Raw genomic sequence first — 59,965 nt, forward strand, 5'->3', positions numbered from 1 at the left:
TGCCTGGGGTAGTGAAAGGCCCTGTCCAGTCAACACACACAGAGCAGCCATCTTTCAACTACGTACTTTAATTCTATCATCAGTTCCAGGGCTTTTTTTCTGGGAAAAGAGGTGGTGGAACTCAGGACCACACAATGACGTCACTTTGGGTCAGCTGGAACAAGGGGGGAGTTTTTAAAAGTTTAAATCGCCCTCGGCAAAAATGGTCACATGACCGGTGGCCTTGCCTCGATCTCCAGACAGAGGGGAGTTTAGATTGCCCTCCATGCTGCATGGCGCGGAGGGCAATCTAAACTCCCCTCTGTCTGGAGATCAGGGGGCAAGGCCACCGGTCATGTGACCAGTTTCAAGAGGTTCCGGAACTTTGTTCCACCGCGTTCCAGCTGAAAAAAAAGCCCTGATTAGTTCTGTGTCTGCTTCACATGTTACATTTTTTAGAATTCTCTTACGTATACCTAAAAATATTAGGTGTAAACATGAAACACACAGGATTACAATCCTTTGGATTTGACAGGTACCTTTCCTAGAGAGTTGTGATGGTTTGCAGCTCCCTGGCTTTGCTTCTTCCTAATGTATAAAATAAATTAATGTATAAAATAAATTACAAACACCAGTTTAGTATAGTGGTTAAGACCGCCAGGATTCTAATATGGAGAGCCAGGTTTGATTCCCTACTCCTCTGCTTGAAGCCAGCTGGGTGACCTTGGGTCAGTCACAGCTCTCTCAGCCCCATCCACCCCACAGAGTGATTGTCGTGAGGATAATAATAACACACTTTGTAAACCACTCTGAGGGTAGCATTAAGTTACCCTGAAGGATGGTATATAAATTGAATGTTGTTGTTATTAGTAATAATACTATTATTAGTTGATTGAATTTAATTTTATGAGCTAGAACCATAAACAATAAATCTCCTGTTTCTCTGCCACCTAGGCTATCCCAGCCCTCCTATTCCCCCCCCCAACAATTCTAAGTTTTGATCTGCCAATTCCACTTTGAAATGGCCTAGTAAACTGAATCATAGGAGAAGTCTTGAAATTTTACACTAAAGGAAACTGCTGAATAGTTGGCAGTGCTGGAAGAAAATACCCTGGTTTGGTTTCATGAATTAATTTTAAACTTGAGTGCTTCAAGGAGGGACTGGTGCTCCATGGAAGAAAATTCTGACCCAGCTCCTAACATCTCCAGTTCAAAACAAGAGGTGGGGGAAATGTCCACAGCCAGATGATCTTCGGAGTGTCTGCCAGTCACCAGGACAGGCACTAGTTAGCAAGCCTGGCCAGCTGTTTTCTATGGTTCTATCCTCCTGGATCCTACTGCTGCCAAACTGAATTCCTTTTGAATGCCTCAGCATTTTAAAGCATATCAGACATTTTCATGACTCCCAAATTGCAGTGTGAGGCCCAATTCCAAACTTTTAATGTGTGTGCTGAGAGAAAATTTGTTACAATCCCAGATCTGGGATTCATGAAGGAGGAGTAACCGTTACCATGATTACTGGTTTTCAGGTAGGACATTATCAATTTCGGTTTCAAATCCATGTGGGTTTTTCAGAAGAAGGCGGGGTCTGGATTTGGGGATAATTCTTTTCATTAGGGAACCAATTTAAGGGTCTGGGGCAGCTATCATTAAAGCTAATGGCACCAAAATTGCACAGAATATAGTCCTTCCTCTAATCTAAAGAACCTCTAAGTTTCAAGCAGAATGGACAAAGGGGGTTGATTTTGCAAAACTCCTCCACTCCCGAGGCAGGTATCTTTTGGCATAGTCACACTTCTCACTTATTCTTATCAGGAGCAGGGGGAATGGTGCCAGCCACCAGCATTTTTTAAAAAAAAATCCTGTCTGCATTCATTTTTTTCTCAAGTAATCTTATAATGAATGATTCAACAATTAAAAAAAAACTTTTCCACTGAAAAACTGCATTTGCCAGCCTTCCTTGTTGTGGACCATTGTTTCCTTTCACAAAGTAAAGAAGGCTTCCATTGCAGAAAACCTCCCCCAACCATGCCCTGGCCTTTTCCTGCAATCTTTGAGGAAATTCATATTTTTTAAAAAATAAGAGTACATACATTGTGAGTGATGAATCAATTGGTATGAGACACGTGGTGGGTGTCCGGTGGGGGGGTACTGTAATTCGTACTGTTACTATTTAAGGGGTTCCTGGAAGAGGAGGCAGCAGGGGGCTGGGGTATAGGGGAGTCTGATGGCTAAGCTACGTGAGCTGTTAACCAGTTGTCTTCAGGTTCACCACTTTGATCAGAGTAATATGTCATCTCCAAGAAGGTTACTTAAAAACCATAGAAGCTGATTTTGCTGACAAGAGAAGGCACAGGTAGGGGAGTTGCGCTCTTGCTCTCCCCACATCCCTTTTCTTGATGCTAAAGAATTCCCTGTGGTAAGTTATTCACATACATTTGGAGTGGTATGTGGTGTAGTCGGAGCACTCACAACTCAGTACAGACTCCTCCATGGAAATTCCTTCTTCACTGCTTGGCTCCAAAGGTGATTGGCTGGGAGCACTCACCTCCTGATCCCTTGCAAAGATCTGATTGGAAGTGAGAAATGTCACTGCCTGGGAAAGTCAGAGAATCAAAGAAAAACAAGATGTTTTATTTTAAACACCACCCAAACACAACAAACAACATGGATTTTTCATGGAGCATTTTCCATGATGCAAAAGAATCCCAGAGTTGTGTTACTGGTCTGAAAAATCACAGTAGTGACCCGAAACAGAGATTTTCATGTATATTTTCAGCTTTGGGAATTTGAAAATGCACACTCTTAATGTATATGCATCTCTTATCTATTTTCTTTGTTGTCCCCTTTTTGAAGGCATCTCTACACTTTAGGCATGCTGGTGCCTTCTTGCTATGGTGTTTTAGGAAAAATTCTGTATCTGTGATTGTGAATGAAGAAGAGCTATAATCTCTAATGCAGAATTCTTAACATTCACATCAAACTACAGTTCCTAGGATTTAGTCTGTGTGGAGGAGGAGGAATTAAACTGCGAGTGAACCAGCACAAGTTAGTAGTATAGAGAGTTGACTCCCTCTCTCCTCCCTCTTATCTTCCTCTTTTCACCTTCCCCCTCTTTTTTTTTTTTAAGAGCAAATATTATGGTGCCACTGGTGTGTCCCATTATAGGACAATTCATAAACTACTTGTGAGTCCCCCTAGTTGAAGACCATAGTATTAGTTTCATTAGCTAGGTATTTCCAAAAAAGGTGCAGCCTACTTTGACCCAACCTTTGTTAAAATCTAAAGACAATCCCCTCTGATGACAATTTTCCAGGTTTGCTGTAAAAAGGTTACAAACACAATAATGAACAAATACAACAAAGGGTAGAATTAAAGACAACCCCCCGACACTCCCTCAAATCACATCTTCCAATGGAAAAGCAAACACAGAGATCATTCCATTAAGTTCTAGTTATTGGCTCATTGTGTGTACAGCTTTCAAGTTGCAGCCGAACAATTTCAGAAACAATGCAGAGGATATAGTAAAGTGATATATTACAAGAGCATTGCCTCTGCAGAGAACAGATGGACGTGTGCCAATAGCACTGATACCTTTAGGCCTTATCTTACCAGGCAGCATAGCTTATTTACAGGTCCCTGTACTATCCCAATTACACTAGCATATTCCTTTATATAGAAAGAAAAAGATGCCTCTGGCTAGGAGGATGGTGTTAAGTGCCATCTGCAGCACAATCAGCTGCAAAGCATGAAGAAACCAGCACTTCACTCAACAACTACTTTCAGCGTCAAGCAGTGTGAAGTCATGCTGGAGCAAACAGAACAAAGAAAAGGATGGAATAAATGGATGCTCATTTACATGCCCCCTTTCCATAGTAAGTTGTACACTTTGAATGATTTAATATTTTTATCCCATTCTATGCCAGCAAAGGTGCACAATAATAAATAAATTGTATTAACAAATAAAAAATATCAATAATAAAATCCATTAAACAATAACCATAAAATCAGAACAAAACACAGCTAAATAAAAAGCACCATAAACCCCACCAGCTATTTAACCACTAATCAGGACTGGAAGCCTCAAGTGGAAGAAACTGGAAAATAGCCTGTTCTGGATAGAGTAGGTGTCTCTTTCAAGGAGCAGGTTCACATCTTGGGAACTGCGTTAGAGCCAGATGGAGAGGCAGATCTCTGCTGTAGTCTATATACTGTCTTTTTCAGGGTTAGCGGGTTCACTGATTCTGCCCATTTCTTGAGAAGCAGACGCTAGTCTCAGCTAGATGAGATTACTACAATGCACTCCACACTGGCCTACCATTAAAAAAATTTCAGGGGCATTAACCAGCGGCATTAACCAGTTCAAACATGTCCACTTAATTGCTGTGGTCAGTTGTTATTTATTTCATGTATAGTATACATGTATACCTTTCTCCACAAGGGGGACCCAAAATTGCGTATATCATTATCCTCTCCTCCATTTTATACCATAAATATTAAAAATCTCTATTGGTTACCATTTTTTTCAGGATCCAGTTCAAAATGCTGATTTTGACCTATAAAGCCTTGTACAGTACTTAAAGAATCTCCTTCTCCCATACTGGCCTGCCTGGAGATCATCATTGCAGGCTGTCCTCCACGTCCCTCCTTCAAGTGAAGTGAAGCGGATTAACACAAGAGAGCAAACTTCCCCTGTTGTTGTGGCCCATCTCTGAAATGCCCTTCCATTTAAAATCCACACTCTTTCCACCTTGGCATCCTTTTGGTGGCAATAAAGATGCAGCTCGGTGGGCAAGCATTCAGCTGAGTGTTTCCTTTTCTGTTCAGACTTGCTCATGCTTTGCTGACAACTGTGATGCTGGTGATTGTGGTTTTATCAATGATGTTTTATTTTTTCATTTCATTTATTAACACATTGTGGTGGGCTATAACCCTTCAAGAAATAAATAATGTTCTCTAGACACCAGAAAGCCTGCAATGAAGTCACCAAACACACTATTGTTTGCATTCCACAGAAGAGGCAACCATTAAAGAGAAGTCATAATAACATCATCATAATAACATTTGATTTATATACCGCCCTTCAGGACAACTTAATGCCCACTCAGAGCTGTTTACAAAGTATGTCATTATTATCCCCACAATAAACACTCTGTGAGGTGGGTGGGGCTGAGAGAGCTCCAGAGAGCTGTGACTAGCCCAAGGTCACCCAGCTGGCTTCAAGCGGAGGAGTGGGGAATCAAACCCAGCTCTCCAGATTAGAGTCCCACCACTCTTAACCACTACACCAAACTGGCTGTCACACCAAACTGGTTCTCATGGTCCTGAGCCTATCCACTAGTCCCACCACGTGGCTGTGGAGCACTGCAAGGAGATACACATAATAAAGAGGTCTCTGTAGTAGAGATCCCATGTCCCTTGGTAGGGAAGGGGATCCCCTGCTCCCACCGTCCACCCCCTGCCACCACTCATATGCATGGCAGGGGGGAAAGGTGGGGGAATAGGTCCCCTGGGCGTGTTCCTGGGGCAGCGCGACAACATCACTCCTGGGAGTGACCTCATTGTGCCCCCCCCCCCCCAAGAGCACACGTGTGCTTTGCAACAAGCCGATTTGGGCCCCACACAAGCCGAATCAGGCCCAAAGAGTGTGTGTGAAGATATCACAAATGGTGAGTACTGCCCCCCCCCCGGTAAGTAGACCTGGCAATCCTGCTCTGAAGGCATGCCGGTTCCTTGCTTTTTAAGGATTTAAAGGTCAGCAGCACTTTGAACTAGCTCCAGAAGCTAACCAGAAACCAGTAGGAGAGCAATATAATCTTTGTCAAGAAATGATATGGCAAGCATCCATGTAAGACCAACTGCCCTGTGACAGCGATCCAGGAGAGGGAGGGTAGCAGGAGAAGACACCATAAAACGCCTCATATAGTTCAGATCAGACCTGCCCCTTTTTCTGTTCCCCATTTTCCATTTATGAAAAGTTTTTCTTTGTTTATATTTTGTTCCCGGCTATTTCTGTTTTTTTAGGTCCGTCAGCATTTTAAAAATGCCACTTGCTCCTCCTCTCTTCCCACCCATATCTCTTGTCATGTGTCCATTTATTTTATGGGTTTTAATTTTTTACATCGAGAGGTGTCCTTTTTAAAAAAAAAAAAAACGGGATGTTGCATTTTACAAATTCAATCAACTGTTTTGGGAAACTCCCATTAAAAAGCAGGATTAAAAATCCAATCATCCAATAAACAAATTAAAAAATGAGCCATTGGAAGCTGCATTAGCTGAAATGACTGGATCATCTTCAGAGGTGCAGAGAATATTGCAATAATCAATATGCACAATTACTAAAGAGAATATTCACAACTGGCTCAGTGTTAGAAGGTGGTGAAAGGCATCTGGAAGTCCAGCAGCTGTGAATGTCCAGGAGTGATCCCAGACTATGAGCTTTGTCCTTAAGGGGAGGCAGTGTTAGCCTATCTGCTTTGCACAGAGAAGGTCCCAGTTCCAGTCCCCAACATCTCCACTTCTAAGCATCAGGTGATATGGAAGAGTTGAACAGCTGCTTTTACGCATCGTGAATATTGCACTTTCAATCCACTTTCAATGCACTTTGCAACTGTACTTCACTATGTGAAACAACTGTGTCAGCCTGAGTAGGTTCTCAGGAGAATCCCACTTGATTAATGCATCATCCTTATCATCTGAAGAATTCAAAATCTGCATCCTGATCAGGTAAGTATCTCCCTGTGACAGGAATGTCACTGTCGTCTTGCCCCACAGATCGTTATTTGTCTGGACAAAAAAATTATTTATTTCTTTATTAACAAGATTTTTATCCTTCTTTTCTGCTCCAATGTCATGGATCCATTTATTTTATGGGTTTTAATTTTTTACATACTATGGCAGCAAAGAAATTAAAACATATAGATTAAAATTTCATTTAAAAAATCATTAATAACCAGCACACAATTACATCAAGACAATGAAAACCAGAGCTTAACACATATACAGGAGATAAAAACAACCATTAAGATTAAATTATATGCATGCGCTGCTACATAAATGGAGCCATCGACACATTGGGGGGGGAACTCCATGGTTGTCATGGTAACCATGGAGTTCTGAGTTTACCTGATAAAGCAGCCTTAGCATGGATGATAAGCCCCCCGAGATCCTCTGAGGAAACTGCAACACCGAGCTAAGAGAACCTCAGCAGACTCAGGAAGAACACTGGATTCCAGACTTTCACCATCAAAATCCTAATTTTTCCTCTAAAATCAGCTACTTCCTAGGAAATGCTCACAAGTCCTCAGAGCTCTGGTTTACCAGAAACAAATGCTCATATTATATCACTTCATCTATAAGATAACTTGGCATCATGAAAATGGCCATTTCTACACATTAAATCTCTATTAAATTTTCTCCAGGCCTGTTGGCAACACTAAACGTAACTCAAACAGATTGCCCCCCCCCACTTCTTGTCCATGCAACATTTTGAGAGTGTTGGCCCTTTGCCAGCAGTATCACCTCTAGGTTGAAATGCGCATTTAATAGCATCTACTTTAGTCTGCAGCTATTCATTAGCCTAGAATTTAGACAGAAACAATTCAAAAGTGTCCTGATTTGTTCTGACATCCTTCCTCCAACACATTTCTACATTTCTGCATTCTCCTTTATATCCTGAATGAAGCCGCTTGCCCTTTCTCTTCTTCTCCACACTCTTCGTATATTTTAATTAACCAGTGCTCAGCTGCTTCCTAGGAAGTGTTCAAAATCCTCAGAGCTCTTGCTTTTCCCCAGGCACTAGCAAATGGCTCTTTCAAAAGAAATAATTCCCTTCTCTTGCAACCTTGAGAAGCTCCATATATTGTTATTTCTTCTGAATTGCACATAGGATTGCAAAAAAAAAAAAACCCCAAACCCTGTCCCTTTAATAGAGACTTACTATATTGAAATAGTTGAAGTTGAAGAAAACGTGGTGCTGGATGAGAGTTCTGCAGATATCATGGATGGCCAAAAAGACAAATAAGTGGGTACTAGATCAAATCAAGCCTGAATTCTCCCTAGAAGCTCAAATGACAAATGACAAAACTATCGTACTTCAGTCACATCATGATGAGAAGACAAGATTCTCTGGAAAAGTCAGTAATGATAGGAAAAGTGGAAGGCAGTAGGAAAAGAGGAAGACCTAAAATGAGATGGCTCGACTCAATAAAAGAAGTGACGTCCTCCAGTTTGCAGGATTTGAGCAAGTGGCATGGAAGTAAATAGCATCACCGGGTAAATAACATTCCATTAATCTGTAGCTTTATTTATTTACTTCATTTAGATCCTGTGGCTACCCAAAGCAGCTCACATCATTCTTCTCCCCTCTATTTTAACCCCACAACAACTCTCTGAGGTAAGTTAGGCTGAGAGTGTGTGACTGACCTGTGGTCACCCAGCAAGCCTCCCTGCCACAGTATGGAAGGGACAGGACATTTTTCTTCAGGCTAGTTGGCAACACCAGTTGCATGGCAAGGACAAATGAAAAAAAAATCTTGCAGGTTACAATTCTTTGCCTCCTTAACTGGGATGAGGTCCTAATAAACTCAGAAGTACTTATCTCTAAGTAAGATTACATAGACTTGAACTGCTCAGTTGAAATCTTTTGCATACTGAACAGAGAATAAGCCCAACTGAGGTGGAAAGGGTATGCTTTGCAGTAAATTTGTCTAGGATTGGCATGAAAGTGACTGGTGACAGGTAAGGAGGTAAACGGCATATAAAAATATCATTTTTCTTTGTTGTTTCAGCAGGAATGCTTAGAAATTGAAAGAAATGTGTTGTAGTCAGAGACAGTGTGGTATATTTGTTACAATGCCTGACCTGGGTTCAAATTAGGGATGCCAGGTCCAGGTCGGGAAATTCCTGGAGATTTGGGGGGGCTGGAGAAGGCAGGGTTTGGGGAGGGGCCTCAGAATGGTATAATACCATAGAGTCCACCCTTCAAAGCAGCCATTTTCTCCAGGGGAACTGATCTCTGTCGCCTGGAGATCAGTTTAATTCTGGGAGATCTCCAGCTGTCACCTGGAGGCTGGAAACCCTAGTTCAAATCCTCACTCTGTCTTGAAGCTGACTGGGGGATTTTGGTCCAGATTCATTCCCACTTGGCCTAAGTTTCTTTATAAGGTGTTGTGAGCATAAAATGAGGAAGAAAGAGGTTCCCTGAGCTCCTTGGTAAAAGGGCAGTATAAAAAACATTCTAAATAGATAGTATTGTTAAGTGTGTTCTTATTTCTCACCAGTAGAGAACTAAGAAGCAAATATGGTTCTGGAACAAGCCAAATTGAGTGTCTTCTGTGGTATTTCAAGTCAGTGCTACAGGCGTCCCTTAGTTCAGCAGCGCAAACCAGCTCACTCAGGCCTTCCTCCTGAAACTGGCGGCAGAGCAATGAATTAACACAAATTGCCATTGCCGATGAAGTGCCTCAGCCGCAGCCAAGCAGACCCACCAGCAGCCCTCTAGTGTGATGGTGCACCAGGAAATTTCACAGGCCATTCCACCCCTGCTTCCCACTCTGCCCAGCTGTGTGCCCTTCTTTAAAACTGAAGTGGTTGGGTAAGAAGTAGGGTTAAATCACATTATTAGCTGCTCTGCTGTGCTGTGTGACCTCTGAGCTTGGCTGCTCTTGAATGAGTGCTTTATGGGTTATTGACAAACCAAGTTTTTCTTACTGCTCATGCTGCACTCCCACTTCAATATATGGTGTAATTTAACGCAGATATTCAAAAACATACAAAAAAGGTGGATGGTATTTTTGGTTCTCATGGCATTTCCCATCTGATGGCAGAAGTTAATGTAGTCAGAAGCGTATCTTTTCTCAGGGCTTTTTTTCTGGGAAAAGAGGCGGTGGAACTGTGGGTTGCCCTCAGGGAAAATGGTCACATGCAGGGCTTTTTTTCAGCTGGAATGCGGTGGAACGGAGTTTCGGAATCTCTTGAAAATGGTCACATGGGGTTTCGTTTTCTCGGCCATGTCGGACGCTCCTCTCCGCAGGTCCGGGAGGAAGCGCCCAAGCACCCTGACCGGGCGGCTGATCTGCGAAGATTAGCCCCCAGGACTCCCAGTGAGGGAGGCAGGGTCCGGGACGCTGCGGGAAGAGCCCCCCAAAAATCAATGCGGGGGGTAAATTGCCCGTTTGTCCCTATGGAGGCCGGCAGACGTGCGCGGCGCCTCGAGTGCTGCCGGGCCATGGAAAACGGCAAAGAGCAGAACTAGGCGGAAGCCTGTAAGTAAGCGAATCCCTTCTGTTATTACAAGCGCACGTGAAGGAGTGGTGGGATTTGAAGCTAAGAAGGCTAGTTCTTCCCCCTCGCTGAGTTTCAGAATCCGGTTGGCAGTCCCCCCCCCCCCCAAAATGGCAGCGAAAAAACAGAGACCCGCTCTGGGCAAGTCAATTTCGGCTGCCCTGCAGGGGAAAGGAGAGTCGCTCGAGGAATTGGTACGGAGGGCGGTTATCGAAGCCATAAAACCCTTTGTTGACAAGCTGAACGAAACAGATCAAAGGGTGGGCTTAATTGAGAGCGAAGTGAAAACCATAAAGGAAGCAGCGGGGGGGGCAGAGAAGTCTGCTCGGGAAAGTGCGTCACTCGTGAAGGCTACGAATAAAGAGTTAACGCTGGTGGAGAACCAGCTGATCGGGCTACAAGTGGAACGAACACAGACAATTTTGCGCCTCCAGAACGTGAAAGAGGAGGAAAATGAGGATTTATGGGGTCTGGTCTTGGAACTATTGGCGACACCCGCGAAGGCAACTAAAGAAGAGGTTAAAAGCGCCATTTTGGAAGTCCGCCGGGCTTCTTCAAAATATGCAATGAAGTGTCAGCTGCCTTGCGAGATCATCATCGATTTTTCATCTAAAAGGATCCGAGACACTATCCTATACAACTCATATAACGCGGATCTGGACTTTTTGGGTAACAAAGTCAAGATACTGAAAGACGTCCCATTTTTAGTTTGGAAAAGACGATTTAAGTATAAAAAGCTTGCAGCTCTTCTGAGGGAATGTGGAATAAAGTACAAATGGCTATTCCCGGAAGGTATCTGGTTCAGTTACAAAGATCAAGCTTACAAGATATTATCAGAAGATCAACTAAGGGATTTTGAGGACAAAAATCCGGAATTTCAGCGAGACACCAAGCAAGAAGAAAAGGAGAAGTCTGGGGGGGGGGGGGAGGAAACGAGCACTGCGGCTGCGGTTGCTCAGAGAGAATTGCGTCCGGGACCCAGGAGGGGGAGGAAAACTTAATTTGAATTTGAATTGTAATTTGCTTTTTGTAAGGTCAACCACTCCATCAATATTATACAAAGCTTTAATTTTTTAATAATGGTAGTATGAAGGGAAAGCATTCTGTGTAGTATAGTTGTTATATGTTGTTGTTGGGTTTTTTTTCTTTCCTTCCCTTGTTCCCCTTCCTTTCCTTTGTATTGTTAGTTAATGTAGTTAATAAAAAGAATAAAAAATCTTAAAAAAAAAAAGAAAATGGTCACATGGCTGGTGGCCCCACCCCCTGCTCTCCAGACAGAGAGGAGTTTAGATTGCCCTCTGCGCCGCTTGGGCCCCTCTGTCTGGAGATCAGGGGTGGGGCCACCAGCCATGTGACCCTTTTCAAAAGGTTCCGGAACTCTGTCCCACTGCGTTCCAGCTGAAAAAAAGCCCTGTCTTTTCTGATAGGAGGATTGAGATGAGGCAGCTAGGGATTCAGAATTCTGTTATTCCTGGTCTGCTGGAGAGCAACGTGTGTCTCTTTAAGACGTAAAACCTACTGGGATGAACATTGTATTAATCTCTTGGAATGGGGGCAGCAGTATAAGTTGAAAATTTGCCAGAATGATGTTCCCACATGCCTGAAAAAGTGATTTCAGGATGTTTTGATAAAGGGCTGTATGTTGGCTCCAGCCAATTTTTCTGCTGATGCAAAAGGAGGAGGGTCCCCTTGACCATCCAATAAGGCTATGCTGGAGATCACTGGACCTGCATATTCAAAAGCAATGTGGGGGCAAGGAACAGAACTGAGTGAAATTGAGTGAAAAATCTGGCTGGATCCAACCCTGTGGGTTTTTCCTTTTGCTAGAATAGTAATTGCTTTGCAAGATTAGGTTAGGGTAACATTCTTCTTGATTAAGCACAGGAATGTAAAGGAAAACCTTTAGATGCAGACTGTTCTTCAATCCCCTGCCTCCTTCATCGGATGCTTTTGCAGCTAGTAAGCCTCAGACGCATTAGCCCACTTTTAAATCCTCTTTCATTTTAGATTTTACTCCAATGAGATAGGGCTGATTCGCACATGGATTTTCTAGTTTCTGCATAAAATGGGATGCTGCTAGGGATGAGTGCCCGGGGGAAAAACTCTTGAATTATTTTAAAATTTGGGTTATGGGAAGGGCATAAATACTGTTAGTCAATGGTTTTTGGGTCCCCTGGTACTGTTTTAGGATTCAGGTCTGGTTTTTTCTGGGATTCTAGAATTATTCAGCTTACACACACACACACACACACACACACACGTGTGTGTGTGTGTGTGTAAGCTGAATAATGTGTGTGTGTGTGTGTGTGTGTGTGTGTGTGTGTGTGTGAGAGAGAGAGAGAGAGAGAGAGAGAGAGAGAGAGAGAGATGTTTTTCAACCAAAGAGAGTTGCAAGAGAGTTAATACTACCCGTCCACTAAAGCTCCATCAAATTTCAAGGAAATTAGTCTGAGTCCAGTTCTACAGGCCCTTGAACAAGGTGCTCCTAGCCATCCTACTTCCAGAGGTGCGACTGGGAGAAGAAAATAGCCCTGCACCCACAAAGGAGGGAGGGAAGAAGAGGGAGCCAGCCAAAGCCACAGCTCTGCTGGGCCCTGCACTTGGCTTATATTGGCCAGGAGCAGAGCCACCTCTCTGGCCAGGTAAGACCAGTGCCAACCAGGAGCCACCTTTCCTAGGCTGGGCAACATTCATCCAATTAGATCTGATTGGAAGGGAGAAATGCCACTGCCTGGGAAATCCAGAGAATCAGAGAAGAAGATGCTTGTTGCTGCTGTTGATAAGCACCTGAACTCAAAGAACTACACTGAATTGGGGTTGGTGAGGGTGTTATTAATGGAACCAACACGGGAGCGGCGGGGTTCAGAACAATGTAAACAAAACTAAGGAAAACTTCCCAGAACCCAACAACACACTACAAGGTGTATCAATTATTTGTTTCATTACATGTATACCAAAACATCCAATAAATATATCATTACACCATAACTATCAATGCGTGTCTGTTTACAAACTCTTAATCAGTCCTCTTCCTACAAAGTTCTGTTACAAACTCATTTTCCTGCAAGATACAGTCCTGAGCCAAAAGATATTGGTCCTCATTTCAAAAGTCAATCCAGCATTTCCTTCGGACTCTTGAACAAGTTCCACTTGTGTGAATGTCTTTGGCTGAAACTCGCAGACCGGGAGATTGGCAACGAGCCTGCCAGCTTTTGAAGTGCTCGTTTCGGCAATTCTTTTTCACAGCCAATTCTTTGTTCAGCCTCAATAATACCTGTAATAACCAAAGAGCCACCACATTTTCATTCACTGTTTTACACAAATTAAGAACCAATATACACAATGAAATATTTACTCACTTTCAGAAACCCATATCATAAGAAGCTACTGCCCATTGCAGATGCTGCTGCTAATTAGCCTGGATATTCACCTGTTGGAGTCATATGAATTTAACGAACCTCGCTCAGACCGAGGTAATTGAACGTCTATAACCTACAAGTTCCCTTAAAGGCACTACGCCAAATCATTACCAAATTGTCCAATTTTCACAGAAGGGTGTTATTAATGCCTAAGAATCCCAGATTCGTGTAACCGTTGAAGTAAATTGTGTTAATGACCCAAAACAGCATTTTTTGTTTATTTTTAGCCTAGGAATTCTAGAATGTACACCCCTATATACATCAGAACATGGGTCTTCCCTGCAGGCAGGACTGGGTTTCATTTGAGAATATATGCATGACAGCAGCATGCTACCTTGTCATAAATACATTCTTTATTGTAGATAGTAGCCTCTTTGGAGAACATACCAGTTGACTTCCTGAATGTATACAGGGCTTTTTTTCAGCTGGAATGTGGGGGAACGGAGTTCCGGAACCTCTTGAAAATGGTTACATGGCTGGTGGCCCCGCCCCCTGATCTCCAGACAGAGGGGAGTTTAGATTGCCCTCCATGCCACTCGGCAGCGCAGAGGGCAATCTAATCGCCCCTCTGTCTGGAGATCAGGGGGCGGGGCCACCAGCCATGTGACCATTTTCTCCTAGGGGAACCCACTGAGTTCCACCACCTCTTTTCCTAGAAAAAAACCCCTGTATACGAACATCCTTAGTGACCAAACTCATGTTCTGGAAGGCTCATAAACTGGAGCACAGAGGCCGAAGTGTCTTTGTGTTGCTGCCTCTGCACACCTGGCATTCAGAGGTGCGCTGCCTCTGAACATGGACATTCCATTTACCCATTGTCTTGTAGCTATTAATGGACCTGCCTTCCACTTTAAAAAGGAGCACAAGAGCAAATCTATTATATTCTGACTACATCATTAATCTTAATTCTCTTATTTAAATATTATAGGTGCTTGTAATTTGAATGTGTGATAGCACTGCATTCTTTGTGCTTTCCTAGAATATAGGCAAATATCTTTTGATACCTCTGAAACTGTAATGCGTTTATTCTTGTTCTCCTATTTCTTACGTAGATACCTTATTTGCTTTGCTTAGTTAAACCCTTTTTTTAAAAAAAAACAAAAAAACTTCTGGATTGTGTTTGGGGAAGCCACATAATATACAACTTCAGATACGTGAGAAGGGCATCTTTCCAAAAACTATTTCCATTTGCACAGGGCAGCTTTTAAAAAATATAAACATGTGATTGAAGGGGTGGGAGCCTGTGTAAAATATCTGTAACAGCCCGTCCACAAACAAAAACACAAGAAAAAGGCATGGTAGCTGCTTCCACTATAGGACTTATTGTATCCCGACCAACTTGTGCTTCTGTTGGTGTAAGATATTGTGCAATGACTTTCTGGCCACTGTAACATATAGGAAGGAAAGTGCTAATGTTGCACATGATCACACACAAGTGCAACTGGGCTAAGTCCATTTATTTTTGACCAGCACATCCTGGATCCAAGCCAACCCTAAATAGAAAGGCTGAGTTTCAGGGATTGGAAGCAGCCATTATTTTTGTCTCTGCACTTGCTTGTTTGGAAATCTTCCTTAAAGATAAAGGTAAAGAGACTGAGTCATGTGCAAGTTCTGTTGCTTCCTTCAGAGCAGTCGCCTACTGGCATGAACAGCGTAATACACAGAGCGGAAGCTTATGGGCTTTCGCTGCAACAACTTTTAAGGGACTATCGTGGAAGCTGAAGGAAGGAAAATGCACACAAAGAGAAGGATGTAGAGGGTTAACTGAAACCATTCTAAGTGACCACGTAGATTATTAAAGGCTCAAGTGGACCCCGCAAGACATATATGCAGAATATACTGGCTGTGCCTCTCCCTCTCCCTCTCTCTCTCTCTCACATACACTATATATATATATTTCCTCTACTGGTGACAGCTGCAGCGCTCTCTTTGCAACATTTCTGCATGCTCTATCTGCCTATCACTGCAAGAATGTGCCGTGCACTCACCGTGGCTGTCTGACAGCTCACTAAGCATGTGCTGCTTTCTGCCTTTGCTTCGGTGCTACTGCAATCTCTGAGTTTTTCATCCGTCTCCTGGAGCTGCTGCATGACTTGCCCATCGGGAGGAATCCTTGAGGCAAAGCGAGGAAGAGAAGTTGCTGCTGACATTGACTGTTCTTCCCTCATTTTCCCAATGCCCTTCTTCTTTACTTTCTTGTTCGTGTTGCAAAATACAAGTGTGCATGGATGGGACTGAGGAAGACTTGCTCCACCAAAAGCTTTGAATTCACACCTGGAGCATAGCAAATTATGTCTGTAACCCAACGGGAGGATGCCTTCCCATCTTGCAGGAACTGGTCATTTAATAAAGAGCTCAATGACACTCGGGAACCTTTTGGCAATCCTTCTGCCGATTATGATGAGGAGGAATTTCTACGATACCTTTGGAAAGAGTATTTGCATCCCAAAGAATATGAATGGGTTCTAATTGTTGGATATATTATTGTATTTCTTGTGGCTCTCATAGGAAATATTCTGGGTAAGTGCCATGGTATACTTTCTAATACCTGTCTGACACCTGTTATATACTGATGGAATTTAAACATCAGCAGCACAATGCTGGTGTTTGACAATGAGGTTTCTTTTTTATGAATGTTAAAAAATCTTAGATTGCAGCCTATGACACATGTGGGCTTGATTATTTCTGTTTATTCTGAGGGTGTAGCAATACTTACGCTTCTCTGGTGGGATATGATAATATTGTTATATAGGAATGTGAAACTGCTAAGGAATTTCTAATTTACACCCTGATCATAAACATGTTTTCTTGAAAATAAGTTGCAGTTAAGCAGTACTTTCAAGCCAAGTATCCTTAGAGTGCTAGAAAGCCTTTTCCTTGATCTAATCCTTGTATCAAGTCAGCAGTAGCAGTCAAGGAACACTGACCTTAAACAAATTTCATGGAAAAAGTTATGTTGTTTTAAACAAAATGTCAAGAACTGTTGAATTGTTTTATTTACTTAGGACTAAACCCTGTCTGCTGAAAGGCAACTGATTCTTTGTCACTGCTCCCTAAAGAGGGGTGCTGAAACGTTCGAGCGTCATTCATATCCCTATAATTCTGACTGACAGTTACCCATGTGACAGTTACCCATTAGAATTGTGAATGACTGTTACCCTTGTAGTTCATTCACATAGACAGAATTCTGAATGGCAATTCCCCCTTGCAGAACGAACAGCTGTTCTTCACAGTTTTTAATACTGGTGGTTCTTAAAGGCCTGGATCAGGATGGTGTTTTTGTTTCAGATAATCTCAGCCAAACTGGCAAGAGTTTAAATGTAATATTTAAATAGACAAGATGTGCTGTTATCCATGTGCCAGTTGCAACTCATGGAAATCATTGGCAGCCGACACAAAAGAGATTATAGAGTGATCTGGCTCCAATACTTCTAGCATGCCACCTGTTGTACACATAGAGCTAATTAGTGGTGAGGGTGAAAGGAAAACACATCTTAAATTCACACCATTCACATCTTGCGAACAGATACTATGATCACTAAACATTCCCTCTCAACTTATGTCCTTTTCAAGAATAGAGAGGATGCTTGAGATAGGATTAAAATACTTTGGGAGCAAGCCTAAGGGCAAATGAACTGGAAATTATGAACTGGTGACTCAGGCTGCATAGAAATTAAGGAAGAGTGTTTGAGGCACAGCATGTGTATGATACTGCATATATGGAGGAATAAGAGGAAAGGGGGAGAAAACTGATATAATAGGCCTAGGTTTACAAGAGAGAATTGAGGGGGTTATATGCAATAATTTGATAGAATGAACCGTGGAGGGAAGGGAGTACATTTGATGGACTATATCAAATAGCAGAGACCAAAGGCAAAGTTTCAGAACTAACAAACCCAGTCAGTGGAGCCTGATGGAATTCACCGGAGATTTTAGGAACAACTGAAATTGCTTTGTTTGCTGTTCCTTTCTAAAATAACCAGAACAATAAAATATATCAATTTAAGACTTTTTTTATTTTAAAAAAGACTTGCAGGAGATCCCAGCTGAGGACATTACTGATCCCAGGACATTACAGCTTCACTTTCCCATCAAGTAAATGGATTGAAAGCATTATTAAAGCTGAAATTTTCAAATGCACAAGCTGGAGGCCTGTGAGAATAGTGGAACGGAGACACTAATTCAGCTCGCATCCTGTCTTGGAACCCATAGTGCCAGTTATCAAGCTCTATTTGAACTGCTTCCTGCATCATTTTTTTAAAAAATTGAATTGGTGCTACACCATTGCACTGTTTCTCCCATTAGGCAATATTCCTGATGTTATGGCATAATAATGCTTATCAAGCTAAAACACACACACGCAGGTATATTTCTCCAACGTAAGTAAACAGAGACAGAAATGCTATGTTTACAGAGCTTTTCTGCCTCATCTACACCTCTGCTGAAAATCACATAGTTAAAAACATTCCTTTAGGATCAGCACTTACTATTTAGCTGTCTCTGTGTGCTTTAGGTGTCATTAATCTGTATTCCCCTAGGGCTGCCAGCTCTAGTTTGGGAAATTTCTGGATGTTTGGGGGGGGAGGGGTGGAACCTGGAGAGGGCTGGGTTTGGGAAGGGGTGGGACCTCCGCAGAGTATAATGCCATAGGGTCCATCCTCCAAAGCCACCATTTTCCCCAGGGGAACTCATTTCTATGCCCTGGATATCAGTTGTAATACCCGGAGATCCTCAACCGCCAGCTGGAATTTGGCACCTTAGTATTCCCCTCTGTTTACTGTTGTCACTAGAAACAAAGCCCCATCATTTTTCTTTTCAGTTTCAGAAGATTAAAGCTGACAACAGGAATATTGTCTTATGGGAGAAACAGTGTAATGGTTCAATAGCAGTATTTCTAAAAATTAAAATGGCAACCTTGTCAAACAGTTCTGAAATTAATAACCTGAAATGTGAGGTTCAAAGGTACAACTATCTAGCCCTATAGAATAAGCAACTACTCTACAATCTCAAAGCTGCTTGACACAAATTTTGATAATGATTATTGAGGTTTTTTGGGTTTCTTTATTTGAATTAACATATTTTCTGCATATCTGAGAAATCCCATGATGTATAATGACCCCCCCCCCCAATACTGACTGCATGCAGTTTGGTTTTTCTGCTTTCAAGATTAACTCATGGGACAGCCATTTTACTATTAGCCTTAGAAGAACAAGACTTGCTAAAGAAGGAATAGCACGATTGCAAAGCGAAGACCTGCCTTTAACTAACCTCACAATTCTAAGAGGATGTCAGAAAAAAACATAGAATGAGGTGATCCAGTAGACATCATGGATTTTGACTTTAAAAAGTTTTTTTACCATGTTCCTCATAAAAGACTGCTAAGAGGATAGAAACAGTTACAGATTAAAAAACTGATTAAAAATCTGAAAACAGATAGAAGAAATAAAGATGAATAGAATCCTCCAGTTTTATTCTGTTACATTATATTTTCTCAATTCCATTCTGACCTTGGTTGAGCATCAGTTCATTTTCTCTGGGGGGAAAGGCTGTTAGAAAAAAGCCAAGTTCCCTTATACCTCAAGCCATGTTCCCTTATCTCATGAGCCACAAGCTTTTAGTACCTTTATTCATTTCTCTACAAGTGCAAGAATACTGCAGTACATATTAATAGCTTAAGTACGGTGGAAACTATTCCCTTAATGTGCTTGTGTGCTTATGTGAAAATCAATAAAAAGCATTATAATTTATATCACAGGACTGCTCAAGAGCGTTGTTTAGCAGTGAAGAAAATCGTTGTGAGAATCAGCATATAGAATCATTGAATTGTGGTCCTGGAAAATAACCCAAAGGTCATCTAGTCCAAAAACCTCCTGTACAATTCAGGAAATTCATAGCTACCCACCCTCTGGTGAGCCTTGCTAAATGCCCAAAGTAAGGCCAAAAACCCTGCAGGAGCTCCAGCTAACCTGGCTTGGAGGAAAATTCCTTCCTCACCCCAAAGTGACCATCAGCATTAACCTGAGCATATAAGAAAGGGCCACAAGCTGAGCACTGGCTCAACTCTTCCTGTCCTTCCCTCTAATGATTGGCCTAAATTCATAATGAGTGACAGATCCAGCATTGCTGACAAATGGCCATCTAGCCTCTGCTTAAAAACCTCCAAGTAAGGAGAGCCTGCCACCTTCTGAGGAAACCACTTTCACTGAAGAACCACTCTGTAAAGAGGTTCTTCCTAATATTTAGCCAAAAAACATTTGGGTTTAATTTTAACCCATTGATTCTTGTCCAACCCTGTGGAGCAACAGAGAACAACTCTGCTCCATTGTCTTTCAAATACTTGAAGATGGCTGTCATATCACCTCTCAGTCATCTCCTCTCCAGGCTATACATACCCAACTCCTTCAAATCTTCCTCATAGGATCTAGTCTCCAGACTCCATCCTCACCATCTTTGTAGCTATCCTTTGGGCACATCCCAGCTTATAACATCCTTATTAAACTGTGGTGCCCAAAACTGAACAGAGTATTCCAAATGAGGACTAATTAGGGCAGAGTAAATTAATACCATTACTTTATGTGATACATTCAGTTTGCAGAGTTTTCTGAAACACAGATCTAGAAGAACTATATATTACATCATTGGTTTTGCTTTGTTAATAAGATGAGATCATTTGAAACCAAAATCTGGATAGAGTGTTGGCAACTTCCATAGAAATAACAGGTGGGGATGGGGATAAAAAATAAACTGTGGAGTAACTTCACAGTCTCCACTGGGACGAAAAAAACCCTAATAGTTGAGGGGCTAGAGGAAGCACTTTTCCTGAAAAACTAAATATGACTTTATTTTATAAAAAGGCAATTGTAGGGGACCAGTAGGAATTTATACAATTGTGAATAGTGTGGCCCAGGGCTTTTTTTCTGGGAAAAGAGGTGGTGGAACTCAGTGGGTTGCCAGTACAGGGGGGAACTCTTGGTGAGAGGTGATGCCCCTGGTACCACATGTGCATGCACAAAGTGCACACATGCTCCCAGGGCCAATGATGTCACTTTGGGTCAGCTGGAACAAGGGGGGGAGTTTTTAAAAGTTTAAATCGCCCTCGGTGAAAATGGTCACATGGCTGGTGGCCCCGCCCCCTGATCTCCAGACAGAGGGGAATTTAGATTGCCGCGCAGAGGGCAATCTAAACACCCCTCTGTCTGGAGATCAGGGGTCGGGGCCACCAGCCATGTGACCATTTTCAAGAGGTTCCGGAACTCCGTTCCACCATGCTCCAGCTGAAAGAAAGCCCTGGTGTGGCCTGAGATGACCCAAACACATTTACTTCTGTCTCATGATAACAGAGCAGAACTAATGATGATGATGGACTCTGTGGTCATAGGAGTAATCCACTGAGGATGATTTGCAGTAGATTTAGGACATACAAAAGAAAGTTCTTCATTCAAGATGTCACGTACAATTCATTACTGCAAGAAGAGAATGATCTTCAGCGAGGTGGCTTTTCATTCGCCAATAATTAAGCAAATTCTGGAGCACAAGGCTACTATATATTATACATGATAGAAGGAACCTTAATGTATAAGATGCCAGTTTCAGGGGACAAAAAAACAGGATCTGGCTGCCCCCGCCATGCTATGCTGATCAGGTTTCAGAAACATCTGCTTGTCAGCTGGTAGAATTACCAACTTGTAGAAAACATTAAAATAATCTCCCAAAATTAAATATTATTCTCATAGTATGTAAAGACAAAGCACAAATATCCAGATCGTATTGATGATTTCTTCTGTGTGTATTATATTCCTTCATTCCATCATTCTACACACTATATGACTAGACCTCCCAACGGGAAACACAGATTTTATATTAAAAAAAAATAACACCAAAATATCACAAAATCATACATCTGTCAAGCTATCATTCTGGCTGTTTTCATAAAATATATTTTACCTGTGTAGTCTTCTTTATTTTTGAAGATTTGTATAGTTTCTCAAGAAAAAATATATTTTCTTCCATAGAAATACCCTGAATGTGCAACAACTATCACCAAAAAAAAGTTGCTATGTACATGAGTCGGACCCTTTCAGAATTGGCTACTGTAATGCTGGCTATGCTATTTGAGTGCTAGTCCCCTATATTCAGTCTCATAAGGATGCTACAGGTCTGGTAGTATATTTCCAGGAGAGGCCACACAGATGTATCTGAGAGCCAAGCTACAAGTGACGCCTGACACAGGTTGGACACTTGCCAACTTCCCTCAAGTTTTGATGGGAAATGTAGGCGTCCTGGTTTTACAGCTTGGCTCTCCATTACAGCTTCAAAACCAGGATGCCTACATTTCCCATCAAAACTTGAGGGAAGTTGGCAAGTGTCCAACCTGTGTCAGGCATCACTTGTAGCATGGCTCTCAGAAGTAGGGAGCAAATGGAATAGCAGTCTCCATTCTTTGATCCTGATAATCTGGCATTCAGAGCTATAGTGCTTCTCCAACAATAAATTCATTTTTTTGTGGTAACTAGCTAGTAGATTTTGAAAGATCTTTTCTCCAAGAAATTGTATAACCATTTTTAAAGAGCCAGTGTGCTATAGAGGAAAGAGTTTCACACATTTCAGCGGGACCCAGTGTCAAATCCTCACTCATTAAAAAGATGCAGAAGGTAGTCTGGGCCAGTTGCTTTCTCTCAGCATAACAAACCTCCCTAGGTTTTTGTGCAGCTAAAAGACAGAAAGAGAAGGGTAAAATACACAAACACTTAATATTCAAAGGAAGTTGCTTTCTGACTCATCAATTGATTTTCCCCTTTTAAATAAAGGACTAAAACTGAAAACAATCTACTAATCAATTAAAAGCCAGCTGGGTTTGGGGTATTTTTTAAAAAAAGGCTTAGCTTAATATTGAAAACTGCCCAAATATGGCACCAGAGAAGAAAAGGCTGTGAGGATTTTATGAATACTGGTGGTGACTTTGGCTGGCCCGTGGCTCCCTCAGTATTACCCGCAGAATATGAGAGAGGGAGAGAGGGATATTGTGGGCTGGAAGAGTTAAAGGTAATCAGAGGTTTGTAACTATTGTTAAATTTGTTCATGTAACATTATCAGTTATTGGCTATATGTACAACTATATGTTATAGTGTCTCAGCTGCTGCCAAAGAATATTTACATTTATATAAACCTAAACATAACCCTATGAACCAATGGGTCAGTTTGAGACAGTTCTGCTTTTATGTATATCAGAGCCTGCTTTTATATATATATATATATATATTTTGAGAAAACCTGGAGTAAAGGTTGGGTGGATGTGTATATAAACCTAAAAACACCACACCCTGGATTCATTGTTGTTTTTATGCAGGACAATGAAAAATGCTTTCTTATTTCGTCATAATGAATTTATTTGAAAACAGCATAGACTGATCTATGTTCGGATGAATATGCAGAGGCTCTGGTATATGTACCTCAGTGTTAATCAGAGCTTTTTTTCAGCAGGAACACGGTGGAAAGGAGTTCCGGAACCTCTTGAAAATGGTCACATGGCTGGTGGCCCTGCCCCCTGATCTCCAGACAGAAGGGAGTTTAGATTGCCCTCCGCGCCGCTCGGTGGCGCGGAGGGCAATCTAAACTCCCTTCTGTCTGGAGATCAGGGGGCGGGGCCACCAGCCATGTGACCATGTTCTCCAAGGGCAACCCACTGAGTTCCACCACCTCTTTTCCCAGAAAAAAAGCCCTGGTGTTAATATATTTGTCAATATATTTCCACAGTTCTATGTATTTATTAAATATAAAGACATGAAGATACCCAAACAATGGAGAAAGTCAAGTGGCTTTTTCTGTGTTCTCAATGGGACTCCAGGAAGCTCTGTGCTGTCTTTGTGTGAAGGAGCCTTTCCACACAAAGTCACTTTTAGTATTTCAATGCATAACAAAAAAAAATCAGAAAAGACTAGGAAGTGATCAAGCATATTTTTCATAAGAGAAAAATGTTAAATTATTATTTAGTTGAAAGTTTAAAATAGTAAGGGCAGAGCCATGCTTTACACAGTTTTTCCCACATAGCCATCTTGAGGACTTTCATTCAGATGTGCTCTGACAGTTCTGTGCTTGAAGCGGAATTCCTAGGTGTGTGATGGCCTCATTTAGATGAGAGCCATTGTGTGTGAGGAAAGGGACTTAAACGCCTTTTCCTTCATCCCATTTTCCCAGCTCAAAATGGCTCTGAGGAACCAATGTTTGTCCCATTGGAGAAGCTTATGTACATGTAAATTTCACCAACAGGCAAATAGCCTGTAGCCTTCAGTACATGTAAATTTCACCAACAGGCAAATAACAGTTCCCTGGGGGCAATTTAGGTTGTGAAATGAGATTAAACTCATTCTCCTCATGGGCAGTTGTCCTGATTTGCATTGGGCCTGCACACACCTAGGAATGAATTTTGAAGCACTTTACTTACTTACTTACTTACTTAACTTACTTACTTACTTACTTACTTACTTACTTACTTACTTACTTACTTACTTACTTACTTGATTTCTAAACTGCCCTCCCCTTAACCAGGCTCAGGACAGTGTACAACATTCAAATACATTCTAACTTATCGTTTAGTTTACATAATTAACATATAAATATAAATTAACTCAATAAATTAACTCAATCAAACAAACAAGATAAGAACCATTAAAATAGTGCAATGATGGCACTAAGTATATATTAATCCCTTTATAAGGGAAGAATATATCCAAAATATCTAATAGTATTGGATATAATGGTACTAGAGACAGGCACGAACCACAAAAAAACCGAACCATGAGGTTCGTGGTTCATGGATTGTCACAAACCACGAACTGGCACAAACTGGGGACAGTTTATGAACAAGTTCATGGTTCATGGTTCGTGGGGTTTAAATGCCCCTTTCCGGCCTCTTAGCAGTGGCAGAGAAAGAGGCATTTGACAGTTTAAAGGGCCCTTTCCTGCCTTGCAAGCGGCAGGGCCCTTTAAACTGCCCAAACCCCAGCCCCAGCCCCAGCCCCCAGCCCCACACTTACCTTGCCCTACAGGCCAGCGGCATCCTCCGCCTCCTCCCGCGTGGGGCAGGAAGGCCATTTTTGGCCTCTTCTGCTGCTGCGTGGGCCCACAGAGTGGTGGAGGATGCTGGAAACAGCCTTCCCACCCCTCAAATGGTGGCCATGGCAGGAAGGGGCAGGAAGACCATTTTTGGCCTCCTCCACCACCCTGCAGGCCCATGCAGCAGCAGAAGAGGCCAAAAACGGCATTCCCGCCCTTCGCAGGAGGAGGGGGAGGACGCCACAGGCGTGCAGGGCAAGGTAAGTGTGGGGATGGGGATGGGGACTGGGGTTTGGACAGTTTAAAGGGCCCTGCGGCTTGCAAGCAGCCGGCCCCTTTAAAATATCAGCTGGGAGGTGGCAAGGGGGGATCCAAACGAACCAGTAAACCAGTTCGTGGAAGTCTGTGGAAACGAGCTTCCATGAACCACTGGTTTGCGAACCATGAACCGGCCTGGTTCATGCGTTTTTTTGGGTTGTAATTCGATTCATGCCCATCTCTAAATGGTACCTGTTGCTGTTCTCAACCAGAAGCTCGGCGGAACATCTCTGTTTTACACGCCCTGCAGAACCATATTAAGTCCCGCAGAGTGCAAATGTCACCAGGCAGAGAGTTCCATCAGGCAGGCACCAGGGCTGAAAGGCCCTGGTTCTGGTTAAGAACTGAAGGACATACTTTGGGCCAGGAATCACAAATAAATTCTGATCTTCAGATGAAACACTGTTTGAGGGATGTATCAAGAGAGACAGTCCCGCAGGTACATTGGTCCCAGATCATAAAGGGCCTTAAAGGTTCATACCATAACCTTGAAATGGATCCGGTACTCAACTTGGAGCCAGTGCAGCTGGCAAAGCACTGGCTGAATGTGTGTTGTTATTGGGTACCCATAAGTACCCACACTGCTTCCTTCTGGACCAGTTGTAATTTCTGGGCCAGCTTCAAGGGCAGCCCTGTGTAGATTGAAAAGACATCAGGGCAGCCTCTTGGGCCACAAGGCCACAAGTGTGAAACAGCACTGAGAGATTGTATTTTCAATATTCCCTTTAGAATTCTTAATATGAGTAATGGTAATGGACAGAGGGGACAGATGCTTAAATCTCATGGAAGTTAAAAAAAAAAGATGAGAGATCTTGTTCTGTGTAGGTTTAGCTTTACTTGATAGGACGTAGTGTGACTTTTTGGAACAGATTATTAAATTACCTTACTCCATCGCATTTCCCAGCACTTTGATTTTTAAAACATGCTACCGATTTTCTTGTGTGGTTAACTGGCCTATTTCTTTGGATGGCTAAATAGCTTTTCTTCACATCAGCAAAACTTTTGCAGAGCTTTCTCAACATGGTGACGCAGTAAGGAAGGAAAATACACCTGCTCAATTGTTGCCTAATAGGCAACCAATCTGTAAAAAAGGTATTTTTGATTAATACTAAAACACTCTATTTGTAAAAAGGGTGACTTTAATACTGAAATTATAGAAATTGTTGGTCTTTTGTGATGTTTTCCTCTACTCTAAACAATTTCTCCATTGGCTTTGTGCTATCATAGTTTCATCTGGCATTTGTAACCAGATAATAAATATTCTTTCGGCCAAGAGTTTCTCAAATGGACAAAAGAAGAATGGGGTTCTAAACAGCTCAGCTGGTATTTTCTCTTTCTTGGAAAGGCATCAAGTGTTCTTCAGGCAAAAGATAAAACATCTCTGCATGTGAGAGAAATTCTTATCATACATTTACAGCCACTGCAGGGACCAGCCAAGCTGAATCCAACACCCGCAGGTGGCTGCTGGGTGACAGTAGATGAATGTTCCCTTTTGTGTTTGCTGATGGTTTTGTCACTGGTTTGGGTTCTTTGTTTTTTGTGGTTACTTCTGTAGTATGGTTTGTATTTTGTATGTGTGCTGTATTGTTGATATGCAATTTATATGTACAATACAGATATACATTATATATCATATATAGGGCTGATTTGTTTTGATACAAATTTGTTTTGATTTATTTTGATACAAAATCTGACTTACTTATTATAAAAATTACGTGGGTGTTAGGAAACAGGAAATGTCCAGAGAAGAAAGAATCACAGTTTGATTTACACATGGGAGAAGTGAAACTGAAGTGGGGCTTTTCAGGACTTACAGCAAGGATGACAATATCCATAAATATCCCTATCTGCCCTGCGCAGAGCAATCAGAGATGCGAATCCATTGTGGATGCTAATTTTTTTGTCAATGCAGTCTCTTTGTATCATCTCTGTTCTCCTCCATTTAATTGAATCTGTTAGAATTTAATATCTGCTACATACAGAATCTCAGTTGTTCTTTCAGATGATCGCTAATGAAGCAAAAAGGACTACATAAGTATCCTTGCAGTAGAAGCACCTGGAAGTGACCTTATACCAGTATTCAAGACATCTTTAGTTTTTACATTAACATTTTTAAAAGTGGATTGGTGATATACAGAATAATATTCTGAATAATTTCAAAATACTCTCAGTAAAAATAAATGCTCTCAAGATATTTCCTATATATGTTCTATATATGTTCCTATATATGTTCTAGAGAATAAACATAGGATTAGAAAATCCAGTTATTTTCATTTCAGTTATTTTCGTTTATATCAATTGATATAAAATATCAGTTGTATGTATACACAGATGTATACACAGATATGTATACACAGATACATATATTATCTTTCTATTATCTAAGTACACTTTTATGGCTTCCCAGGCTTCAATGAACAGAGCAAAACCTGCAATGAGGTCAAGTATTGGTATTAATATTGCTATTAATATGCATCCAATCTCATAGTCCACAAACTTATGAGACTTAAGTTTTCTTAAGAAGGGGTTGTGATTTTTGCCAGTTTTCCCCTTCCACTGAAGCTCACTTTATTTACATTATTTTAGCTATAGGGCATCTAGAATCTCACTTTACTAAGGTTATCTTTTCTTCTTTAAGTTTAGTTGAGTTGGGATCTCTTGGGTATGTGAAACTTGGCACCTCTTTCTTTTGTGGCAGATCTAGAACTTGGTGTTAGTTCCAACCAATGGTGTCACAGCTGCAGCTTCCCGCCGTGGTAGAGTATCCAGCAAGGGGGGCAGGGTTGATACAGAGGCCTCAGAGGGACAATGTCCCATTTCTAACTAGGAAATTCATTGATCAGCTAAATAGTAAAGAGTCCAGCAGCACCTTTAAGACTAATCAACTTTATTGTAGCATAAGCTTTCGAGAACCACAGTTCTCTTCATCAGATGCATCTAGTTGTCTAGTTTATGCTACAGTAAAGTTGGTTAGTCTTAAGAGTGCTACTGGACTCTACTATTTTACTACTGCAGACTAACACGGCTAATTCCTCTGGATCATTGATCAGCGAAAGTATTCATTCAGCTTAACAACATGCACATCAGGCCTCAAATCAGTTTACAGGTAGCTTTTTAGATCTAAGAATTAATTGGAACAGTGAACTCTTCAGAGCAGTCAGAAGTACCTGAACCTTTCTGTAGTATTTTCAAACTAACAGTAAAGTGGCCAATCCCAACAAATGAGGCTCCTGTGCATTTACTGCATAACTTTATCTGGTACACCCTAGAAATCTCATTAGTCTTTAAGGTTCTGCTGGACCTGAATCTTGCTCTTCTGAGAACAGCACTTCTTAAGCAGAGAAATGTCAAAGGAAAATTACAAAGCAAGATTGCTGAAATCGAGTTTATTTGCAAATTTGGAACAATGGATTCCTCTGGGTTGAATCGAGACAGATGATTTTTCCCTCATTACAGATGCTAATTTCCTGCACTTCACACCCATGCTCTATCAAGCTAATTACGACATGTATTATAGCTAGCTTCCTGACACTCTAATTAGCAATATCCCTCCCACTGTCTGCCTGGATTATAAAGATTTCTACCTTTTTCCATTCCCTGTATCTGACAAGGGAAGCTTTGGCACTTGAAAGCTCATACCCTGGGAATCTACATAGTATTCGTTCTTGCCCAAACCTTGCTTTTCTACTACAGACCAACACATCTACCCACCTGAATTTCTCCAGTATAAATATTCTCATAGAACTGCAATGAGAGGAGAAGGCTACATGTACCCCAGCCATGTAGCCAGTGTAGGGGCATTCTTTAGGGATTGTTGGAGAACCACAATCCATGTGACTATTCCTTTCAGGATTTTCTATCCTGTACAATGATTCTACTAACAGATGACTGCATGATAAACCATTATATGGAAAGCACTGTGTATATATATTCCAAAGAAAGCCATTGGTTATATAGTATGTGTGTGTGTGTGTGTGTGATTTTGGTGTGTAGTGGTGATACCATCTTGTAAGTAAAGCAAATCTCTTTCCCACAGCCTTTTAGTTGTCTAGAAGCAGGCCTTTGTTTCCTTCTTCCCCAAGGTGCAAGACTGCTCATGCATCAAGGCCAAACATTGCAAATAAATATGTCAAGGACAAACATCGGCAATCTGAGCTTAGAACTTTTTGTCACTTGATGCATTGGCTCTCTAGCCTTGTGCTATCCCTTGTGGGAATGATGCTCTTGAGTACAGCATCTTGCTAACATTGAGACCAGACAGAAGTTTATCTGCAATCAGTTCATCATTTCTCCTTTTGCCACATTGCATACAATTATTTTGTTTAGGGCTAACATATGCCAAGATCCACCAGACATAAGCAATCAGAGCCAGTGTTCTCTAGCACTTTGTTCTTTGAAGCCATAGTGGACACTAGCAAATGAGAGCAGGGGCCCACCCACCCACTATTATCCGCATGTTAAAGAAGCCACAAAGGTTGCTTTGACAAAAAGCTCCACTGTCCTCAATTTGCAAATTGCAGTGATCTCAGCTGTTGTCCTAACATTTGTGTGGCTTAATTCACCCCTGCTTTTTCATTATTAACAGCCACTGAGTACTCTGCTTTCTTATATGGTTGGCCTGAACCACCTACAACACTCGAGCAAGAAAAGGATATTATTCAGCTGGGTTTACAGCTAATTGCCATTGTTTCCTAATTGCTAGTGCATTTCAATGATCTTCAGTTTAATTTAGTGTGGACCCTGAATCCTGTACAACAATGAAGTTGTGACCATTCTCTTGATGTGAGACCTGTTACCTCTGTATTGTCTGTTGAATGTGAGCTCCATTGTGATTAGAATGTATCATGCTGTCAATCAGCAAGTTTTATAACTATTCACCTTCCGGCTAACTTCTATCCATAGCAATAGAGAGAAATTCTTTCCATGCATCTCTGTTAGGAGCCCTGCAGGCTCTTGGTGGGGTGTTCTCTGTGATTTTCTCAGTAGCTGAATGACTATTGAATTTGTTAACATTTGGGGGGATTTTGTGCGTAATTTTTACTGAGCTTTCTTTTTAACAAAATAAGGAAATTCACCTTTGCTGTGTCTTATTGGAATGAGCAGAACCTGTGCTGGAAGGAATGTATTCCTGGTCTCAAATGTTGAGTATGATGAGCCACTTAAAAAACAGAGCATGCACAAATAAATAAAACTGCAAAATCCCGGGGCTCACTTTCACAGGACCCACAGGACCCGCCAGAGTCACAGCTCACTTTTTCAGATACTAAGACTCAAGGCAGATTACACAGTGTGAGTCAGTACAAACACTATCAAAGACATGTAATGGGTATATATACATGCAATTTTGCAAGATTTAAAAAGGAGAGAAAGAAAAGAAAGATTTAAAAGATTTAACAACAGTAGAACGGAACATAAGCAAGTTCTGTGACGGCTGTATTAGACCACTTAGGAACTACCCAGTAGGATCATACTTACAGCAATAGTAGTGAAGTCTCACTGTCCCTCACTGTTTACAGCAATGGTAGTGAAGTTTGGGGTCCCCCCTTATCCCTTTGCTGATGGATTGCCTATTTCTTTACTGATGGATCTCTTGAGACCCTTTCCTTGCAGTACGGCCCTCCTATCTGAGCAAAAAGCCCTCTTGAAGAATTCAGTTTTGCATCATTTATGGAAGGCCAGGGGAGTGAGAGCTTTCCTAATTGCCTCAGGTAGAACATTCTGTAAAGTGGGGGGGGGGGACCACCCAGAATGCCCATGTGCAGGCAGCTGTTGATTTTGTCCACATGCAGGTAACACCTGCAGAAGGCCTTGTTCAGATGAGTGAAGCTGCCATGGTAGAATATAGGGAGAGAGGCAGTCCCGTAGATATGATGGGCCAAGGCTGTGAAGAGCTTTGTAGGTGATAACTAATACCTTTAATTGGGCTCGGTAACTGATAGGAAGCCAGCAGGGTGACCCATCTGAATTCCTTTTATAATAAATATCTTTTACCTTTTGAATAAGAGTTATGCCATCACCTTTTGCCCATCTTTCAAGTTGTTCCCTTATTAATATCAGCTTTCTTTCCTCCTTATAGAGGGAGATTATAGAAGGTGTCTGGTCACCATAAGCACCAGGGGGAAAGTGTTTCTTTTTTTTAAGTACCTGAAACTCCAGGTGGTGGCAGCAATGTGAAGCAGTCTGGACCCTTGGCTGGGTCAGGAGAAAACCCACCACACCTAGGCTGAAAAGCACTGCACACCTGCAGAGGCTGAGCCCTTAGTCCCATGGCCAAACTTGCTGTCACTCAAAGGTACCCAGAAACCATCTGAGTTTGGATATCACTGAATGAGCATGCATTTTGTACTCTCATTGCCTTGTATAACTTCAGTGTTTTTTAAAAAATAACAACCATCCAAAAGACATTTCCAGCTTGCTCTTTTAATTTATATAAACAAATCCTGGAAGCTATAAATTCTGGCAGTAAGAGATCAGAAACACTGGCTGTCTGAGTCAGGTTTACAGCCAAAATTGCATGTACAGCAGGGGAGACTGCAGGAGCCATCTGCCATGCTGCAGAAAAGACAAAGGAGCATAATACAGGCAATGTGGTGGCTCCAAAAGGTGAGACAGAGGCCCACTACCCCTGGCCGTGATTTGGATTGGCTAAGCCATCTTTTGCCTCAGCTGGAAAAGTTCGGTTCTCTCCACAGACAGCTTTTTGTAAAAGAAAACAAGGGAATCTATACTGAATTTGCAGCGTGCGTGTACATGTGTGTTGTAAGATTTGGATTTATTGCCAGGATCCCACAGCTGTAAACATTACACAAAGCTGTCACACATGTGCTCTTCTCTTGGAACATCCGTCATGGGTTTCAGACATCTGCATCTGAGTTGCTCAGGATTGTTACACCCAGTGGCTGCTGGAGTTTATTGGCTGTCTAGTATTCAAGAACAAATTTGTCCCAGAGATGCAATTTTGTTTACATATTCTCTTACAAAAAATGACAATTCTCTCCCATGCTGGTTGAAAGGACAGCTATTCTGCCATTTGAAATAAAATGGGGCAAAGTTATATTGAGTAAATGGGTCAGATCCAGTGTTCCCGCTAATGTGAGCATGTGAGCAATTGCTCACAGATTCTGACTTCTCTGCTCACAGTTTCTCAGATGTAGCTCACAGATACTAACCCTCAGGTGACCCCAGCCTCCCACTCAGCCAGCATCTGCAGGCGGGCCCTATAGGGATGGAGCCTCATCCCACTTCTCTCCTCCCTTCCTGGTTGTGGCTGGTTGGGCCCCCAGGGTGGTGCCAGAGAGCGCCTCGAGCCACTGCTGGCTCTCTAGCTGGGGAACAGAGCAGAGCTGAGTGATTGGGTCTGGCCTGACCCGTGCATCCCGAAATCACTAGGATCCCCTAGCATGGACATATCTATTTTTATACAGAAATATACTCTGGTTTTTTTGTCCCTTTCACCTAATAGCTTTTATTGTTAAATTGTTTTTATTGTAACCAAAACAATTTGATTGTAGGTTTTTTTTAAAAGGAGGTGCACTCAAAACTTTAATGAAAGTTGTTGTTTCAGCTCACAAAGTAGATTTTTAGCTCACAACACTGCAAAGCTTAGAGGGAACATTGGCAGATCACAAAATTTTCTGACTGTGTTGAGCTGCAGTTGAAGATTCAAGTCCAGTAGCACCTTAAAGATTAACAAGATTTCCACATTATAAGCATCTGAGAGTCAAAGCTCCCTATTTTAGATATTAAGGGAAACTCTTGGAAGTTTGTACCCTGGAAATCTTGTTGGACTTTAAGATTTTCTCTGTGGTTTATAGTAGTCATGTGGGACCTGATTTCCACTTACCTATATGGTTACAGTCTTCATATGTTGGAAGGATTGGCTTGTACCCCTCCTGTTGGTCATACACATAATATAACATGATGTACTCACTCCACATGAAGATTCCTAATACGTCAGTGACCCATTTGTGAGATTCTTCCCCCTTGAAACAAATGGGGAGAATAGTATGAATCAGACTATTTTGAGTATGGGAATTTACCTGGAGTGCCCATGAATCACATTACATTAGAAATGTGGTAAAAGGGAGAGCCACAAATCTGGGCCTTCACCACATAAAGACTGTCACTACCCAGATAAGTTTCTGATCTGAATCCATGTAAAGCACAACCATGTAGCCATAATAACTACAATGCTCTTTGAGCAGATCCTTTTTAAAGGGTATGTGTGGCAGAAAGTGTATGATCTTCTGCAGGCAATGCATAGGCCATGATAACACTGACAAAAAGACTTTGTTTCAGTGTCTGAGATAATATATATATTATAATAACATAATAACATTCAATTTACATACCACCCTTCAGGATGACTTAACACCCACTCAGAGCCATTTACAAAGTATGTCATTATTATCCCCACAACAGCAATCACCCTGTGAGGTCGGTGGGGCTGAGAGAGCTCCTAGAAGCTGTGACTGACCCAAGGTCACCCTTGGCTTCAAGTGGAGGAGTGGGGAAACAAACCCGGTTCTCAAGATTAGAGTCCCGCACTACTAGCATGCTAGTAGCTTGGCTGACTCCCTGGATTGGGTGATAACAGGGCCGGTGCATTCATGGAGGCGGTGCTGGCAGCTGCCTCGAGCGCTGACTGGGGGCAGGGGCACAAGCCACGGAGCTGGTGACAGCTGTGCTGGTGGCTGAGCGGGAGGGTTGGGAAGCTGCCTGCGTGCTGCCCCGGCCGCCTGCCACACCTGGCCTGCAGCTGAGCTGCTGCAGCCTTCCACCCTTCCCGCTCAGCTGCTGAAAAAATAATACTATTTTTTCTTTCTGATTTTGAGACATAAAAGGTTGGATCCTCTGACTCCCTTCTACCAAACTGTATCCTATGATTCTTGCAAAGTCTCCTTTCAAAGGAGAAAGACTTCCTCCAGTGGTCAGTGACTTCTTCTGACACGGAGAGGCATCATCTGATGAAGAAAAGCCTTTGGCTGAGGAAGAATGGGCAGGAGGAAGTCCCAGGATCCTGTCCAATATCTTAACATATTGTTGTAGTAAGTTGTGGTGTCAAATACAGAGGGCTTTTAAAAATATTATATACAGATCTGCCTATCTGTGTAAAAAACGCCATGGATACCAAGTGATATGAGAGAGGGGTGGTGGTGGTTTTAAACAAACATTCAGTTCCTGAGCTTCTCGGAATCTTAGCAAGGGCATCTCAGGAGGGCCACCAGCAAATCTTGAGCCCTCCTTCCATTAGTCACACAGGTACTTGTGCTGTGCAACTGCTCCCTGGCCTCTGCCTCAGAATGCCTTTCTTTCCAATTATGAAAGGCGAGGGGGAGGGATGCAGCGACAATTTTGATAGATGCTTTTCTTGCCCTGGAAACAGAAAATGCCACCCAGCAGCTGAAGTTGGCAGGTGGCTGGTTTTGCATGGAAAGGCAGACACGTCCTTGGCAAATCTCTTTCCCTGTTGGAAAAACTTGGCTAGAGGCAAAAACAATTACCAGAGTAGTACTGGGGATGAAAAGAAGTTGAATGAGGATTTCTTGCCATTTTCCAGCATCCACTGACACACTGTGGCCAAACAAACAAATTGCAGCCACTTTGGTCCACGTACTGAAGTAGCTGCAGTTGTGCATAACTGAAGGGTTGCTTACAATAAAATACTTCTACTCAAATTTTCAATCAGATTTATTTGTTGTTATTGTAAAAACAAAACACAATCTAAACAACCAAATGATTTTACAGATCATTTTTATTTCAGATCTCTATGTCTAGAACTTTTTGGACTGAAAGTGTAAGAAGCTGTAGTAAGTTGCTGTTTTGAATTCGTAGAACTGCATTCGCTACCAGACCTCTTCTCTTTGATGACTTTATGGCGAGACCAAAACAGTTTGGGCAATACAGGACTTTTATAGTAACTATCCTTCTGGTCTCCAGGACTCCTTTTGAGCATGAGAGCTGAAAATCTTATCTTTTGGAGTCATGATTCCCCTATGAACCCACCCACCAATTATCATAAGAGGCTCTGCTCTTTCACACACTAGGATAAGCACCACAGACAGAGACTTTTGGGTCATAGCTTCCCAGTTCCCAGAGAAGCTGAACTGGCAGTCCAAGCTGGAAGGGTGTTTTTATTCTCTACAGCTGTGCGAAGAGGAAGACGATTCCCCCCCTTCCTCCCCCCCCCCCCCAGGGATTCAAAAGCAATGACACAAGTGTTGGAGAGAAAATGATAGCTCTATTACAATAGACCTAGTGCTTGACAGAAAAGAAATATGCATCACATAGAGAAATGCATTTTCATAATCCTTCAGTTCCTGGAACCCATAAAGCAATGAGTGGTCCCCCCAGAGCTGGCTGTTTTGCACAGTAGTGCTCTATGGTTTTCAGCCTGCACACAAGGTTCACTGTACTGTGTTTCTCTGGGATCTTAATCGAAGTTCAGATTTTCTATAGTTGACCCTTGAGAGGAATTTATAGCCAAAGCTAACTGAAAAGCAATGATGTGTGGCAAGCATCCAGGGTAGGGAGTGATGCTATCCTCCCTCACACTCACAAGGCTCCCAAATGCTCTAGCCAGGTCACCGTGATTAGATAAGTGCATCATAGAAGAAACAGGCTTTCAAGAGAGAAAAACATTTTCAGGCCTTTGAGGGATATTCAGGAATAGGACTTCCTTATAAGGCAATTTGGGCAAAAATGGAGGAGATTGTGGCATGCCATTCCTAAATCCTTGAATGTGCAATGGTCTTCCATAAGTACCACTACAACCACCTTTTGCATCTCTGTGGAATGGTATTAATTTTCTTTATTGGATTGTCCTGCATTTTAATGTGCTTTTCCTGGTTTTATCTGATGCTGTTTTAAATAGTTTTGTTGTATGTTCCCTCTGATTTTACTGCTTTCGTCTTTTTATTTTATCACTTCACTGTTCCAGTTTTTTCAAAGGATTTTTATTTTTATATCCTGCCTCACCGACATTTATTTAAAAAGACAAGGACCTGCCGTGAACTGTGCAACAAAGTTATAATTTTAGAAAGTTATTTTTCACGTATATGAAGTGCAAAGTGCTCAATCAGTAATAAGTAACAATAGGTAAAGGTAGTCCCCTGTGCAAGCACCAAGTGACCAAACACCGACTGACCCATGGGGGGACTTCGTATCATGATGTTTTCTTGGCAGACTTTTTACAGGGCACTTTGCCATTGCCTTCCCCACTCATCTACACTTTACCCCCAGGAAACTGGGTACTCATTTTACCGACCTTGGAAGTATGGAAGGCTGAGTCAACCTTGATCCGGCTACCTGAACCTGGCTTCCACCAGGATTGAACTCAGGTCATCAGTACTGCAGTTTACCACTCTGTGCCATGGGGCTCTTTTTATAAATAGATAATAAATAAATAAATAAATAAATAAATAAATAATAAATAAATAAACAAGAATAAATACAAAGTTCACATCCGATACTCATAAATATACCAATTCACTTCTCAAATCCTGTCACCAGGAAGTATACTTCTACTCCCAGAATGTAAGTACTTATTTCATCAAAGCGTCTATTTATTGTTATTTATTCCTGATTGAGTATTTAATTATTCATTCGTGTCATTTATAGTCCACCTTTCTCACTGAGACTCAAGGCGGATTACATAGCGTGAGATTAGTACAATCAGTATCAGGAATATTTCCATACAGTATCAAGGACGTTTCCATACAGTGTTAAGGACATTTCCACAACAATGTCATAGGATTTTACAAAGACGTAGCATTAGCAAGGATCCAATACAGAGTTGAAGAATTGCTGAAATAGAATATCATCAATTCTAGAACGGATATTAGATAAACATGAAGTACAGGTAGTATAAGAGTACATATTTGAGCAACAGATAATATGCAAGGCAAAATAGTGGTGAAGTCTATGGTCCCTAACTCATTAGTGAAGCATTTGAGACCCCCTCCCTACAATACTTCCCTCCTATCTGAGAAAAAGCCTTTTTGAATAATTCGGTTTTGCATTGCTTGTGGAAAGCTAGGAGAGTGGGAGCTCTCCTGACCTCCTCAGGCAGACCATTCCACATAGTAGGGGCCACCACAGAGAAAGCCCGTGTGCAGGCTACTGTTGATTTCGCCCATGTGCAGGCTGGCACCTGCAAGAGACCCTGTTCAGATGAGCAAAGCTGCCGTGGAGGGACATAAGGAGTGAGGCAATCTCGTAGGTATGCTACTTTATATATTGTATATATGAAATATAACTTTCTAAAATTATAATTATGTTGCACAGTGCACTTTAAAAACTTAAGGTCTGTGGATTGTTACCGTGGCAGATCCTTGTCCTTATCTTGGTTCTATACTCCGTGGTGCTCCTCTTTTGCTCTCACTGATAATTTATATCAGAGTATAAAATCAACCTATCCTCTTGGTAAAATCTACTAATGCTAGAAAATGTTCTTTTCAAACTTCTTTTAGCCTGAGACAGTAACGTTAGATCATCAGGGTATATGACTAATGATGCAAGATGGTGTCCTGTTTTAAGAGGTGTATGCAGAGGTTTCAGAGGCTCCGGTGGACATGGTCCTAAATCAATGTTTCCTCGGCTAATGCCAATTCAGGGGTGGAGGGGGCATGCATACGGGAGTACATGAGGAATGGAAGGAAAGATCACTTTGAACCTCACTTACTCTTTCCATGAAGGTTATTTTCTTCCATATTGATTTTTCTTTGCAAAACTCAGTTTGTGTCGCAGTGTGGAAGAATCATCACATGCGGACAGTGACCAATTATTTCATAGTCAACTTGTCCTTAGCAGATGTCCTTGTCACCATCACGTGTCTCCCAGCAACTTTAGTGGTGGACATCACTGAGACATGGTTCCTTGGGAACAGCCTCTGCAAGGTGATCCCTTATTTGCAGGTATCGTTTTTCCAGGTTTGTGGTGTTCCTTAAGTTAAAGAGAGCAATGTGACAGACTGTATACATGTCAGGCATCGTAATGGCAAAATTTTTCAACCTGAAGTTAGTGCAGCATGTAACTGTTGCCATTTCAGACTGGATTAATGCAATTTAAAGCAATGTTTGTTCCGTTATGTCCAAATTTAAATCAGTTGTTAAGCTTCCATTGTCAACATTCATAAAGACCAACTGCATTATAGAAGTTCCTGAAAACAATAACCAGAAGCACAATAAAATTCAGCCAGGTTGCCATAACTGAAAGGAAGTACAACATAAGAAGTCAAATAGATACTAGAATAACTTCCAATCTGTTTGACATTAATTCAGAGAGATTATTGCATCAGGTCTTTCAGTCGTAGATTGTGACCCGCTATACGTAGATTGTGACCATATTATGTAGAGACATAGCCAAATAACTGTAAGAAGGATGGAAATCATAGACCAGAATTGTCCTGCTTCCTCCTCCTACTGCAAACCACTACACCTTTTGAAACACTGTCCTCAGGACTCAGAAGAACGGTGTTGGGCATAATGTGGCAGTCTGCCAAGAGAGAGGGTGAACTGGCATAAACTTCCACCCCTCTGCTGGTGGAAATGCCCTTCAATACATCTAATAATAACAACAACAACTGTGCTTGTATACAGAGAGCCAATTTGGTGTAGTGGTTAAGAACAGCAGGACTCTAACCTGGAGAGCCAGGTTTTATTCCCCATTCCTCCGCTTGAAGCTAGCTGGGTGACTTTGGGTCAGTCACAGCTCTCTCAGCTCCACCTACCTCACAGGGTGATCATTGTGAAGATAATAACAACACACTTTTTAAACTGCTCTGAGTGGGCATTAAGTTGTCCTGAAGGGTGGTATATAAATAGAATGTTATCAAATGTTTCTCTTCTAGAAAGATTAGTGCCCCACTCAGAGCTGTGAACAAGGTAAGTGTTATTATTATCCCTACAATACAGCTGTGGAGCTGGGGATGAGAGCAGTGGCTTACTCAGGGACACCTACTGAGCTCATGGCAGCAGTAAGTGTTGAACCAGCAGAGTGCTGATTCACAACCCAACCACTATGCAACAGCAGCTCTCTACATACAACCATTAGTACAACGTTCCATAAAGTCAAAATAATGATTATCAGCACAAAAGTATCTTAGATTGTCACTGCTCTTTTGCCTGACACAAGTAACAGAACAATACATACCCTGTGCTAAGCAAGCTACAGGTCAGTATCCACCAGAGTGCTCAGCATATGGAATTTTACTTGGTAAGCAACGGAATTAGGAGGACAAGAAAAATGTGTGGTCCATACAAGGATCCCCTACGTTTCTGCCTTTTCCCTACCCTAAAATCCATTTCCAACCCAGAGGAAATATATTCCCAGGGTAATAGCTATGTGGACAGTAATATGTAGCTATGTGGACAGGGAGGCTGCAGTGGCGAGTCGGTGAAACTGTTCTCTTCCTCTTCCATCAGTGGAGCTCAGCTGGTGCAAGAGGAGCAATCTCATCCCCTTCCTCCTCCCCACTTCAGCTTCTCGACCTGTCTGGTTCCACTCAGGTCCTACAACTCCTGGAATGAATTTTCTCAGAATTGGAAAGGAAGGGGAAAGCTGCAAAGACTGACAAGTGATCTGTCGCTTTCTACTGACAGATCATCATGAGCTCCAACTAAATGGGAACCCATTCACTGTCCTTCTGGTTCTAATTCTTCTTCCTACAAAATATTGGATGATGCTGATTAAAACATGCCAACAAACTGTCAAACCTAATTTGTTGTGCACATTCCCCTAACAATTTACGTGGAGTTTGCACAAAGAAATGGCCTGAAAAGAATGAGATATTAGCCAACAAAGTTAAACCAAATAAGCCTGAGCTCTCACTAACAGTGGATGAGCAAGGAAATCTGTTTGAGGGCCAGATCTCTTGCAACTGCAGTTAGAAGCCAATGTGAATGAAAACTGCATACCCACAGAAATCAATCATGTCAGGGTTCAATCAATCAATCAATCAATCAATCAATCAATCAATCAATCAATCAATCAATCAATCAATCAATCAATCAATCAATTTTATTGATACTGTTTATGACCAGCACAAGTCATATAAATACAATCCTTAAAAGATAAAAGAATCATACAAAAGGAGGTACAGTTCTTAAAAGAAATAAAGTTCTTAAAATTTAAAAATCTTACCAGGATACATCCGTTAAAAATTTCAAATAGTACGGCCAGAATCAGGGATTAAGTTTCTAGATTCTTGTTTGGTGCATAAAATTTCCTGGTGGATTTTACAGACAGCTGCAAGCAATGTTGTGCTGACTGCTGTGACCTGTGGGTTAACAACCATAACCTGGTAATCTGTAGGTCAGAGTGGCCAAGATACCTTGTCAGTAACGGGGAAATGATCTTTAGGCAAGTTTCTTGATAGAGTGGACAATATGTTCTAAAGTTTCTAAATTCTAAAATATGTTCTAAAGTTTCCTTTGCCACAGGGGCAGATCCTTTTCAACATAAGGTTCTAGCCTAACATATTTTTCTATGTACAGGAAATAATTCTGAATGGAGGAACATAGTTTGAGAAGTACAGTCCAGCCCACCTTACCTACGATTTAAGAGAACAATATAACTCAAGTCTAATTCCCTTGCTTTCCACATGTCTTCGTTGCCAGTAACATCTGCTGGACTGGGCCCAGGGAATGAGAAATGTGTTTTGTTCATAAAGAATCATTAGAAGGTCTAAAAGAAAGATTTCCCTTTTGGTTAGGTTTCTTGACTTGATCAATAGCTACACAACATTTTCTGTAAGCTCTATGGATTGGAGAGGCTTGCCTAATCTTTTACTTTCCTTCGTAGACTGTGTCCGTTTCTGTTTCTGTGCTGACACTCAGCTGCATTGCACTGGATCGATGGTATGCAATTTGTCACCCTTTGATGTTTAAGAGCACAGCCAAGCGAGCAAGGAAGAGCATTATCATTATCTGGATTGTGTCCTGTATTATAATGATTCCCCAGGCGATTGTCATGGAGAGCAGCAGTGTGTTGCCAGGATTAGCCAACAAAACCATCTTGTTCACTGTTTGTGATGAGCACTGGGGAGGTGAGTGCCAGTCATGATAAGCTTGGGATTTTGTTACCACTGTCATTATGCAAAGAAAATCATTATGTTAGATTCCTATACAGTAGGGATGTTCATTCAGCTATCTCTTCATTGCATGTCGTTAGCTGAAATTATGACTTTGCAAAAGTCTGTTACACTGATTTCTTTGTGCTTTCTTTCATCTGTCTACTGATGGATGGAAAGGTCCCAGTGAGAAAGGCAGACTCTCAACAACAATTGTAATATAACATACAAACTAAATCGGACTAGTTTTCTTAGGTGCTAGTTTCTTCATATTGATCAATGAAAGCGAAATTTGTTTATAGTGCTGTATCGTGCCCTGGGTTGGATCCAAACTTCTGTAAGTGCGACAGAACTCATAGAAGTGATATTTTCTGACCTCCCTTTTCCTCCTGCTTCCCTGGACCTCACCACTAAAGGCAGTCCAGGAAGTTTAAATGTCCCATGGAGAAGCCAAGCTTGAGTGACCTCTGCAAACCAGCACTGTAGGGGCCACTCAACTTAGACCCTGTTGGCAGTCCGGACAATGGACATTGGCTCATTATTGCCTCTAGTGGTGGTGTTAGAGAAGGCAACTAGTGAGTAGTCACTAATCATGTTTGCTACTGAGGGGCCTGGGCCAAAGTGACTCCTGCAGAACTTCCTTGGTAAGCTAAATGATCAGTCTGCCCCTGAGCACCCCCACCGGCTGTTTCCAAGGGGGCAATGATCTTCAAAAGCAAGCAGTTTTTCTAGGTGCTAAAGTAAAAAATGGGGGCAGCAAAGGTCATTTCCACTAAGTCTGGGTCCAAGTAATCATTTTGCGAAGCAATTTATACTATCAATGGGATCAACTAATAAAGGCTTTCTAGATTGTATCACTTCTGGCTGCAAGTGTGCATGGGGGTGGGGGCTGAAGGTGAGATGCTTTCAACTCATATTCAACAAATCTCCATCCTTTACTTGGTACCAGGAACTTTTAGAATGGTGGTATTGTGATAGATTGTCATTAGAACGATAATAAGAAATTGTACAATTGATTTGACTTGTATTTTTGCTTCTTTACATCTTTGGTTTTTCTATAACCGTGTGTTGAAATGCAATCCTAAACAAGTTATACCCTTCTAAGTCCACTGAAGTCAGTAGGCATAGAAGAATGTAAATACATAGGATTGCACTGTTAGTCCCAGTTCAGATACATTGCAACACCCAAATAATTGCCTATGGATTGAAGCATGATTCGCAGCCAAACCACTTCATCACTGTGCTACAAGCAGAGTTGCACCCTCCTAAGCCCATTGACACCTTTCTTAGGGTATCATTCTATTTATGATTACGCTGTTAACCTGGATATTTAAGACCTGCCTGATGTTTCTTTTAAGGACACATCTAAGAGTTGGCTGTCCTTGATCAGAGAGGCCTTCACTCTTCCCATCTTGTCAGCAAGCTATAATTTCTGCTACATGGGAGGAACCTTTCATTTTTGCTTAAAGGGCTAGGGTTCCTAAGCTACTGTTATGGAAAATATGTGCCCTGGCTTTTCTTTGAAGTTTCAGTTCCTAATTCTCACCCACCCCAAGTTCACTTCAAAGGAAAATGTACCTTTTCCTCCATCCTGAGCTATCGTGAACCTGTGCACAGCTTGGCATCTTCTATATTTTTGTCTCTTTAAAAAAAAAAACTTAAATTGTTAAATTAGAAGCCATAAACCTCTGAAAGTTTGGAAATATATGCTGCAATTATACGTGCACTCTGCTGCCTGAAGGTCACTGTGCAGGCAGGTGGTAGCTCTTGATGAGATTTCTTAGTTCTACCACTGGCTGGTTGAGAGCTCAAATACTTCAGATAATAGAAATTTCCCCTGCAGTAAAACGTCCAATTACAGTCGTGTTCTCTACCTTGGCAATGTTGTTGAGATTCAGTACTTTTGAGACCAAAAGTGTTGCATAATCCCCTTATGTATTACATACACTGTGTGTGAACAGAAAGATTACTCTTTCTGGTCTGGTTCATGAGAATGATACAGATTAATTTGCAAACGTTTGCAGTTGGGAGACATCGAGGTTGGAATCCACCCACCATCACTAGCAGGAGAAAAAGAGTTGCTTACTAGCATTACTCCACAAATACTTGCCCAGGAGCTTGAATGAGGATTCATGAAAGAAGTGGTGGGTTCAATAGCCAGGCCCTGGTTATCCCCCAACCTACCTTGACTCTTCTGCTTCCCCTTCCAGTTCAATCCTGAACTCATCTTTCTGGATTCTCCCACAATTAGCAGAATTTCCCCAAGATTCTCTGGCCCTACAGCTTCTGATCGTACTTCAGTCGCTTACCTTTGCCTCCTGGCTTCACTGTCTGGCACAGGAAAGTGAAAGGGAGTAATCTGATCCAAATTAGCAGAAGGAAGTGATTGGGTCCAAACTTTAACCCCTTGAAAGCTTTTTTACTTTGTTCTTCTGTGAGAGATATTTTAGATGGTCAGTAAACCAGTTTCCTCTCATGACAGAGAACTAATTGTTATCCCCCACGTGTCATATTTAGAGTCAAGTAGATATATATGACAAAACATCGATCTTATCAAGGTTGAAAGAATCCCTGGACCTTTACGATTTGAGTGATTTCTTCTACTGTTTCATTCTGATGAAATTCCAACTTATATGTTTGCACATAATTCTGATTATGGTGAGTTTGGGATTAAGTTTCAAAGGTTTTTCAGGAATGCATCAGTTCAACAGTAAGTGTATTTAAATCTCCATTTGCCAAAATCGAACTTAGATAAGGTTAACACCAATATCAAACAGGGAAGAGGGAGAGCTCTTAGGCCACCTGAGTCTCCTAGGTTAATTAATCTTCTTCCCAGCATTCACTCTCTCCTAGGAGGGTTAGGAATATGAAGATCACTGTAGGCCTTGTAGGTCCTGAAAATCTACTAGCCCTGAACATAGGGAGGCTCTAGTAAATCTGGAAACTATCCGAACAGAAGACAAAGTAGAGGCTGGTCTACTTTTGGTGCTCTCCCTCTAGCAAAGCAGGATGTCCTGATAAATCATCTTCAAACGTTGCTGTCTGCCCAACTTGATTTAATCAAGCTCCTTGGCGGAACTTCCAGCCCTCCATTGTGCGTGTGAGTACATCTCATTGACGTCCCAGCTTCTTTTTATCACTCACTCAGCCACTCAATCATTCAAGCTTCCCTTGTAAGAAAGCTTTAGCAGTTATTTTCAAACCCTCAAATAGATTTGAAGTTCTAACCTTAAATCTAATCCTGTCTCAGCAAATCCCAGTTCATCCTGCCCCAGGAAAGCCAGTGCCTCGCTTACAGGTGTATAAAAATCATCCTCTAGGCCTCCGGCCATTGTTGCTGGCAGGGCCGGTGCCAGGGTTTCTGGCGCCTGAGGCGAGATATCTACTTGTGCCCCCCCCCCAACCAATTTTAAAAAACAGAAGAAATGTAGGAAAAATGAAAAGCACAAAACTTGAAACTTTTTACATTTTTAATTTAATTTTTATTTCTTAATTTAAATTTTAAATTTTATTTTTTTAAAATAAGTGTGAGAATAAATAACAACAGTCTTTGTTTTTCTTATTGTGAGCCAAAAATCTATTTTGTGAGCAAAAATAGCAACTTGCATTAAAGTTTTGAGCACACCTCCTTGTGTTTGTGCGTGTAAAAAAGTTTCCCTCTCTCTTCCCACCTCTCTCTGAACCCAGAGACTGTTGGCAGTAGAAGGAGGGCTTCTCTTACAGGGCCTGCTTGATCACCTTTGTCAGAGATCCCTTTCGGGGACTACCCTCCATGCTCATCCTTCTCCCCGCCACCCTTGGGTTTGAAGTGAGCAGCAGCTGACAGCTAAGCATATGGTGTATAAATATTGAAATAAACTATTGGGGGAAAGGGGGAAGGTGGGGGTGATATATGGAGACTAGGAAATGAGAGAAGGGAGGTGATAAAGAAGAGGGCACAATGTGGGGCACTGCTCTGCTGGAATTAAGGGGGGAGCAGCATTGAGATCAAAGAGGAAGGGGGAGGGAGAACAAAAGGGAGAAGGGGGGAGGAAAGTAATAGAATTTAAAACAACAACTTTAAACCCAACAACAGTGATTTGCTCCTACATGTCACACAGGAACTGAAAGGGAATTGTGTGTGTCTCACCTCACTTCCTCCTTCCTCTGTGGCAGTGCACGCACAACCAGCCACTCTTTCCACCAAAAGCAGCCCCCCCCCCAAAAAAAGCCTGAGGAAAGGTGAGAAGTAGAATTGATGCCAGCTGGGGAAGGGGAAAGAGATGTACTAAAAGGAATGACAGGATTGCCCATTGGAAATAATGGGAGAGGCTTGAAGGCCCATTGGAGAAAATGGGAGCCAGGAATGCCAATTTACTTGCATGGGCTCCATTGAAATGCATTACAACACAAAAAAAGAGCAAGAGTCCAGTAGTGAAGAAGTGAGCTATGGCTCATGAAAGCTCATACCCTATCACAAATTTTGTTAGTCTTATAGGTGCTACTGGACTCTTGCTTTTTTCTACTGCTACAGATAAACACGGCTACCCATCTTGATCTATCAACACAGGCCCCAGAGTGGAATGACAGTCCCTGGGAGAAGAATCAGTGGTCTGGTACTGGAATGGCAGTGGGTTTGGAATGACAAGGGGTGTCATTCCAGTCCCAGAGCCCTGACCCTATTCCCAGAAACAGTCATTCCACTCTTCGACCAGTCATTCCAGTCTCTGAGCACAGGTTCTGTTCCTAGAGGCTGTCATTCCACTCTGGGGCTGTCATTCTAGTCCAAGAACACTTCCAGGGGCTGTCATTCCATTGTGGTGCCTGTAATTCCACTCCAAGAATGCTTCTCTACTACCAGGGGCTGTCATTCCACTGTGCAACCTGTCATTCCTTCCCAGAGCACAGATTCTGCTCTGAGGGGCTGACATTGCACTCTGGGTGTTGTCATTCCAGTCCCAGAGCACTGAGCCTATTCCACGAACTGTCATTCTACTCTGAAACCTGTCCTTCTGGTCCCGGAGCACAAACTCTATAGCTAGGGACAGTCATTGCACTCTGGGGGCTGTCATTCCACTCCCAGAGTATTCTCTCTGGTCCAAGAGACCTTTATGGAAAATCCATTTCGCATTTTCTTTGCAACTTTTTTTGTGTTGTGATGCATTTCAATGGAGCCCAGGCAAATAAACTGGCATCACTGACTCCCATTATCTCCAATGGGCCTTCAAGCCTCTCCTATTATTTTCAATGGGAAATCCTCCTGTCATTCCTTTTAGTATATGGTGTGGGGGGGGGAGCAAAAAAGAAAGGAGGGAGCAAGGGGGAGAAAAGGTCAGACAGGAGCTCGCTGCTCCCCAGCCAGTTAGAGTGTCTCTTCCTTGCTCTATGTGGAAGCTTTGTCCAAAGCTTAAATTGAAAGAGAGAGACAGAGACAGAGAGGAGGAGGAGGGGGGGGGGAATGGTAGAAAGAGAAATGTCCCCGCTGATTCTCTAGGTCCTTCCCACTTTCTCCTTTCCCTTCCTCTTTGCTTTCTTCTGTCATTATTCCATCTCATCCTCCCCCTCAGTCCCCCAAAAGAAACGTATCATTTTTCCACCGCTCCTTTCCAGTTTGTGAGGCGACAGGCAGGAGATAGGAGGGAATGCTTGGTGAGCGTGCATCCTCCCAGCCCTCCCACTCAGAGCCAAGCTACAAGTGACGCCTGACACAGGTTGGACACTTGTCAGCTTCCCTCAAGTTTTGATGGGAAATGTAGGCATCCTGGTCTTGCAGCTGTAATGGAGAGCCAAGCTGTAAAACCAGGACGCCTACATTTCCCATCAAAACTTGAGGTATGCTGACAAGTGTCCAACATGTGTAAGGTTCATTTGTAGCTTGGCTCTCAGTTGCTCTGCAGAGCACGTGCACCCACCCCAGCGCCCCCTCCGGTGCCTCTGCGCCCAAGGCAGTTGCCCGACTGCGCCACCCCTGGTTGCTGGTTTCTGAGGTTACCTCAATCTCATGGTGAGTCCAATTCCTTACTCTTGCTAAAATCACTAACTTCCTACCTTGAACCTTGTCCCTTGCACCTTGTAGCTGGTTTCATCTTCAATGCCATCTCTGGCTGATTGGAGTGGGCTGATGCACAAGGATCAATACTTGGGATAGCTCCTCTAAAAGATGCCAGTACTCAGTCAGTACTAGTGAGTTCCTTCTCAAAAAAGCCCTTATTTTCAGGCTTCACTTCCAGCCATTGCTTGTTAAAGGCCCTCAGGTTATGCTAGATTGGTCACCTTGCGGACACTTAAGGTTGAAAAAATACTGAACAGCTGATAACAATTTTGCTAGCATTCATGTAGGCATATTTCTTTTTCAGGCATGGATTAAAATATATTATTTTTTAAAAAAAAATTAAAAAGAAAGAAAAGAAACTACTTGTGAGATACAGTGATGGACAAGAGGTGTGCAGGGCCCTTGAGGAACGCAGCTGTGCTTTTCATATAAATATAAATAACATTTCTTTATTAGCTTCTACTTGGGAAATCCTAAGCTAGTTCTCACTTTGATCTTGTGTCCCTTGTTTGTGTGTTTACTTCTGCTAGGGATGCAAGTAATGTCACACATTTACTGTCTTCGTTCATGTTCCAGGCTGACTGAAGAGTCGGGAATGGCAAATTGGCTTATATAATTCTACTACCTCTCTCCATGCGCTGTTCAAGTGCTACCTGGATTTCATAAGTTTGGTATTTATGTATGTTGGAGGGAGGTAGTGTCTTTAATGATCTGTATTTTAAACATATTGAGCTAACATTTCTAACTTTTTTGCATTTGTAGAGCGTAATTCTTCACAGTGTGCAGAATTTAAAATATTATTTTAAAAGAAACTAAGGCTATCGTGATTTGGTTACAGACAAAAACTCTAGAAAAGTCAATAAAAGGAATAAGAAAATAGGAAAAGTTGAAGGCAGTAGGAAAAGAGGAAGACCCAAAATGAGATGGCTTGACTCAATAAAGGAAGCCACAGCCTGAGGTTTTCAAGATGTGAGCATGTCTGTTAATGATAGGACGTTTTGGAGGTCTTTCATTCATAGGGTAGCCATAAGTCAGAGGTCACTTGACACAGATATATTTTTACTCAAGTAATATTGTACTAATGACTCAAAGGATATTCTATACAACACAGGCGGCTATCATGGCACTGCCTGAGCCGAATGGCAGTGCCTTCAAGCTATTTCAAAGTTAGTGAGTCATTGTTGACTGATGATTGCAATTCTGGATGATGTGGGTTAATGATGTGGGGACAGCCTACCAATTATGCTATGCTATGTTCATAGCATTGATTTGGTAGCAACAATAAGTAACCACTAACAATGTCAAGTGAACATATAACAACAACAACATTTGATTTATATACCGTCCTTCAGGAAAACTTAACACTCACTCAGAGTGGTTTACAAAGTATGTTATTATTAGAGGTGTGTGATTTGGGTTTCAGATTTGGGTTTGTTCCCCTTCACTTTCGTATGCTCCAAATCTTTACGAAGAATACCAAAGCAAGCTAAATACCAGACTGGTAAGTCTGGATTTTTTTCCTGCTTCGGATAAACCTGAAGTGGGAAACCCAAATTCTTTGGAGGTGCACACTCCTAGTTATTATCCTCTGCTGTGAGGTGGGTGGTGCTGAGAGAGCTTCGAGAAGCTGTGACTGACCCAAGTTCAACCAGATGGCTTCAAGGGGAGGAGTAGGGAATCAAACCCAGTTCTCCAGAATATAGTCCTACTGCTCTTAAACACTACACCAAACAGGATGCTATGTACTGTATTTACTCAAATACAAGACAAGTTTTTTTCCAGGTATGCCATAAAAAAGGGGGTGGGCATTTTACATTCAGGGTCATCTTCCTTTCAAGTAAATACAGTATAGATATAATGGTGTGCTTTTTGATTTTCTTTGCAGCTGAAGTCTACCCAAAATTGTACCACACATGTTTTTTCCTAATAACGTACATGGCCCCACTGTGTCTTATGGTGTTGGCCTACTTGCAGATATTTCACAAATTATGGTGTCGACAGGTAAGCTATTTTATCACTCAAGTATGCAAAAACCTGTTAAGCCTATTTTTGCAGTTCATTTCATGAAGCCTCTTAAAGCTCACAAATGATATATTTCAGTTTCAGCATAATGTAGTTTAATTTATGTATAATAAAGATAAAATATTTCATACATAATAAAAACCATTCTATACAGAACCATCAAAGCCCATGAAGTAATGTAGTAAAGATCATTATAATAAGTGCAATTCAATCCACATGCTCTTAACTATCATATCTAATGCAGAAATGTAATAATACTACCAGATAAGAGAGGAGTATTTTCTTCAATACTTCATTAGAGTTTTGAGTCAAAGGGTAATAAAAGAATCCTGTACAATCACCTAGAATGGAGAGATAAAAGTGCTGGTCACATTTCATTTGCATTGCACTTTATACAACAATATATTATGAAATTTGCTTATTTACTATTTCTGTTGAAAGGAGTAGGTTAAATACATTAACAGGAGGTATTATTTCTTCCTTTTATGGAAAATAACACATTTCTGTGTATCAAGTGTACCTACCGATGTGAACAAGGTATTATTTTATGAAGACTTATGGTGCAATCCTAAGCAGAGTTACTCCCATTTAAGCCTATTTAAATCAATAGGCTTAAACTGGAGTAACTCTGTTTAGGATTACACTGTTAATTTAGCAAACCAACCTGGCACCAGTTATCTATTGATCTGGTTCTTCAAATGTCAATGACATTGAGTAGAGCTGGCCTTTTGCCACTGGTTGTTAGAGTCGCTAGAAATAATTTTCCTCCCACCCTCCACCAAGGGTATTAGAACTCATTAAGAGAACCATCTGTTCATTAATTCACTCATACATTTTCAAATTTAATTTTTAATTCATATTACATATGACAAGTTTCCAGGTCTTAGAAAGATAACCTTTGGGAACCGATGTGTGACTCTTTGGCAGGTTTAAAGCTACATTTCCTAAGAAACATTCCCCCAAACTTTTGCCTCTTTTGACACATCTTATAGTTTCCTCAAGTAAATGTCTTAGATATGATGCACCAGTGCATCTTCATAAACTGTGGCATCAGTCCAATGTGGCAAGCTCATCAAGGACACTGGCTGCATACTACAGCATAATTCATGGCTTCCATGTTGAAATAGCTGTCACTATTGGGTACAGTGTCTCACAGCATCAAAATGGCTCACCATACCAGCATTTTTATGGATTTTTCTCTTCAGGTATTACTTGTATCTAGTCTCTTGTCTTAAGTTCAGAACTGAAGATGCATGAATAAAATGAAAATGATTTTGCAAGCATATGGTTCATTTGCATTGAAATCTGTGAATTTTTAATAATAATGTATCTTTTTTGTAGCTGCAGCTGGCCAATCTTTGGGCAGACAGCAATAATTAAGATTCCAATTATTATGCTCTGTTAGATTCCAGGAACTTCAGCCACCGTTCAGAGGAAATGGAAGCCTCTGCAGTCTTCTGCACAGACCCGCGGACTGAGGCCATCAGCAAAGTTGAGGATTAGCGCAGTGGCAGCTGAAATCAAACAGATTCAAGCCAGGAGGAAAACAGCACGGATGCTAATGGTTGTTCTTCTGGTTTTTGCACTTTGTTATCTGCCCATTAGCATTCTCAATGTTTTGAAAAGGTAATCTTCATACACAAATAGCTGCCTTATTGGGGATGGTTTTGAAACTAGTACCTTCAAATTAAATAACCTAGAAACTGAGATTTCATTTGCAAGTGTAACTTAGTTAAATAAGTGCATAAGTACAGTGATTGCAATAGTGGTAAAATAACATTAGTGACAGCAGAAGAAATATGGTTGTAGCAACAGCATTAAGAAAGTATAGCGTGAGTGACTGATATGCAATTTTAACCTCTGGGAAACATAGGTGCCCAACTACTCACATGGAAGTTTTCTTGTTCAGGGCTGGCTCTAGAGGATGCCAAAGCTAGGTGTTTTTCTGGTTTTCAAGACCATCCAAGAAGGCAGGGTGAGATAATTGTCTGTCTTGCCATGTGTGGTCTACCAACCTTGTTAACCCTGCGGGAACCTTTGGAATTCTGACAAACAGTGGTAGGTAGAACCACAAAATGGTTGCCACAAAAGGCATAGCCAACCACAAAACGTCAGTCAGTGAGGTTACGTATAACTCTAATAGTAACCCGTCAGCATTTCAGGCAGAATCTCTGTGTAACAGGATGCCTTTTTAAATGAACATATTATGTGAAAATATTTGCTGGTACCCATGCAGCTTACCCTCAAGTGAAGATCCAATCAGAATGCCTGCATGGAAAAGCCCCAGCTGGCATTCCACTTTCTAAAAAGTGAGGAGGGTGGGGTCTAAATCGAATAAAATAAATAAATAATAAAAATACTTAGCACACAGCAAGAAAGGTGTCAGCAGGTGCCATGGCAAGTATGGGCACCACGTTGAAGACTCCTGGTCTACCAAATTAATGGGACCCACTGAGGATGTCTTCTACATAGGCTTCTGAACTTCAAAGAAATATATGCACAATATATGTCTTATATATATAAGACTGCAGCTTTTCAATGCAGTCTATAGGAATGGTCATCCGGTAGGGATGCCAGGTATACACCTGGAAGCCTTGGGAGACTGGCTGCGGGGGGGTGGGGGTGGGGGGAGATGGGGAAATGTGTTGATACCACTTCTGGCTAAAATGCATAAGTAATGTCATTGACACTCGTAAGATTTCTCTGATCTCTATGGATTGGCGAAATCTTAGAGTGCTGGTGACATGTCTGGCCCAGAAGTGATGTCAAAAATGTCTCTTTCCCCTTCCCATTTTCCTCCTGCCGTTCATTCAGTTAGCAGCAGGGGTGGGGAAGTGGCAGCAGGAGGTCATTTAACATAGTCAGTAAGTTGGCAACTCTACTCATCCACCAGGAATTTTTATCTTAGTTATTGCTCTTTATTTCTGCATTAAAGGATCTCAGGAAGCAAGGCTAGGAAAAGCCTGTCTCTGAGATCTAACCACTAGCAGAAAATCCCAGCCCATATGGTCCAGTGTTCTGACCTCATATAAGACAGTGCTGTCATTATGTCATTCCTAGTAACAATTGTAGCACCACAGCTGCATCTGCTTTTGAGTAGTATGGTGTTTCCATACATATTACTGGAAATGGCTAAGTAACAAGCCTATATATATATATATATATATATATATATATATATATATATATATATATATATATATATATATATATAGGCTTGAATCCACCAAGGATTTTTGCAGGTAGCAGGGATTTCCATCCACAGAATGGTGGCTTTTTCATCTCACTCCTGCTGCAGCCCCAAACGCCCCCTGAAATACTACTCCTGTGGGACAGGAGAACCCCAGGAACAGCACGAGAGGGGAGTCGAAGGCATGCTCAGGGAGGGAGAGATCAGCAAAGATCACCTCCTCTTTTGTCCACAGAAATTCTCTGTGGATCCAAGCCATAGCCATGGCATATAGAGAGGAGGTAATTTATGATTTGCACCAATAACATTGATGCTTTCTAATGTATAAATCAAGATCAACAACAGGAAGCCCAGGAAGATCTGTAACATTAACATTATCTTCACATCTTGCCTTATCAGGACTTCTACATTTCCATATTAACTAAAGTATGCAGTGAATTATGAAGGGCAACCCAACATAAAGTACACCACAGTTGTCTCAGCTGGAAAAGGATACTTACTTACTTACAAGATTTTTACCCCACCTTTCCTCCCCAATAGGGTCAACAAAGCAGCTAACAAAACATACAAATTAAAATAAACTTTAAAATAATTAAAAACAGCAGACACATCATTAAAACAATTCAAAACCAGAGCTTAAAATAGATACAAATGATAAAAACAACAGTTAAAACATTAGGAGAAGGAAGGATCAATGGTGGAATGCCTGGTCTGTGTCTGCCTTATTACTGGATAGTGTTGTTTTAAAAAGCGTTTCTGGTCATCATCTCATCCTACAAGACACTCCCAAGCTGCAGTTTTAAAGAAACTTTCATGTTTCAGTGCCTCTTGATTTCATTGATGCTTATCTAGTTGAGTTTATGGTTACAAACAATGCAGGTAACTCTTGTCCTGTTTTGGCTGTATATCTATAACCCATGAAATCTCCACAATAGCTCAAGTCAGCTAATTGGCACAGAGGGGACAGAGGGGACAATCCAGTTCCTACTCCCTATGCATTTAGCTTTGTTCAGTGGTTTGAGCTGAGGAATTCAATGTCTATTTCCTGCTCTAGCTACAGCTATGCACCTGGAAGGCTCACTTCTGTGCATGCTAGGGTACACAGACCCCTGGACTGATCAATTTTCAAGGGATATATAAATATACAAGATTTTCTCTCACCTTGATAACAAATGTAGAACTTTCTATATGATGGACTTGAGACTTGCATATAAATTGTTAGAATTTTTTAAAATAAAAGTTTAGACTTTTACTGTGTTGTCTTCTTTTCTTTTTCTTTTCTCCTCTTCTTGAAAGGGTATTTGGGATGTTTAACAATGCTGATGACAGAGAAACTGTGTATGCCTGGTTTACGTTCTCCCACTGGCTCGTATATGCAAATAGTGCAGCAAATCCAATTATTTATAACTTTCTCAGTGGTAAGTTGATTAGTATGCTTCTCCTGTTACCAGTATAATCGATAAGCAAACTTTTTAATATGCAAATCTACTTTTTGGCGGTTTGCAAAAGCTTTTGAGTTTTTCGAATTATTTCCATGGTACAGTCATACCCCCATGGCAGCTGTTTTGTGGAGGCACCCACTATTTTCACAACTCCCGAAGTGTTCAGAAGCTCCACAAGGTTGCAGGCTCCTGGTAACTCTTTCCCCTTCGTGCTGTTTTCCCTATCTAAATCTCTCCCCTCAAGCTCCATTTTGCTATCTTGTTCTTGTACCTTTTCCCCAAACGAACCAAATAGCCGTTGGGAACAGTTGATATTGATAAAACAGACGGGGGTAGGATTAAACATAAATAGTCCTTATGTTATTTTCCCCAATCAACTTAGCCTTTGTGGTTATCTTTAGTAAACACTTAGACACATATCATGGATCTCCTGGCTTAATGTCAATACTACTGATGAATGAAAGTCAACATTTGGGTAGGGAAAGATCTACATAAGGAGTTAGTTTCTTATCTGACTCTCTTTAATGTTAAAAGCCTGGAAAACACATAATAATATAATTTTTGCAATGCAGTCCAGTTAATCTGTAATCTTAGTAACTAAAACAGGACTTTGGTTAGAGACAGATTACAAATGAGTCACATTTGGGTTTCTCTGGTTGAAAGTAATCTGTTTCTCATCCATGCTGGCTGTGGCTGGGATGAAAATATAATACATGGACACCAAGTATGAATACAATTGTAAAACTACATCAGGTCAAATGAAGTTTTTCATTCCCTAATATGAGCCCAGCTTTGTGAATTATATAGCAGAAGTGCAGAACAGGAAATCAAATGCTGCTTTGGCCAACAGGTCAGAAACCCAAAGAAGTTCTAGCAAGATTTCTGTTCCCAAATTGGTGCTGCCAATTCTTGTTCAGTGATGTAAAATTCTTATCTGCTCGAATCAGATCTCAAAAGTTGCTCCAGATAATCAGCACTTTCCATGGTTTTTTGCTGTTGATTTAATCCAGTCTTGACTCTGGAGAAGGAAAAGTAGTTCTGGATTAACATAGCAAGACTGCTTCTCAACTGAGCTATAGATATTACATCGGTCTTCACATCATGAACTACTCTTCAGAAATGTGCCTTGCTTGGAACTGATAATTTTCCCTGAAAGTTTGAGAGCTGTAGTTAGAACAATGTCATCTTCTTGGGTGGATTTAGAACCATATGAGCTGAGCAGCAGCTTCAGATAAGTACCCAGCTTTCTGGTAACTCAGTTAAGGCCAAGTCCTAACCCAGCAGGCCAGCACTATACCACGCTGGATCTCAGCACTGGTTGCCTTGAGAGACTTAAACTGTATACTGAATTGTTTCCTTAAATAACAAGGGATGGATCCAAACATCCTTGAAAGAGCCTTCCTAGAGAAGAATAATCTACTTAAGTTGGCGTAAGGGTCCTCAAGTTGGAGGAAGGCTTCAGATTTCACTCACTGGAGTAGCAGGATAGAGGTGGCATCTACCTCCATGTTTCTATTGCCTTGGATTTAAGATTATAGATTGTAAATTGAATTTCAACTGTTAGGTCATTATGCTTTAGAAAAGAAATATTTTCAATACATAGGCATAATCACTTTAGACAGAATTACCTTACTTGGCTCCACAGGGAAAAGTGCAATTTGCTCGTTCTGGGAGGTGACTAGTTAGAGCCAAATGGCTTTGACAGGCTTCCTCGTGCTCAGTGTTCCACTGTCAACTCCAGGCCCAGTTGCCACTGCTATACCCCACTGATTCCAACTGTGAAGCACCCTGTCTTTGCGGAGAAGCTACAGTGGTGGCTTCAGAAAGCTGAATCTTGGGAGATGCGCAGCAGACACTCAGCTTGAGCACTGGGCTTAAGGCCTGAATTAGAGAGGGGGTGGGGCAGCAGCATCTTTACCTGTGAGCTCAAGTCACTTCATCCCCAGCAATGTCAGCTGGTTGTGTCTAACTGCTCCCACTTCCTCCATTTCCCCCTCCTCATTGGTGATTTTTACTATAAAAACATGGGATATTTCATCTTTATAGCATCTGAAGAAGTAAGCTTTGATTCCCAAAAGCTCAGGCTGGAATATACGTTATTGGTCCTTTGAGGTACTATGGGACTCCTCTTTTATTTTGCTACAATAGAGTTGCATAAGCTGCTCCTCTAGAATTAAAGGGGACAACCTGAGAGAATCGGCCACTAAGACAAACTCCCCTGCCCCCAAACTATGCATCCTCCCAAGCTAATTCTTCCTCCAAAGGTCATTCAAGCCGGACATGGGCTGCGGACAGATCCTACAGGTGAGAGCAAACTAGGCCTGAATAATGTGCACCTTCCATTCTTTCCCCTGCTTTGGTCTCCTGCCTGTACAGAAGCAGCCTTCATAATTTCCCTTCAGCCTAAACTCCAGCAAATGGCTGAGAGGTCCAGCTGCATGTTTTTCACTGATAACCAGCGTTGCTGGCAATGTTAGGCCCGTGAAGACCCTTGGTCCCCACCGAGCAGGAAGGCTGATGTACAGAGGTCTCTGATACGGCACACCTATTTGGCCAGTAAGGGGTCATGGATAAATCATCAATTATCTGCATAATAGGAGCAATCCTGTTGCCTCTGTTCAAATTGTATAAATCACATTTTATAAAAAAAAAATATAGCATGTGCGTTATTCACTGAGAAAATTTATAGCATGTTTGTGTGTGTTTTTCATACTGCTGTTGTTTGATTGACAGGAAAATTCCGAGAAGAATTTAAAGCAGCATTTTCTTGCTGCTGTGGCTTTGGCATTAGCCACCACCAAGACGAACGAGGCAGGGGACGGGCAAGCACAGAGAGTCGAAAATCCTTGACCACCCAGCTCAGCAACATTGATCATGCTTCAAAGCTGTCAGAGCATGTTGCACTGACCAGTATAAGCACACTGCCAGCCAATGGCACTGGACCAATGCACACCTGGTAGTTTCTGTGTCTTTGAACACCTTTGTAAAGTAAAACTGGTGCATCCCATTGTTCAGACCAGTAATTGCAAAACTGAGGACTCAAACAGAATGTCAGATGGTGAACTAACATGAAGCCAGGTTAACAACATGGGTCTTCTAAAATGGGCTACAGCTTTCTTTAAAAAGTATGATTTTCATATTATTTGTTTTTGGATTGTAAGAAAATATTTGAGAAGAACATTAAAAACATTTTATATCTGTATCTTCATTGGTATGATCACCTACTGGTTTGGGGTTCTTCAACAAATAGTGCATCTATTGGCTTACAAAAAAATCTCAAAATATTTCACCAAGCAAAAAAATACAAGGGTAGAATTGCAGGATATGAGTCCAGTGGCACCTTGCAGGCTAACAAGATTTTCAGAGTGTAAACGTTCAAGAATCCGAGCTCCCTTCTTCAGACACTCAAAGAAGGGAGCTCTGATTTTTGACAGCTTACACTCTGAAAATCTTGTAGGTCTGTAAGGTGCCACTGGACTCAAATCTTGATGTTCTACTGCAGACCAACATGGCTACCCACTAGAAGTGGGCATGGACTGGGAAAACCCCACAGACCACTGGCCCGTGGTCCGTTGATTTCCACGGACCATGGACTACAAACTTTCCACGGACCAGCCTCGTTCACAGACCAGTTCATCAATCTGTGGTCCATCATTTCTGGCAGCCTTGGCTCCACCCCTTCACACCTAGAGAGCCCAAACTCACAGAAAATCGTCAACAGCCTCTCCTCCAGCCACCCTCCAAGTTTGATCAAGACTGCATTTTGGACGTCTGAGTTACAGACCCCCAAAGTGGCCACCCCCAGGAAACTAATGCCAATTGACTTGCATTGGCTAGCAGCACCCAAAAGTTGCAATGAAGCAAAATCAAACAAAAAAGGGTGGGGGAAGAGCCCCTCACTCACCACACAGATACCTTCCCAGCCATTGCCTAGGGAATTCATTCTTGCTCCTTGCTCACATAGAGAAGAATAGAAGCTCTTTGGTTGGCAGGCAGAGTTGCCTATCAAGGGCCGTTTCCAGATGGCTTACCTGAAGCTGCTCCATGCCGCAATGTTGTGGATCGTGCCGGGGAAAATGCGAAATATCGCATTTTCTCGCGCGAGTTTTGCGCGACGTCGTGCAAAACTCGAGCAAGAAAACGCGATATTTCGCATTTTCCCCGGCACGATCCACAACATTGCGGCATGGAGCGGCTTCAGGTAAGCCATCTGGAAATGGCCAAGGTTTTGAGGGCTTAGATTGGTGTTGCTTTGGCTGCAGAATGTCCACCCCTCTGTTGCCTAGGGAATTAACTCTTTCTTCTTGCTCTCATAGAGCAGAATGGGAGCTGTCTGGTTGGCAGGCAGAGCTGCCTATCAAGGTTTTGAGGGCTAAGATTGGCTGCAGAACATCCACCCCTCCATTGCCTAGAGAATTCATTCTTGCTCCTTGCTCCATAGAGCAGAATGGGAGCTCTCTGCTCAGCAGGCAGAGCTTCCTATTAAGTTTTTAAGGGCTGCAAAAGGTCTACAGACGTCCTCTCCATTGTCTAGGGAACTGATAGATCAGCGTCAGGATGTCTGGACTCACGGACCACGGACCAACAGACCGGCCCAAATGGACCAAAATAAGTGAAAAAAGTGAGTCCCACAAACTATATGTTCATGGACCATGAACCAGGCAGGACCATGCAAAATTTTGGTCCGTTTTCTGGACTGTGCCCACCTCTACTACTCACCTAAAAGGGAAGAATTCTACATTAAAACAAACATGAGTGTAACCCTGAAAACATCAGTTCTGAGAGAGCCAGCATGGTGTAGAAGTTAGAGTGCTGAATTAGACCCAAGTGCGAATTCCTGCTCTGCCACGGAAACTTCCTGGGAGATGTCAGACCAGTCATACCCCCTCAGCATAATCTACCTCACAGAGTTGTTGTGAGGATAAAACTGCGGTGGGGAAATAGTGTTGTAAGCCACTTTGAGTCCCTACTGGAGAAGAATTTCAAAGTTTTTCTTAATTAACATGTCAATGTCTTTCTAAACTATATTCTGTATAAATGTGACTTTCAGTATTGGACTAGGAACTGGGAGACTCAAGTTCAAATCTGCACTCTGCCATGGAAATTTGCTGGCTAACCCTGAGCCCAGCCACACACCCTCAGCCTAGCTTACCTCACCAGGTTGTTGTGAGGATAAAACAGACCTACTTTGGGTTCCCATTGGGGAAAAGTCAGGGTATAAATGAAGTAAATGAATTTCTCTATCCCAAGACTGCAATCTCCCTTTTCATATCTCTTGCTTCTGGCCAAGGGCCTCTGCTAACTCTCTGTTCTGAAATACATAAAAAGCTGAGAATTGGGCCTTTTGTTCGTATCCATTGCGTCTGCATTTTAAAAAGACCAGAGTGAAGCTTTAATTAAGCATGTTCGCTGGAAGAGGACCAATAATTCACTTGGTCAAACAAGCATGTGGGCACCAACATGAATACAGAAATCATCTCACTTTGTTGCGTCCGCTCAGGGATCTAACTACACTCCGAGTCCTGACAGGGCAGCTTCCTTTTGGACCCCTCAGCTCATCTGTGCCATGCCAGTCATTTTCCTGAAGGAGGGGTGGGGAGATTAGTATTCCTTGTGCAAATCCATTTTGCTCACAATACGAGTGGCACATTAATACTATAGCAGCACAGTTCTAGAATGCCATTTTCTTGTATAAGGGAAGTTCCTGGTAAGGAGAGCAGGGTCCACATCAACAGTGCCCCATCGACAGCACTGAGTGGGGCTGGGTTCAACCTATAAGGCCCCTTCCAACTCTAGGACACTAGGACCTGCTCGTATCACTCGTTTCCCACTTCCCTGCATTCTGTCCCAGTCTTCTCAGGACTTGCCAGTGCCAAAAGTAGTTCCTTGTATCCTTCCCGTTGACAATGCTCTCTCCTCTCTGTCCCCCATCTGGGCCTTCCCCTTGTTTGGTTTGCCTACAATGTCTCCAGACTGCTTGTACTACCTCTGCTACATATTGCCCCCCCCCTTTACAAGCAATGATACCATGATTCTTTTCTCATTGATTCCCTCGACCAACATCTCCCTTCTCTTCTTGTCTTCCCTGATCATAGAAGAAGAAAATGTTATTTTCCAACCACATTTCCATCCTCTGTGACACCTGTCACAAGGATATTG

The 59,965-nt window shown here is 41.9% G+C and overlaps 1 protein-coding gene across 1 annotated transcript; it reads left to right on the forward strand.

The window, feature by feature from the left end:
- The first annotated feature begins 15,973 nt into the window (after window positions 1-15,973).
- HCRTR2 (hypocretin receptor 2) lies at window positions 15,974-56,766 on the forward strand. The gene is made up of 7 exons (XM_054992880.1): window positions 15,974-16,202; window positions 37,788-37,966; window positions 40,854-41,097; window positions 49,038-49,153; window positions 50,580-50,800; window positions 53,661-53,782; window positions 56,540-56,766. The coding sequence occupies exons 1-7, from the start codon at window positions 15,974-15,976 to the stop codon at window positions 56,764-56,766; spliced, it is 1,338 nt and encodes a 445-aa protein (XP_054848855.1).
- Window positions 56,767-59,965: the final 3,199 nt, after the last annotated feature.

The sequence above is a fragment of the Eublepharis macularius genome, chromosome 1 (genome assembly GCF_028583425.1).
Source record: "Eublepharis macularius isolate TG4126 chromosome 1, MPM_Emac_v1.0, whole genome shotgun sequence".
Taxonomy (NCBI): domain Eukaryota; kingdom Metazoa; phylum Chordata; class Lepidosauria; order Squamata; family Eublepharidae; genus Eublepharis; species Eublepharis macularius.

What these genes read in the sequence shown, in the direction of transcription:
- HCRTR2 (XM_054992880.1), top strand. Translation starts at nt 15,974, where the DNA reads ATGTCTGTAACCCAACGGGAGGATGCCTTCCCATCTTGCAGGAACTGG. An exon ending in AGGTGATCCCTTATTTGCAG is followed by an intron (nt 37,967 to 40,853) that starts GTATCGTTTTTC and finishes TTTCCTTCGTAG; the next exon opens with ACTGTGTCCGTTTCTGTTTC. An exon ending in ACAAATTATGGTGTCGACAG is followed by an intron (nt 49,154 to 50,579) that starts GTAAGCTATTTT and finishes ATGCTCTGTTAG; the next exon opens with ATTCCAGGAACTTCAGCCAC.